A 68,923-nucleotide genomic window follows, 5' to 3' on the forward strand; every position below is an offset into this window, starting at 1 on the left:
TCCACAACGATATGGATGTGTACACAGTCGTCGACTTGGAACTACCGAGCCCTTTTGTGCTGAAATCAAACAAAAACAACAAGTACTTGCGCTACATGCTTAATCAAGAAAACGACATTCATCATATTCTCCAATTCTCCGCACAGGATCGTACGAGCGAGTTCGCACAGTTCCAAGTGGAGCAGGCAAACAGTAGGGACTGCCAAAATAATCATTACGTTCATATCAAATGTTGATGCACAAAGCCGTGGCAATCCCACCGTCGACAGCCGTGGGTCGAAGTCTTCTACTCCTTCTACAATCCCAGCCCTGCCCATTACCTCAAGAAGTCATCCCCGTTGCGGAGCGAGAGCGCCACTTCCACCCCCAGCCGATTTTTTTGCTGACCCTTTTCGCCTCCGTCGCCAGCGAAGCACATCAAGGCCGAACTTCCTCCTCCAAACCTTCAGCAGATGCTGATGGAGATACCAAGAAAAGCAAAAGATAAGATCACCGTCCGCTGCCAATGATGAAAGTAGAGATACAGATAAGCTATCTTACAACAATACCATTATTATTCCACTTTGGCGTTGTCTGCCATTTGCCAAAAGAGAAAAGAGAAAGAACAGGAGTGGGAGAAACAAAAGCAAAAAGAAAGGAGAAAACAAAAGCAAAAACAAAAGCAGGAAAAGAAAAGAGACAGCAAAAGAGAAAGCAAAAGCAAGGAATAAACACCCCACCAGAATGATGTGATTTACTTTTCTTGTTTTTGTATGATGTGATTTATTTTTTTTATCTTTCGGAGACATCTGTATAAATCCCCCCATCAAAGGGTAATAAAAAACATAAAATAAAAAAATAAAAAATAAAAACAGCAAAGCCCAAAATAAATGGGCTGGAATGTTGTGTGGAGGGCGAATGCCTATAAGCCCAAAATAGCACCAACCAGGTGACCAAAAGTACGCCCAGTACTACAAAAAATTATTCGGCACCCCGCCGCTTTTATCGCCAACCAGGTGATCAAAAGTACGCTCAGTACTCCAAATTATTCGACAGCCTGCCGCTATTATCACCAACCAGGTGATCAAAAGTACGTTTAGTACCTCAAATTATACATGAGCATTACTCATGTCAATCATACATAAACATTTCATGAGCATCACTCATGTCAATAACACATAAACATTCATGAACATCATTCATGTCAACATTCATGAGCATCACTCATGTCAATCAGCTTCAAAAACTTCATTTACAAAAGCTCCAGCTTTGAAAGCTTTATTTACAGAGCTTTAGCTTCAAAAGCTTCAAAAGCTTCATTTACAAAAGCTCCAGCTTCGAAAGCTTCATTTACAGAGCTCTAACTTTGAAAGCTTCATTTACAGAGCTCTAGCTTCAAAAGCTTCATTTACAAAAGCTCCAACTTCGAAAGCTTTATTTACAAAACTCCAGCTTCGAAAGCTTCATTTACAAAAGCTCCAACTTCGAAAGCTTCATTTACAAAGCTCTAGCTTCAAAAGCTTAACTTGCAAAGCTTCACTTACAAAGCTTCAGTGCAGGGTATACAAATACCGCCTCCGAACAACCGCCACTTCGGCCCATACATGGATTCAATTTGAAGTCTCCAGCCAACAGACTCTATTGACCGAAAACTTGAGGGACTACATTATGTACCATATATTGGGCATCATCTGGGCCTCATGAAAAATACTTAGGGGACTCTAGCCCATTATTTATGTATTGAGGAGCGAGCCCTTATTCTATAAAAGGGACTCCCTCACTTTCATTAGAGAGCACCTATTATTCATATACTGAAGAGCGAGCCCTTATTTTATAAAATGGACTCCCTCACCTTCATTAGAGAGCATCGCCGCCAGCTGAGCAACCGCCTCGCCTCGAGCATCACTCATAATTCATGTACTAAGGAGCGAGCCCTTATTCTATAAAAGGGATTTCTTCACCTTCAACGCCACAAGCCGAGCCAACCAAGGCAACATAAGCTTTAAACCAAGCAGCCTCGCAACATGTGCTACTTCTAGTTGAGCATCACTTCACTTTGAGCACCACCTCATATCAAATATCGGTTCAAGACGACATCTAGTTACGTTGGCCCACACATGGACTGAATTTCAAGTCTCCAGCCAAAAGACTCTCTTGACTGAAGACTTGGGGGACTACTGTTTATACCATACTTAGGGTCTCCGTATTTAGACCTCGTATAAATACTCAGGGGACTCAAATGTAATTATGTAATAAATGAAGGGCCATTTCTTAAGCCTCCTCACATCCCCTAAGCTCTAAGCTCTCTCTCTCTCACTCTCATATTCAGAGCTCCCTCACCCTCCTCATTGGGAGAGGCCAATTTCCTAGGCCATCAGAAGCCTCACTCTCTCCCTCAGAGGCTCTGACTCTCTCTCCCTCACATACAAAGCCACAAGGCTCATAAACAGAGAAATACAATATCAGTGTGGACGTAGCCCAAACATTGGGGTGAACCACGATACCTCTTGTGTTATTTACATTTCTTGCAGATTCACGGTCGGATTTGCATTGTTCCAAGACCCCTCCGGTTTTGTGCATCAACAAGTTTAATAAAAAGTTTAATAGTGTTAGATTTAGGGTTAAATTGAAAGATACATGTCAACAAATAATATATGAGACATCAAATTGGGAACAACGGACCTCTAGCCTAAAAATATGGATGTTAACATGAATATTTAGACAAAATATGTAAGTTGGCATTCAAAGTGTCATCCAACTATCATTGAATCTAGCTAGTGAGTTGTCTAAGCCAAGCTAATTCTAGGAATTAAATTAGTTCTACAAACGAACTGATGATTGTTTGGATCATCTGGTAGCGACTTTGATGATATGCACATGGTTCACTTGCACCACCACCTAGAGGGGCACCGAAAGCACTTCCTGGCGCACGTAGGCGGACGAGGGTTCATTTGCTACACACCAATAGAAGAACTAGCTACTAAAGAAAACGATGACAGCTTATGGTAATTGCTAAAACGTCTAGTAATCACAAAGGTAAAGATCTAGAACGAGGGTCAACGAGTATATGCAACAGCTAATTGTGAATCATGTGGGGATACGTTCAATCTAAATGCGTGGTATTGTGACTACAATATTGATAGTTTTATGTTGGGACCTCGTAAACAGAATGTTAAATAAAGAGAAAGTCAAATTATTGATTCAAAGGTACTTTTCAGCTTTAGATGGCGAGACAAATTTAATTAAACACGTGAGACGTTAAAATGATTAAATATGGAAAAATACAAGTAAATAATTGGAAGATGATAATTAATTCACTAGAAACCATTAAAATATAAAGATCGTTAAATCAACTTTTCTATTTTAGAAACCATGCATATCATGCGGTGAGATGAGATGTGTACTTAAAGCAGATCATGTTGCTTCTGTTCAAACCAGCTCCCCACATTTAACGTTAGTACTCACAAGTTACAAAGAAATAGAGAAAATTAGAGCTTCAGAGGCTGCGTTTCACGCCCTACATCATCCTATTCTGAGGAGCTGATCTCGCGCTTAATCATTTAGTTCAGTTTAAAAAATAGAGCTCGAATGGGAAATTGGATTGGGAGATGCAACGGGTTGTACTCAGCTGATGATCAAGGATTAACCAGTCATAGGACATCCTCAAACTGTTTGAGAGTTAAGGTGCGTATGACTAACAGGCAACTCAAGGAGCTGATGGCGAAGGTGGACATGAATAACAAAGGTCGAAATTTCGAGGGGCTAGGCCTTGTGATCCTGCAAGAATGCTTGGAGGGTAGGCTTGTTGCTGCTGTTGATATTAATCATGATGATGATGAGATATTGAAAAATGGAAGGGATAATTGGATGCTAAGCACCATTTATGAAGGAGAACAAGAACATGATCATAGTTTGTAAAAACGGTTGTATTACTCTTTTCATTTCAAGTACGTAAAGTTTGAACATAAAAAGATCAGATACACGGATATGTACAGAGAATAATCAGTGCTTTATTTCACATGGAATTTTAGATCAAACTAATATTTTTATTAGCTTGAATTTTACACTTCTGCTAGTATTTGGTGAAAAGAAATCAAAAGGGCTTTTGGGTTACAAAAGCACTTCCATTGTAAGCAAGCGAATTATATTGGATATCATTTTGTCCTCGAGGTCTGGAGGGTTGGAAATTATATATATTATAATATTATTGAAAATTATATAGTTTCAATAATTGAATGACAAATGTAATCTCACTTGAATGTCTTGTGTCTCTGCAGTTGAACTGCTAACAGGCAGTTGTTATCATTCAAATGTTGCATCCCTTGACGTTATGTCTGGATAAGATGCACTCATTTCATATTTTGATTTCAAGTCAAACGGGTGCATCCTTTGAAGAAGGGATGCATTGAGTTTTAATAACCCCAAGTATCCCCACCCATGTAAAGGAGGAGTTTTTTCCCACTCTGCATTTCTCATTATTATCCTTTGTCAAAACGGGTGCATCGTTTGAAGAAGGGATGCATTGAGTTTTAATAACCCCAAGTATCCCCACCCATGTAAAGGAGGAGTTTTTTCCCACTCTGCATTTCTCATTATTATCCTTTGTCAAATTTCAAGTTATGTCTTGAGAGTACGAAATACATAAGGTTCGTCAAAGTTCGAAGATTACGATGCTTCGAATTTGGATTATAGATTGTTAAATCCTGGGCAATGAACACCTACCGAATTGCAAGCACACTTTTTAGAACATTGCATTTATGCAAATCTCAATCTTTAAGTTTGTTAGTTTGTCCACAACCTTTCTCCTCAATTAATTTGATGTTTTTGCTGTTTCGTGACTAGTGACTACTGTTATAACATAATTGAAAAAGATATGCCAAGTATGATTTAAACAATGGTTATCTCTTATACCTTGCATGATGTGATTTAAACAACTGTATAACGTAATTAATCACACTGTTTCCCTTGCATTTTGTGGTCGGAGCATAAGTAGATCAATAGACCGCTGAAGCTTCAAATTGGACCACATCTTCTTATGTAAGGGAAACAGATGCAGAATAGCTTTGATACAATAGTGTACACATATATAGCAGTAAGCACAGAACTCTGATACAATATTGCACAAACATATGCATGCAGTACCACTAATAGTCTATACAAGTATACGACCATACAGTCCATATATTATACCTATACTAAAACCCCAAAACCGCGCTAACTGTTCATGGACAGTGCGCGGACGAAAATGTCCTCCGATTTGATGTTGTTGTTCCGTTTGGTTGAGCTTTTTGTACAGTAAAATTACACCAGTGCCCGTTGTTTGGTTGTCTTTGACGGAATTGGACTTCGTTTCATTTTTTTTGTGGTTGTATTTGTTTTTGCTACAGTTGCAGCATAGTTTTGTCAAGCCCACGTGTTGGTCATCGCGTGGTACTTTGTTTGGGTTTTATTTTGTTGCGTTTTGTTTCCTCTTATTTTCAACTTTGTTTCACTGTCGCTTTCACCCGTTTTGTTTCCTCTCATTTCCATCTTTGTTTCGCAGTCGTTCTCACAGCTTAAATCCTTTTTGCCTCAAAAATTCCTACTTCGGGTCATCGCAAATTTTTGTGTTGTTGCTTTCAGTCAGTGTTTTGTGAAATTCTGCAACCTGCGATTGCTCGGAAAATACAAAATCAATGTAAGGTTTTTATTTGCACCTTGCGAAGACATCTGTGTTTAAGGTGAAGAGTTTTGAAATTATGTGCTTTTAATTTGAAGGATAGTGTGCTTGCTTATTGTTAATTATTTTTATTTCGTTTTGAATTTGTTAGTTTATCTTTTATGCATCTAAGTATATGAAATTCGATGTTTTAGATTGGATTTTTGTGGTTTTGAGTTTGTGGGTTTTTTTGGGTGCATGAGAAAATGTTATCCAATAGTTTGATTCAACATTTTTCCTCAATCTGTTGCAACTTTGCTGTCGTTGTGCCCCTTTGTCAAACTTTGTTTTCTATTTTTTATTTTTTCTGTGCTGCTTTTGTAAAATTGAAGTAGGAGTTTGATAGATGTTGATGAATCTCGTAGTTTATCGGCAAAGAGAACAACACCTTTTGTAATGTTTATAGTCATTTACCCATAGATTCATAAAGTGGTGTTATTTTTATGGAGGATGGTTGTTAATCTTTTGTATTATTAATTTCGCAGCGTGTGGGTTGCTTGGAGACCACCGGGTTATGCTTTTGTTCACTTGGATCACAGTAGAGATGCAGAGGATGCAATTGGTGAATTAGATGGTATGTTTAATATTTGGCTATTGATTTTTAATATGGGGTTTTCTTAGTTTATATCATTTGAATCCAGCATAAGGGAGAAGCATAAGTTCATCGATAACATTGTTTGTGAAGCAGCATAATTAGATGGTATCTGTTTTGAGATGCATATTTCAAAATCTTCCTTATGCAACCTGTGATTTTTCACGAATTATATGTGTTCAACTGGGTCTAGGTTTCTTCTTTATATAATGTGGTTGTCACCTTCATTGGAATTTCTTCATTTTTTGACATGTGAGATATCTCAATCAAAATAATGCTCATCATATAACTTATAATTTAGTAGAACAATATTGATACCGTTGCTTGAGTTGTGAGCATTATGTTTTCCTCTTCTAGAATTGTGACTTGCGGTCTTACTTTTTATGATTCACTGTTTTATTTTTTATGTTAATCCTTTACTTATGCATTGATGGGTAAGTCTTTGGTTCTGTTTTTTGTTGAGCTTTTTAATTAGCCCCAGGCTAGCTGTCCATTCCTAATGGATGGGTTTGGTTTCTGGATTAAAAAGGCAGTTTCTAACTATGACATCTAAGAAAAGTATAGTCTTTTTTCTCCTTTTTAGCTTATTAAACATGATTTCCTAAGTGTTTTTTAATTTGTCTGTTTGCAGTGTGGGAAAAATCTTATTATCTCCTTGAATCTATAGTTTACTAATATGTGGTTTCTTTTTTAGTCTTCCCTTTTGAATCATTGCTTTGCTGCTTTTATCAAATGTTCCCTATTTGATAATAATATGGGAGAGCAATTTAGGTTTCTCTTTCAACGGCAAATATACCTTTGGGACAGATACTTGGATTCCAGTTTTGAATCCTTTTTTCCATATTAAATCCTGCTTTCCAATTTTGTATACTTAATTAAAATTACTTTTTATTTTTTATTTTTTTATATAGGTTGTATAGTTTGTTAATTCAAGTTTAACATCTTATATTATTTTTTAACTTAAATAAGTTCGCAGTATTAGATTGTTAGTGGGGGTTCACTTCAAGATCACAATGCGATGTGCTTTGTTCTACAATTGTGTTCAAACATTTTGGATTACTTTCTTTATCTATAGATTTGCATTATAATATTGTTTGTTGTCAAGTTATTAGTTCTTTTCCGTGCATATCGATATATAAAGCTTGAGATTTAGGTTTTCAGTCATGTGATGCTCAAATGCTTTATTAATTAGTTGGTTAAATGTATGGTGATCATTTGGGGCTATAGAATATTAAATTTGTTGTCAATGCTTTGAAATTTAGCTGAGTTCCATGGATACCTGATTGTTTCATATTTGTGTTTATTTCCGCTTCACATTAATGTAAAGTTATATTTATGGAAGAAAAAAAAACAACAGTTTACACCCATGCCACCTGACAGACATAGTTGTCTTTTATTTCTTTCTTAACTTACTAAAACTAACTTAGTAAGTGTTTTTCTTTTTGGTTTATGCATTTGCAGTGTGGGAAAGTAATTGATTATATCTCTTTAACCCTGCTTTTCCCTTTTGGGACAAGTGCTTCACATTTTGTTCTACTTTTGGTAATTGATTATTTGGTTTCCTCTTTAGTTTGATTTTTCCAACTATTGTTTTACTGCTTTCATAATGTGTTAAGTGTTTCATAATAGTTATTCTTTGTCATCTATTAATGTGTGATCATTTGTCTTACTATCCTAATATGAACTGTATTTTTTTTTTTTTGTCAAATTTAGTTCTTTAATTACTTTTGGTTGGCTTATTTCTTTTCTGAGTCCTTTTTATTTTTGAAATTTCGAGTTTATGTAGTGGTTATCGGTTTTGTAATAGTTATGTTAAAATTATTTTAACCATTTATTTAATTAGGAATGAAAGAAATCAATCCTTTCTTTCATATTTATTTATAGATTTGTGTTATGCTGATTCTTATCTTTATAAAATTTATTTCTCTTTTAACAGATTCAATGGAAACAGTTAAGGTCACCCCTATTGCAGAATTGCGTCTTTACACTAAAGCGGAGAAAATAAAGATTTGTGTCTGTAGGATATGAAAATCTAGCATTTCTGCAACTGTTCGTAAATACGTAACACTATAGTGTATCTTGGTTGATGAAACGGTAAGCCATCATTGTCCCATAATTTAAATTAAGTATTTTAACAGTTATAGTTATGTCATAAGTCATCTTTTTTTTCAACAGTTAGATTTTTTAACATGTCTAAAGTGTTGTGTAAATCTTGGTTGTGATAGTTGACATATTTTCAGTTAGTTTATTTACCCATTGTGCTCATTCAATCTCTTTGTACCAAAATATAATGTTTTTTTGCTATTTACTTGATCATAAGTTTTTTAATTATGTTATTATTCTTTTTTTGTTTTTTTTTCTTAATAAGGCATGTGATCAATTATGAAGAATAATGCGGTTGAAGCATCTGCATCAGACATCGATTGTGAATTGGTAGCCTCAAAGATTGACGCTGGTAGTTGTTACGAAATTATGAATTTTCGCACAATCAAAATCAAAGGACAGTATAAAGTGGTGCCGCATGAAACCCATGTTATATTCACTGGTACAAAAATGTTTAAAAACTGTCTACCATCTTTCCACCTATCCCTCGACATCGGTTTTCCTACTAGATTTCAACATGCTCTATCCTCGTCTGAACAGAGATGATATTCTTACAAGTAACATCAATATGTGTATATTTGTCTATATATGTGTGTGTGTGTGTGTGTGTGTGTATCTACATGTCCATCAATTAAAAACATTTATGTTGTTTTTTCACTGAAATGAGTTTTGACATTATTTTTGTATTAACTTTTTAAATTGTAAGATGTGGTTGGCCATATAATTGCAGTCCAGCAATTGGAATCAAAACAGATTAATCAAAGAATAGCGTAGAAGTGTGATATACGCATTGAGAATATCGTATTGTTCTTTTCTTTAACTGTTGCAATTCCAATTTGTTAATATCATTTTCTCTGTTAGGTTAGGAAGAAAATTTAGTGTCTCATTTGTTTTGTGCACAAAAAAGAAGAATTGTCTGTTACATTGTGGGCAGATATTGCAGACGCTTTTTGTTCTTTATTGATCCAGAACTTGTCTTTGCCGATTATTGTTGTATTTACAAGTTTAAAAGTCAAGATTTACCTAGGTAGCTCATTTAACTAAAACCCACTTTTTCTATCTTTATTTGGATATGTTCTTACATTTCTTGCTATAAACTATTCCACTCTTTTATCATTATGGAATTTTACTGTATTTGATTGCTACTCTTTATGTGTCACAACCTATCCCGGAATTTATTTATCGTGGATGTGAAATGACAGAATTACCCTCATCGGTTACTAAGGTACATGTGACATGCTATTTGAATAAATGCATACTCTCCTAATTTCTTGGAAAATAAATTATGGGGATTGAAATTGTATGTAATTGTGTGGTTAGGGACTTAGGAGGACATCCACACACATAAAGCAAACCTCTCTCTCTCCTATCCCGTGTCTCTCTCTTCCCTCTCAGTTCACTCTCTCTCTCTCCCTTCGAACCGTATAGACACACTCACCATCGAACCTCCAAACACAGATTGAAGGTTTTGAAGGCATCACTATACTCGTGAGAACCCTACGAACTCACCCATACCCATTTCAGGTAAGAAATCTTTCAATTTCACGTTGAAACCTCAAGGTCCGAATTGAGCACTGTTCACGAACTTTGTAATGGTTGGTTTTTAGGACAATCCAATCTCACAATGAGCTTTAGGAGGTTTTCACGAAGCTCGGGGACGTTCGTTTGAAGGTTTTGGACGTCGGGATCACAAGGTTCGAAGGTGGCCAGTTTTGGGTGAAATTTCCTGACGTGATTTCGAAGGATTTGGAAGTTTTTAAAGGTATAGCCTTCTTCCTCTCGTAATTTGTGAAGTTTTGGTGAAAATTTCATGGAAAATGGTTGAGAATCGAGCGAGAAAATGTCGATTACAGGTCTGCCCAGTTTCCGACGCCGGCGAGTTTTCCGACGTCTGGAGGAAGGAGATGACACGCGTGGGGGGCGCGTGGGGGCGCATGGCAGGTCCAAAAATTATTCTAAAAATACCTCGACATCCGTAATGTCGAGTAGGTCACTGTGGTATATTCATATACCCAATTTGAGCATCGTATGAGAAGTTATTACATATTGTCGATTATGTGCTTTAAATAATGTTTTTATAGTTGTTTCGCATATAGGTGATACATATCCCGAGGACGAGCGCATTCAAGGAGTGGGCAGGATTTTCTGTATTTACCTATATACTATTGGTTTTTCCCAGAAATTGAATTTAAATGAAATGTGTTCTAAAATGCCATGCATACATTATATGAATTGATAATTGTTGCATATATATGTTAAATGGTGTTGTGGACGCACATGTGAGTATTAGGTGAGTTTTATGTTAATCATGTGAATTATTGTGATGTGAATTGTGTTGAGAGCTCATAACATGCACCCCTGGTGTTAGTGCTTATATTATTCACCCGCACCATATGCTCACCTTGGATCTAAGTAGGTGCATGTCGTACAGACCATTAGAGGGTTCCGACATGTCGTACAGACCATGAGAGGTGGTTCCGACTTGTAGGTGATTTTAGATTATTATACAGTTGTTGATGAGAGAAGCACTAGAGCGTATTCTTACACCTTTTTTATCGTACAGATTACTTCAGGTAGTTCCGATGTATGTGCAGAGTAGCGCCGTACAGGTCACTGTGGTGACTCCGGTTGGTTGGATATTGAGCTATTGAATTAACCATACAAGACCAACTGCAGGGTCTCCGGTTGATTCCTTATTTCACCTGTTATAATGTTACACCTTTATTCTGTTATTGACGTTTATTGCATGGCATACTTTCTGGTTTTTTATAAAGATTGGTGATTTGAGATATTTGAAGAATTATATGCATATTATTTTATTTTCTGGGAAAGTATACAGGTTTTACAGCGAGAGGTTAGAAATGTTATTAAATGAAGTGTTTTAAAAAAGATTTGTTTTACTGACCCACTCAATTTTGTTTTGTGCCCCTCCAAGTTCTAATTAGCGGTGTTGGTGGCCCACGAGGATTTCCACGGCGTACTGACAGACTACATAAATGTAGGACTCACATGCGGGTGTTGTAATTTTGGTTATAGTCCTACTTGACTGCACCTAGTACTTATGCTCTGAATATGTGTGTTTCACACTTAAACTCACTCTAGTATGCTAGTTAGTTATTATTGTTAGTAGTTGGTTTTTATTCCTTCGTAATTCTTTTATCTTTTGCTTCCGCGTCGCACTTTTGGTTACGTCACGCCCACGTGACGGCCAACACACCTTGATTCTAGGATCGGGGTGTGTCATTATGACAGAATTTTGATGTCTTATTTTCTTTTTTCTTTTTTATTTCTTATTTATACACTGTTAGAACCTGTTTGTTACAGTTTGTATTTCGTTTCTAGCATTGCATGTTCAAATTATTTTACCACATTTTTATATGTATCCATTTCAATTTTTTCCTCACATTTAAACATCTACCATCCAATTAAAAACATTTACTCATCTATGATATTTGCTAATATTTATTTTACAATTCTGTTATTATTTTTTTGCCATCAACAGAGAACATCGTCTTGAACAGTACCAGCTCCTCCCTTTTTTTCATCGACCTAGACATCCCGGAGGTTAACTCATATAAATCAATGTTAGTGCACTTCTAAAATCGTCATTCCTGTTAAAACCTCTAAACATGCTGATTTTTCAAAATTTCTTATTTTCTTTTTAAACTTGCAGGTTCTCAACCTGTAAAGTCCCTGTAAAAATGCTGCCTCCTTCTTCAAGGAAGGAAAATGAGGCTAAAATTCTTCGTACAGCAAGAAGAGTAATAATAGATAAGCTGGTCTTTTTGGATCCTGATTTGTATAAGGTATACAAACGATTTATGCTTTTCTATCTTCTTTAAAAAAAAATAAATAAATAAAAAATAAATAAAACATTTATCTGCATTTTTACATATTGAATAAAAACTAATTTTGTTGTTGCTCTTTTATGATACACGTGTCATAAAACATTTGACAAAATGATACATTCCTATGTAAAGCATCTGTCAAACGTTTTGACACACGTTATGATTGGTGGTACAATGCTTGCCATAGCTATGTCAAACAAATGCATAAGGACCCATCGACTGGGCAACTCATCTGTCATAAACACCCCAACCAAATTCCAACACCATGGTAACATTCAATATGCAAGTTTGTTATTCTGTTTTTTTTTTTTACTTTTTCTACGATTTTCAATTCCATGTTGTTTCTTTCCAACTAAAAAATGACTTCAAATATGTAATCTCTGTTCTTTAAACTTCTTTGCTCTGATTGTTAACAATGAGTTATAAGCCATAAAAAAAAACTCATGGAATTTAGTTTTTAAATATAGGTACAAAGTTAATTTGATTCTTGAAGACAGCACTAATGAAATTAGTGCTTTGATAATTGGCAAAGCTGGAGAAAAACTCTTTGGTATGCCCTGCAAAGATTTGGTCATGAATCAGAGATTGATTGACCAACAACAACTACCAAATGAGTTTTTGCGACTGATTGGACAAAAGAAGATTTTCCACTTGCGATTCGGAAATAGAAAAAATAGTTTCAACTCAAGTGATGTGCTGGTTTACAATGTGTCTGATGATCCAGCTATAGAGCCAATAACTCCACATATCTTACCAAGAGCAGTCACAGTATCTTCCACTACTGTATCATCTTCGACCTCACCATCTGAAACAAGCGGAGAATCACATAAACGAAAAAGGGAGTTTGTGAGGAAAGCTCTTTTTACTGGCAGTGAACAGAGGTATAGATTCAAACTCCATAGTATCATAAAATCCGATACTTTTATTTTACTCCCTATGTTCAAATATTCATATCTTCTAGCTATCTTGTTTTGCTTAATATATACCTGTCAAGAATCTTTTCTCTTTTTTTAAAGACAAAATTTGAGTAAAGAGATATGAATTATAGTTGGACAACATTTTTTGTGTTTTATCCAATAAAATGTGCTCATCAGTCAATTTCAGAAGTTGACCCGAAATAATTTGATGAAATGCCTATCAAATTGTTGAAAAAAAAAATCACCTCCAGCTTCTGCAAAATTAGATAGTCCCTCCAAAAATTAACTAGGTCATTATGGTTTCATTTTGCTAAAATCTTTGCTTCAAAACTGTTTAGCTGCGAACTTCATCACTGTCTAAATGCCTTGCATTATTTTTCTTTGTACAGGTTGGTTTCTCAATGTCAACACTGATAATGCTCATGTTACAAGATGTTTCCTCCTCTCTGTATTAAACATTGTCTAATATCTTTGGTGGTTTGTAAATACCACTTTCTACACAATACTGGACAATATTTTTGCACCTTCATATACCAACATTTGTTAATTTTTTGTGTACAGAAGCTGGTTTAGTTTTTAGAGCACAAAGAATAGCTAAAGTAGAATATATAGCTCTAATATTTTTTATATCCATGTATGAAAGTATCTGCTAAATTTTTGTTTGTAAATATGATCATCCTAATCCAAAAACAGTTATAAGTGTTGTGATCCAATCATAAACTTTCATGTTTATCCCTATCTTCTCACAATTCAAGCTTTTCTCCAACTTTTCCATTTTCTTTGTTATTAATGTTGTTATTGCTTTGCAAATTCATTTTTCAAGTCTTTAATATAACATTTCATTCTGTTTAAAACCCACAGCAACTCGCGGGTATAAATAACTAGTGTATGCTATTTATAAAAAGGAAATCAGAGGCCTTCCCTACGTAGAATTACTAGTAACAGTTGCAGGACTGCAGTCAATTAGTGCTACAGTATACTGCCACTAGCTGGACAAGACTGGGGTAATTGGCATGAGAAACCAGACACTACTCTGGCAAGCAGCAGATGTTGGCCCATGTGCCAACCTTACTTGAACTAAAATATTACAAAAAAATCCAATTAGGAAAAGAAAAGCAGATGACACTTTACCGCAATAGCAGAATACATCATGTCTATACACTTTGTTACGGATTTTGTCTCCACTAATCCCCCTTCCTCCTAACAACTAATAATTTATCTCCACTAATCCCCCTTCCTCTTAACAACTAATAATTTATTCCACTAACGTTATCGTTCATAGAAGAAAAAAATTAAGCGAAGAAAAAATAATTGTAGTTTACTTGGGCCTCATATTGGGTGACTGAAAAGCCATCATAGTTTACTTGGGCTCTATTGACAGATGGGTCCGTATAGTTCTCATCTCTTATCTTCGGCCTTGAAGAAAGAATACCTCGCCACTTTTAATGACTCAGTTGCAAATAAATTTCTCTCCATTATTAGGTTTTTTTTTTTTTTTTTTTTTGAGAAATGGTAGGATATTTATTAAGACCGCAAAGAATACGTACAACATGAGGATAGTATGCATACTTGGTCTCGATAAATTTCTATCCATTATTAGGTAATTAGATTTTTACAAGTAACTGTTAGATTGACTTGTTAACCATTCTTTATTATGGTGTAGATTATGTTGAAGAATCTAAATATTACACATGATAAACTCATAAACCTGATATATTTTTTTTTTTGACATAAACCTAATATAATTAAATACAACTTAAATTGAATAATTTCATTATTAATTATATCAAGACCTTTTATGATAAATATAACACCTATTGAATTGCACAGTTGATTAAGCTAAAAAATATATACATGTTGATTAGTAGTAAACTGCTAGATAGACACTGAAAGCTAAAAGATTTCTATTTTAGTATAAGAAAATCTAGTTAATTCTATTTCATATTTTCATGATGAGACTAAAAGTACTCGATTTCTTTTTGCAAAATAGTCCTATACGCTTCATTTACTATTGGCAAATTTTGAAGAGAAAAATTCTACAGAAATGCAGACCAAATTTTCTGTTCTGTCAAATGTAGTACCCAGTAAGGGACCTATATTTTACATTCATGCATGTGAGGTGAGGTGAGAACTTAAGAAGGAGGAGGAAGTAGGTTATTAGTTGTTTGTAGGGAACAGTATCAGAAATCATGAGTTGCCACGTTTGGAGAAGCTGACTGAGGTCGATATTCGATGATGCATGCCCAATATGTAGTTAAGGAAACAGTCAACACAGACACAAAGCAGTCTCACAAATGTCACAAAAGTTGCTCTGACCACGGCGCTCGTGAGGTAGACATTTCTTCTTCCCTCTAAATCACGAGAAGACTTGCATATAGTAAGTACTGTCATGTGTTGTCTCGTTTCAATATTGTATTATTATGCATGTGTATATTTCTCTTTACATGACAATATATTATTCATTCGAGACGTCACAATAGCGATGAACATGTTCTAATAAGTTGTTCTTCTAACTCACCAGCCACACATATAATGCAATGACTTAGTAAGAACACAAAAAGAAAAATTTACACAAAAGTGTCAACTGTAATTTGTTTGCAAGTAAAATATATATGTAATGTAATAAATTAGTACGAGAAATTTGACAAATCCTGATATTCAGTTACATAGAATAAGGTCGGTAAACGACCATTAGTGACTAATAGGGGTTAGGGAGGATACATGTCAAATCAGTGACAATGGGGTTATTAGCTACTGACAGACCATGCATCTACACACTTCATTATGTGCAACAAAGTAACTCAATCGTGATTGTCAGATTTTCTTGTAACAAAATAATAAAAATTGACACAGCTGAAGTTATATATAATGGTAGGATTTTGGAATACCAAAAAAATTGAGAAAAGTTTTCGAATTTTGACTAATAATATGAAAGATAACAAACCTAAGGCTAAGATGACCCATTTATAATGTAACGTAACCCTTGAAACCCTAGAAATCCAAATAGGAAAGGAATTAAACAAATAATAAAATAATTAACAAAAAGATCTTAAAATATTAAAAGCCGATTTAAACACATTAAACAACATAATTCGCCCAAATTCCGACTGGCCCAAAACTGACACATCAAACGAAAGTAACATTAATCTGAATAGGCTGAAAAGTCCAAAACATTCAGTTTCAGGATATGGTAGCAGCAAATAATCTTTTAGCCAGTGAATTACTAGTTTCTTAATTAAATGACGCTTTCTTCTTTTAACTTTTAAGTATCTAAAATAACACCAATTCCGACAATGATCAAATATATATGCCCACATTACAGCCAATGGTCAAATATATACCCACATAGGGACTAAGTCATTCATCTCTCTCGGTCGTTGGATGCTACCCAATACGAGTTTGTATGGACAATCCAGCGGCTAGTGAGATGATGACTTGGTGAGGCATTCAATCCTTAATACAAGTACATACCCAAGTTCCCTAAAGTGGGTAAGATGGTATTTGGTTTTGTGAGAGACTCTTCTCATAATGGAAAGCTACAAGCACTGGCAAGAGGCATGTGCTTTGGTTCTGCTTGCCTGCCTGGTTTTGCAGCCTTCATGTGGATAGTATACGACACACTCCACATTTTCTCATACCTCTCTTTTTCTTTTCTTTTCATTTCATGGATTTTATCAAATCTCCATCTCCACAGCTCGAGCTCGGCTTGCATGCTTTGTCTTCAAGCCAGCCTGCTTTCAGACTCGAATTTTAATGAACAAGGCCATCTGTTAAGTTTTGGTTTTTACTTTGTGGTTTTACTTTTTTGGAAACTAGGGTTTAGAGCTGTGAGATTCGACCAAAAAAAAAAAGAACTGTGAGACCCCATGTGGGGATTGCATGAAAAATTTAGACAATGAAACTGTAGCAACTCATTGTCCAAAGTTTTAACCGGTTAAGATCCATTAGATTCTTATCGCAAGATTTAACAGCTGATTTTTTGGACTATTCAGTGGTACATACCATATCATCGTATTTGAAATTAATAGTTTAAATTTAATCTCTAAATATACGTCATATTTGGAATTAGAAATATATGTATACCAAATCATCATAGATAATTTTTTTACGGAAGTTAACGACATAGATCAATGATTATACATTTTGTTAAATTCAGAGACCTCAATTTAAAAATAAATAAAAAATTAATTCAAAAATAAATTGTAAATTAGAATAAAACTTCTTCCTAAATTTTTCTTATTCGAATCTTCTTCTCTCTGAGTTTGAGTCATGAATGGTAATAAGTTGCTAACATGTGATTTTTCTTTTTTGCTCCTTTTGGTTGAGAGCATGCATGCGTATCAATTTAAAAGGCCAAAAGCTTATGCATTTCTTCCTTATATTATTAAGTTGACTGTGTGGAAGTTTGTATGCCTTTTAACTCTAGTAATGATTAAATAACGTAACCAAACACGAGTTAACCACTCACTCAAACCTCAATTTGAAAATTTTATCTCCCTTTGACCTTCACTAATTATGAAAAAGAAAAATAGAATCTTGAGCTTGCATATAGCAAACTTTTAAGTACCGAAAGTGATTCTCCATAAAACTCTTTGATTCAATAGTATTTTTGTTAGTAACATTCGTCTTAGTAGCACTTTATAACAAGTACGTGTAATATGTTTGATGTTTATACCATATTTAGGGCCTCGTATTTAGACCTCGTATAAATACTCGAGGGATTTAAATGTAATTATGTAATAAAGAAATGGGCAAATATGTAATTAGGGGAGGAGCCCTTATTCTATAAAAGGGTCTCCTCACCCTCACAAACCTTAGGTCTCTCCTATCTAGAGCAAAACTCTCACATTACGGAGCGCCCTCACTCCCCCCACTCCCCTCACCTCTCAGATAAATACATAATTAGTGTGGACGTAGCCCAAACATTGGGGTGAACCACGATACATATTATGTCATTTACATTACTTGCAGATTCACGGTCGGATTTACGTTGTTCCAAGACCTCCAGTTTTATGCATCAACATATGACATTGTAGAATGAAAACACAAAACATGCTGGTGTTAGATGTGATCCATATTAGCCCAAAACTTTCAATGGACATTAAGCAAAAACACTACACAAATTTAAAATATATATTCTCTAAAAGGCGCATAGAGATCGTGAAATTAGGGCCAAAATATGAACAAATTAAAACACTAAAAAAATTTCCTTTCAAAAAAAAAAAATTTTGGGACTATGTAACACTTTACGAATACAAAATTTGGTGCGATGTGTTAAACCTTTTTCTTATTTGAGAGTACGAAAATGTATGTAATTCAAATTAAAAGTACGGATGACAATTCTAACCGTTAAATCCGATAACCGTGGATAACCGTCCGAATGGATTAGATTTGGGTATGGGGAAAAACCGTGAATATTATTCAGTTATGGTTTTGGATATGGTTATAAGGGTCCCCAATCCATATCTGTACCAGAATTTGAACCGAATAATATATAATATAATTATATATAATATTAAAGTATTATATAATATATATATATATATATATATATATATATTCATTATTCACTTAATCCATTACCTTGATAATACAAAAATTGCATTGTGTGAGTTGCATTTTATGGCAAAGTTCAATAGTTTTTGATATGAATCAAAATCTATGAGAATTTAATGGTATTTATAGGCGATATCAAAGATCAACCAACATTATCAATATTTAGCTTTAATTTTTATGCTCCACAAGATCCATTAATTAAATCATTTTATACATCAAATATTTAATGACAAAATTAATATTTACTAAATTATCATGCATCAATTGGGCAAATATATTTTTTGTACTAACGAAGATGGATATAATCGTTAACCAATGGGGAATCCGTTATCCGGTAGGCATGGTTAATTTTTGTGGTTATGAAGATGGATATAGCATTTCCGTTCCCAAACCGATCCGTTGCCATCCCTAATTAAAAGATAGTCTGCAACTAACAAGTGTACACTTTCTCTCAATGCATGCATGTAACTGAAACCCTTTTAAGTTTACATCTATAGATGTTTTACAACTTTTCTCAACGGTACATTTCTTTCCTGCAAATTTTTTGCTGTGAATATTCCAAGTGTTTGACTTACAGTTGCCAACATTCTGCGAACCAAAACTTAAAGATCTTCCAATCACATTCGTTCATCGTATATCGTGTGATGAGAAATTATTGTAATTTTTTTATTTAAAATTTAATATAAACGATACCTGACAAAAACTAATCGTACGATGTATGATAAATATGTGTGATTGGAAGATCCGGCTAGAATCCTCACAAAGAGGATCCGGCTAGGATCCTCTCTCAAGAGGACTGTCAAAGCTTTGTTTGTAATATAATTAACAATCATGTCATCCATTGCTTAATAAAATAATCAAATTAACCACCAATCTCTAATATATTTGAAAATAGCTAGGGCACAATGTTCAACATAATACCTCTACGATTAATATAATAAGGTATGTTCAAATTAACCACCAATATTCTGTTATGTTTGAATATATAATTATATGTATATATATGAGTCTGTTCTTTAGACATCAACGTAATAAGGTACTTTTGCTTTTTTGCATTGTTCTAAAAATCGGCCTAGGCGGCACTTAGGTGCTGGGTGGTAGAGCCCAGCCCTGATTTTGGGCAAGGTGTTTGGAAAAATCGGCTAAAAGCTAGTCAGCCCTAGGTGGCGCCTAGGTGGGCTAGGCAGGCCTAGGTAGCTCCTAGACGGAGAGCTAGGTGGCACCTAGGCGGTCCATTGCGGTTGTTTTTTACCATTTTTTTATATTAATTGTGTGTTTTTTTCTTTTTTGGTTTCATGGTGGTACACTTATAAAAATGGTGTACCTAATTTGCAAATGATGAATTTACTACAAGTTCATCCAATACTCATGGAAATGGTGTACCTAATTTGCATTTTATCATTATTTTACAAGTATAGTTTTTTATAGGTGTAAATATGTATTTATTTACAAGATATATAATAAATTTACATAAATCCGTCTAGGCCCACCTAACAATTTTTAGAACCTTGCTTTTTTGTGCGCTTATAGTTGGATGATAAGTAGACAGATAAAAAAAAATTATCAGTTGGTGGTATCCAAACTTTCCCAATGAATCAAATGGGAGAAAACTGCTGTCATTCTCAACTCCTTTTATTTGGAAAAAGGATCCTTGCTGAATCATTTTCCTAGGGATCCCATGATCATGACCGTTTATTGTATATCGTGCGGTCAGTTTTTGTTAGGTATTATTTATATTTAATTTTAAAATAATTTCTAACCGAACTATGATGAATGATCACGATCACGGGATCCCTAAAAAATAGATCCGACGAAGATCCTTTCCTTTTATTTGATACCCAATATCTTATCATCTCTGGCTTTTGTAGTATATCAAGTAGATATGTCCTAAATCTCTATGCATGATTATTTGTTGCAAAAATGATACTCAGTCTTCATTTTATTCGACTAGATTGTTTCCGACATATGATTGTAGATCCGACTAATGTTTAATAAATATTAAAAGAAAAACAAGGCCGTTACGTATAGTCAATGTGAACATATGTACAGTATGTAATCCATAATTCCATATGGTTATTTGTTTGATGTTGATTTGCAGGTAACCTGTGTTTGTTGTGGTATGTCTCATTTGGTGGTTAAATTAGAGAATAGTGATTTTATCTTTTATTAGTTTTGCGCGATTCTCTCGAAATCATCTCAGCTTTGCATTTGGATTTATTTTGAAGGTTATGTCAAAGTGGATCATCGAAGAAGATTTACGTATATTTGACGCTAGATTTAATCTTCATTGTGATATAATTTGCAATTGTACTGAAAGATCTTTGATTCTCTAAAGTTGTATTACTCCAGCATTATAATTTTTTTGGTTTCGATAATACTATAGTCTATAGATCATCTTGTTTTCGACAGAACACGATATCAATATTGCGCACCAGATACTCCCAAGTCCAAGCAGCTGCCAATGCCACGCCAACAGAGCCGACAGTGGAACCAGACATATAAGAAGAAAACAATTCATGGATTCCTCAAACAAAAAAAACCCAAAAAAAATCAGAGGTTTGACCGATCTCTTCGACAGTCCAAAGCCGTTGTGTGGTAGAGACAGTCATGATTCGGTCTCTGAGTTTTAATTATATCTGGTGGATCTAATTACCCTCTCTCTCTCTCTCTCTCTCTCTCTCTCTCTCTCTCTCTCTCTCTCTCTCTCTCTTCGTATCCCATGTCACACCATCACTGACGCCGCTTACCACGCTTACCACTGGTTCTTCTTCTTTTTTTATAAATCATTTATATAAAAACCCATTTTAATGATATTTAATACCAAATTAAAGTTGAATATAATCAGAAGGGTGTCCACTATTTATTGATGTTCCTATCCCGAAAGACCATATTGCCCTTTCAGTGTTTGTCAACTTCGAACATGGTGGATGGGTGCAGTGCATGTATATATGGATTTATACAAATTGGCCGGAGCAATGTGCTTTACTCTCTATAGCAATTTCGAATTTATTTCTTCTAAATTTGGTAAAAACATAGTAGAGGTTTGACTTCTGCAAGCATCATATGACAATTAAGAAGATGAGATTAACAATTGCAGAACTCTTTATTGTGGTGAAAGAAGTCCGATTTCTACACCATGGCCAGCTTGAGCTTTCAACTACTAACATGAAGTCTCTTAAATACTTTTCCATTTTATAGTGATTAATTGGCGATATTATGGCACAACTACATTGTTATGTGGCAATTTACATGGTGAAAATGTGGAAATCTTGGACATCAAAGACTTTAATAAAATGGACCCATATTGTTAAAATTGGTAATCAAAATAGCATGACAGAGTGAGGAGGTTTAGGTTAATATAAAGGAATGGGGATATGAAAAAAGGTAGTGCTATCTGCACACTTTTTTTTACCTTCCACTCATCATTTGTTAATTTTTATCCTTCGATACTCTTTAATTTATTCAATCCGACGACCGAAAATTAAGAAGAATGTATGAAAGGTAAAAAGAAATGTGTGGATAACACCGCCTTATGAAAAATTAAGTATGAGGTAAACAACCCCATATTGTAATCTCATACGTACCTTGATTTTTCAGGTATGAGAATGTATGAGATGCCTAAAACATTTATCTTTTCCATTCTTCAGTTGTTAGTAGTAAAAAAATGAGAACCCTACAAATCCATTCCTCTTAAAGAAACATGCCCTTAGTAGAGTCTCTTCTCCATGCATGCATTGGTGGGCAATTTAGGGTTTTCAGGAGCATCCAATTAGGAAGAAGAGAGATGGTGTACTTAACAAAACCAAAGGTGCTTAAATAATCTAATTAGTACAAAAACTTTTATTATTGATTAAAAACACCCATAATTTTCAAGGTAAATTTAGAAGGTTGTGCCAGAAAGTTTTGGCCCACCAAAAACAATCCCATTTCCTTCCTTCCTGTACTTTTTTTTGGTTAGGAGAATAGCTGCAGCTTGAGAGAGAGAGAGAGAGAGAGAGAGTCTCTCAAGGTATGATATCTCCTCAGAGACCCACCAAATTGCCATAAACAGAGCAAGCACTATTAAGAGGGGGTGGAAACTGAGAGAAAAGAGAAGAGAGAGAGAGAGAGAGAAGAAGAACAGAAAATATGGAAGGTTGAATACAGCGAAGCAATTGTTCGTGCAGACCCACCCCCCACAATCCTACATTATTATTATATATTTATATATTCTCACATATATTTATATAATATACATTATATATTATATATATTATATTGGTCGAAATATACACACACACATATATAATTGCATATTGGTGAGAAAAAGAGAGAGAGAGAGTGCTGATACAGCAAGAAAGGCTGGTCCTTTGGTCTCTGCTGGTCTTCCACATTTCCATTGGCCACCACCTTTGCCTACCATTGCCGTGGGTTCCCACTAGCAGCTTTTTTGTCTTCTCCATTCTTTTTTTCTTCCAATAATTTTATAAATATTCATTATTTCTCTGCGTTTTTCGTCTGATATTTCTTCTGACTCTGCGTTTAGTGTTTTTGCATATATTTTGATGGGGTGGTAATATTTCTCTCTCTCTCTCTCTCTCTCTCTCCCCTTTTTTTCCCACCCCAAACAGTAATGATTTTCTCGTTAGGGGAATCGTTGTTGAGGAATCTGAGGATTTGTGAAAAAGAGGCGGTTGTAGAAGAAGAAGAAGAAGCATCCTCATTACAAAAAACCAGTCATTTCACAAACAAGAAGGAGAAGACCAAATAGAATCTCACCAACTGCACGAGTGTCTCTCTGTTTTTTTTCATGTGATCTTTCCAGAAAAACACCCAAAAAAATTCGGTTCTGGGTTTGTTTTTCTTTTCTTTTTTTTCTAAAAAAAAATTAATCTTTTTGTTTTTTTGGGGTATTTGTTTTTGGTTTTGATGAATCAAGGAAGGCAATTTCAGATGGTGGGGGGGAGTAATTACATGAATAATCAAGGGCAATACAATGACACAACTTTTACCAAAATCTTTGTGGGAGGGTTGGCCTGGGAGACTCAGAGGGAAACCATGAGAAGGTACTTTGAACAGTTTGGGGAGATCTTGGAGGCTGTTGTGATCACAGATAAAAACACTGGAAGATCCAAGGGTTATGGATTTGTAAGCAAACCCCATTATTTTGTTATGATTTTTCAGTGTGTTTTCTGATTAATTTGAGTTTGGTTTTAATTTATGTTTAATATTTTGATTAGGTTACATTTAAGGATCCAGAGGCAGCCATGAGGGCATGCCAAAATCCATCCCCTGTGATTGATGGAAGGAGGGCAAACTGCAATCTTGCATCTCTTGGTGCACAAAAGACTCGCCCACCAACTGCTCTCCATGGTTTTTGCCTTTCCCATACCATATATCAACTCTTTTCTTTTACCATTTCTTCAATCATTTTGTTCTCCGACGCGGGATAAATCTTCCGCGGGATGTGAGTGCCCGGTCGACGTGCTGTATTATGCCGGTGGACTGAGCACTCATATTCCGCAGAAAACATTTGCATTCCTAAATGGAAATGTGAATCTGAAATGTGCTAGGGTTTGGAAAGAAAGAAGAGACACAATATGTTTGTTGATTTTGTTATGGCATTGCTGCAGGTGCAGGAAGGTTAAGAGCAGCACATGGGTTGGTGGCTCCACCAGCTGCTTATCATGGATCCTCATCAACCTATGTTCCTCAACCCACTGGCCAATACACATTTCCTTATTCAGCTTATGGGTAAGCCTCAAATTCCCCAAAACAAAAACACACCCAAATCTTTCCTTTTTTCTCCATAATTTCGAGTTCAATTTACATAAAACGAATTCACTACCGCTTAACCATCCATAAAAGTCACTCCATATTTTCATTTTTTTGGTTTTGTCAAAATGTTTTCATCCATTCCATATCTGATTTGCTTTTTCCCTTGTTTTTGGGTGTAAATTTACAGGTACACTGGATATTCACAAGATTCCATGTATCCCATGGTAAATTTTTTATTTACCATTTTAAGTGGGCACATGAACCATTTATTTTTCTTTATTTTTTCTTAAGCTGACTTTTGTGCAAAATGCATGTTATTGTGCAGAACTATTACAGTGTCTATGGTGGTGGTGGCCAACAATTCTCACCTTACTACACCACCACAACTGGCGGGGCATCAGGGCCGGCTGGAATTTTCCAAAATGTCTACCCATTTTATGCTCAATATGCTCAGAATAGTAGCCAGGCTCATGCCCTTGGTGTCCAATATCCCCAAATGGTACAGTACCCTTATTTGCCTCCTCAGCCCTTTGGCTCCACCTCCACAACTGGGATCCTCTCTCTTCCTCCTTCAATGCCAATCACCACCCCCACAACTACCCCAGGTAAAAACATTTTAACCATTTTCCCGCTGATATTCCAACATGATTGGTTTGAAATACTGTCACTATGATACCCCGGTGAGAAATTATCTAGAGAATTTACAGTTTACATGCAAAATGTTACAGGTGCAACAGCAGCAGCAGCAACTGGGGTCACATCAGGGGGGGCAGCTGCCCCACAACCTTCTGGGGCACACTCTGAGCAGAATCCTTCAACTTAATGTCCACAGGGGGATCAAAACAATGTCAATTTTTCAAGACTAACCACATTGACAGAAGGGTAACAAAACCAGATTTTCAGCCATCAACCTCCAAAGGGTTGCCTGCTGCTGCAGATTAATCACATCAGCTGCCATCAGAAGAGAGCAAAAGGGTTTCATACAAGTGTCAGCATCCGATTGGTTCTTCATTTGCTTCACTAACTTCATCATCATCATCATCATCAGCAAACATGTTCTTGGTTAGGACAAGTAGGGGAGTCTAGCTTATTTTTCAAGTTAGTTGTTAGGATTAGGGGAGGAATTAATTAATTAATTAAGACTCATATCAGATGATTAATTAATCATTAATTCATGTAATTGCATGAGGTGGAAGCTAAATATTGGGCTTTGGATTCCACCTTACAACACTAATTAGCAGTTGGATTATGTGCCTTGGATTGCACAGAGCATCCAATGACATATAAACCCTTTTTGTTTATATGGGAGAAGATTAAAGCAATCGGGTTTCAAAAGATTTGTTTTATATCTTTGAAACACCAGTTTGGTCAAAGCTTCGGATAGCTTGATTGGCCATTTAACTTGTAATCTTTAATTTTTAATTTTTTGAATTTGGTCATTGTTCAAAGCTTCGGATACTTTTTTCGAATTGATGAATTAGTTGGAAGAAATAGAAGATTGTCTCTCTAATTATTTTGTACTTTTTCTTTGGTATGATTCTTCTTTTGCACAATCAATCACTTTCGAGGCTTTGAAGAATGTGCTTGGAATCCTAGGAGCTCTATCAAAATAAGGGGGAATGCATGGTTTTGCTAAAAATGCTGAGAATACCATATTTTTAAATCATACTTTGTAAATCATATGATGTGACGGTTTATGATTTGATCATTTTTTTAATGATTTAAAGGAGTCCAACTATCAACAGTTATATCATGTGATTCACAAAATATAATTCAAGTAGATAATCTTTGTAACATCATTTTGGTTTTGCATACTTATTTAATTTGATTTGGTTTGGTTTTGAGATGCAAAATTGACTTGGTAGGAAAGTGAAAAAAGAGAGAAACAAGAGTAATGCTAGGTAATAAGTAATAAACATGTTAATCAACACTTAAATAATAATCAAATCATCAGCAACAACATTATATAATTTGCAAAATATAATTCAAATAAATAGTCTATCTAGCATTACCCGACAAACAATCACTATATCACTCAAAGTTTCAAACTATATGAAAAGATATTTGGGGATTCAAGTTGATTTGACATAAAAGATGTCTCTTGCTTACCTAAAATGACATCAACGTGCTTCAACGTTGAAGAGAAAAATAACAAGAAGTAGTGGGGGAATTTTTCGAATTGCTACCTGAATTTTTTCTCAAGTTGCAATGACAAAAGAAACTAAAGCAATGTATGCAACCAAACTTTCATGAGAGAAGATTTTTGTCAAGGAACTTGAATTCCTATCTTAATTGATACTACCAAGATTTTAGAGTGGTTGTCCCAACCTTAGCCGCTCCCTCTCTCTCTCTCGCGTACATAAACCCCTACAAATCCCCTGCTCTTCGCCGCCGACTCCTTCTTTTGGCCGGGGTCGGCAGGCCACCCACTTGATTTTCCCCCTTTCCTTCTACTCTCCAGCCCGCTACCCCTTCCCTTAATTCCTCCTCCTTCCTCCCATCTTGCTTGCCCCTCTACCGCTTATTTTTTTTAGGAAAACTAATGAAAATGGCTTGAAAACTTTGAGTTTTAATGATAAGGACAAAATAAAGGATAAAGTGAATAGTACCAGGATTGACTTTTTAGTGTAAAAATGTGGTTTTTCGTTAAAGTGAACACTACCAGGTACTTTTCGTTAAAGTTCCCTATTTTTTTTCCCAGCCCCACTCCTTTCCATCCCTTCTCTTATGTTTTCCTGTTTGCTTTCTCTTCCTTGATTATGGTAATCCTCCTTAATGCCTGGTTTCCTTAAGCTTGTCTCAACCTTCCCGAGCTTGTCTAAGTGGCGACAATAATACGGCGAAGTTATCAACTATCAACATATCATCAATATTATTGATATTAACAAGACTTCGATTACCTATTTGTCTATATACCTGTTAAATAAAAAATCGAAGTAAAATGTGTTCATTGGACAGTCGTCGAACAAGCCAACTGGTGGGCAGTTGACCAAAAATTTCCTCCTTTTCCTTATAGATGAGCTCAAAATTTTAATTTTAACTATTAAAACTTGTTTTAGAAGAAATGTTTTTTCAAGGTCAGAGGACTTTTAATTCATTGTACAAATGGAATCTTCTTTTCTTTTCTTTTTCTTCCCCAAAACTTGGGTGTCCAAAACTCCATAGGAATTGGGCTTTGAGTCCTTGACCACTGAAAGAAATAAGAATTGGGCTTTTTGGGCCTTGAGCCCACTCTTGCGCTTCCATAAAAAAAAAAAAGAATCAGGCGAGTCCACTGTTGTGCACCTTTATATGCCCTAGCTCGCTAGAAAATCAGAAACCCTAGACGAGAAAGTGTTGAGGTTTTTGCAGCGGCGCAGCTCTCTACCACCCACCATTCTCAGATCTCGTCTCCGTCAGGTAACTCTGTCTCTCTGTCTCTCTCTGTTTCTCTCTCTCTCTCTCTCACTCCAATTAGCATAGACTGTGAACTCCGATGGATTGCAGCGCATAGATTAGTAATTGTGGTCTTTTTGTTCGTTATAGCGAAAAACGATGGCGTTTTCAGAGCTTGCGTGCAGCTACGCCGCCCTCATCCTCCACGACGATGGCATCCCCATCACCGTATCCTTTTATTCATTTTTCTTTCACATATCGGTTTTCATTTATTTATTTATTTAGTTGTTTTTTTAGCTTTTATTTTATTTGCTATTATTATTTATGCGGCAATTGATAAACTTTTTGTGTTCATTTTTATTTTGTGGATTAAATTCACACGGGTTTGATTTAATTTAATTAACTGTGTATTTCTGAGAGCACACGCAAGAAATTAGATTTTATGTTCGTGTTATTTGATTTATTTTTGGTTTAAATCAGTGGGTTAGAAATTTGGAAATGTTGTTTTTGGATGCTGTGATTCTCCTTAATTGGTGTGTAATAGTCCGAGAAGATTGCAACATTGGTGAAAGCTGCTAATATCACTGTTGAGTCTTACTGGCCCGGCTTGTTCGCCAAGCTTGCCGAGAAGAAGAACATTGATGACCTCATCCTGAATGTTGGTGCTGGTGGCGGCGGTGCTGCTGTTGCCGTTGCTGCCCCAGGAGGCGGTGCTGCTGCCCCAGCTGCTGCTGCTCCTGCAGCGGAGGAGAAGAAGGTATTGGGTCACTTATATCATTTTTCATCGAACGAGTTTGTTGAAATTGTTGTGGTCTTAAGGCGTTGGGTTATCCGATTTGCTCATTTTGGTTTCGGACTTGATTTTACAGGAAGAACCCAAGGAAGAGAGCGATGACGATATGGGATTCAGCTTGTTCGATTAGGGGCTCCTTTCAGCAAGATGTAATCCAATCTTCAGTTTGATGGTTTTTAGTATTTTGAGATTAGTTGCCCTATCAATCTAGTACGGGTATCGTTCTTTTTGGCTTATGATATGTAGTGGTAATGGAGAAGTTGCTAACTCTCCTTGTTTTCTGCTGAGCAAATCCAAATTTTGAACATCTTAATGTTTTAATTTCTGGATAGAAAGGTACGTTACTCTTTCAATCTTGAAATTGAATTGTTTGCGATGGATTTATATTCTGTTTGATGTGCCCTACATGTTTTGAAACATGATACGAGCTCTCGTAGTTGATGGCATGACCCTAGTAAAAATGTTCTAGTCTCGTTTACAGAGATTGACGAAGGCAGTTGACGCTTGCATTGTGCTCGTGTTATCCTAACTCAACTTTTCGGTTATATTTTCTGCATTCAGTTCCCCCTCACATGTGTCATATGATACACAAATTGGCTAAATTTATCCCGTCACGCATCGTGTTGCTTATTAAACATACTGCACACATGATGGGTGGTTTGGGAGGCGAGGAGCAGATTTCTCGTGTTACTACACAAAACCGACCAACTGCGTGGTTAACTCTTGTTTCTCAAGGCGTTGCGACATTTTCCTTTGCAAGCAGTGCAATTTCCTCACCCACGATCCCAGGTTCGCTACGAGCGACACCCAAACTCAGCAGCACTTGCTCCCACTTCTTAGCAGGACCCTGCACGGTGCCGATTCAAAGGATTTAAGCATGTGAGAATGCGATTAATTGTAAAAGGATTGTAAGAGGGGATGTCTTTACCTTCCACGAGAGATCTTGAGCCATGCAGTTGCTTATAATCTCAGTAAAAGCTGGAGTTCCATAAGTTCCGAGGGCTCTTGTGACGGTTGTAGTGATTGCTTGTGCATCCGCCGGATCAACAACTTCGCACTGAAACATCAGTTTTCGAAACTGAGTTAACACGAAAGTAAAAAAGTATTTTGTGTAAAAAGAAGGGAGTTTTAACGAAAAGCCCACGGTACTGTTTACTTTAACGAAAAACCATATTTTTACACTAAAAAGTCAAACCTGGTACTATTCATTTTACCCTTTATTTTGTCCTTATCATTAAAACTCAAAGTTTTCAAGCCTTTTTCATTAGTTTTCCTTAAAAAGAATGGTAGAAAAAGATGCATTACTTCCACATTGAAGGCTCCCATATGAAATCCGGTGAATCCTTCTTTAACAGTGTCTACCAACCCGCCGGTTGAGGCAACAATAGGGACCTGCAGAAGCACAGCGGTGAATCAGTACTCATGCAAGATGTACCTTCGAATGGAAGGACTTGTTTGCGTCAGGGATCTTACGGTTCCATAACGCATGGCGTGTAACTGAATGAGACCACATGGCTCGAATCTGCTCGGAACCAACATGAAATCAGCTCCTGCTGTGATCATATGGGCCAGAGGGACACTGAATTTCGCTACTCCTCGGGCCTTGTCGGGGTATTCTATCTCCAGCTGTTCAAGCTGCTTCTCCATCCGCTTTTTGCCAGTCCCCTGAGAAAATTTCAAAGGCAGATCACGTTAATATACACGTAGGTTTGGTGGCAGGACAAACAGATGAGCAATATAAGGCGAGGAACAACTTCCATGTCGGGTACATACGAGGACTATAATCTGAACATCCTCTTTGATAAGATGAGGAACGGCTTCTATGAGAATGTCTGAACCTTTCTGCTCTTCAAGCCTACCAATGAAACCTATGACAGGGATGTCTCTATCCACCGGCAATCCGACTTCTGCTTGGAGGGTTTCTTTCAGAAGAGGCTTTGCATCAGCCACCTAAGCAAGCCAAAGTTTCAAGAGTCATTGCCATACATGATACGAATCAAAAGAAGTTACACGAACTACGGTTAAGGAAGTTTTTGTACAATGAGTATTCTTACAGTTGAAGCGTCGTATTTGATAGTTGTATGCTTGTCAGTTAAGGGATTCCATTCCTGGACGTCCATACCATTCACAATTCCAAAAATTCCAGTTTTCCGAATAATGTCATCCAACTCGACTCCTTTTTCAACCGCAGAAACAAGTTCTTCGGCATAGCATGGGCTGACGGTCAAGAGCTTGTCTGATTCCAAAATTCCGGCTTTCATCCAGTTAATTTTCCTCCCCTTCACCGGCTTCTCAGAGCTGTGGAATCAGAACAATCACACTCAAGTTTCAATCACATAATCATTGTACAGTCTGCTATATCCTGTGCAAAAAACCATACCCATCAATGAAATCGAACGAGCTCTTAAATTCATCTGGCAGATTGAGAAGTCCAAAGTCCGCAAACGCAAATCTGCCTTGGTAAGCAATGTTGTGAATGCAAAAGGCTACTTTGGCAGTGCTGTAAATACCTCTAGGTTTGTATACGGCCTTCAGGTAGCATGGGAGCAGGGCGGTGTGCCAATCGTTGACAATGAAAACGACTTCTTCCCCTGCACGCAGCAACGCCATCGTACCAATTCATGCATAAAAGATTTTCAGAAGTGGTGTTGGTTTGGAGAACTGGAGATGAGTTTTGCCTACCATATGGTCCAGAAAAATATTTGCTGCTGTTTAAATTCAGAACTCTTGGTGCTTCTAGAGCTGCCTTAAAACATATAATTTTATACAACCATGAGAATACGAACGATAATATTATACAATCAGAAGATGCACAGATTCAAATTCAGACTAAACATTTGCCAACAGATTTGTAAGAAAACGTGTTATTTATTTACACTCGTGACGAGGATTTGAATGGAAAATGCGACGAGGATCAGAAAGGCAGAGATTACTAAACCATGGTTTATGTACGGCTTAATGTTTGTTTAATGTCGCTCGGTTCTCATCGTGCATATTATTACAAGGCAAGAGAAGTAAGCAAAGCTTACAGCCATAGCCGGTGGGAGGCCTCCAAGAACATCACCAAGTCCACCAGTTTTACTCCATGGACCAACCTCAGTTCCCAGAAACACTAAATTCATCCCACTTCCACAAACAATAACTCCTGAAGTCTTCCTAGAGCTATTGACGGATTTGCCACTCGCTTGCCATGCAACTGAGTTGGCCATGGTTCTGACTCGGAGCTCGTCCACTGAGTTCAAAGCTCTCAACCCATTGTGAGTCAGGGTCTGTTTACCAGAAACCATTTTCTTAAATCCGGTTTTCAGGTTTGATCCGGAAGATACAGTGCCATAGCTGACATGGGAGGTCGTCGAGGAAAAGCTTGAAGCAGTGAGAGTTGCCATTAACTTGTAATTCTATTACGTTCTGCAAAACAGTAAAACATAAAAGATTAACTAGAGTCGACGGTGGCTAGAAGTGCTTTTTGACAATTAAAAGTGTGTTTCTACTCATGTTTGGCAATAAAACTCTGTGCTTTTTGACAATTAAAGTGCTTCTACCCTGTGTTTGACAGTAAAACGACTTAAAAGTGCTTCTGAGTCGTAGAAGAACCTGCGGGGAAGGAACAATTGCTTCCTACAAAAGCAGTTTGAGCTCCTCACAGCAACCTGCAGTTGGATGCTTGTTTCTTCTTGTGCGATGAAAATGCTGAGGAGGCTGCAGTGCAAAATGTGGTGGTTTTAAGCACTGAAGTTGCAGGAGGGTGAAACTGTAACTTGGAGTTTGCAGAAGGCCGACTAAAACATGCACAGGTGGAGGGGTTTGCAGTGCCGAGTACCTCAAGATTCATTAGCGGTGTGTAATAGGCGGGCAGAATTCCTCGTGTGCAAGAAAAATTGCTCTCTCAAGTTACATTGGAGTAATTTGGACTAAAATCCAACAAGAGGAGAAACATAACACGACACATTTGTATACAATAATATCTCACAAATAATATCTTATCTGTTGTGAAATATAATGTGAATGCCACACATATGATTGTACGAGAAAGCAAAATCAAAATAGACTTTGGTGACAACCGCTGAAAATTTTAGGTGAAATAGTCTTAGGTTGGTTAAAAAATTTCTTCATGCATGTAAGGTGTTGTCGGATCAAAACTTCTGTATACAATGTATGTTTGTATCCTCGTTACAACCAACATACAAAATCAAAAGTAAAAATAATACTAGTATCTCTTGCTTCTTTATACGTACATTCACTGCCGGATACAGTTACAAAAATAAGCACTACTTCGATTTTTGATAAAGGTTCTCTTTCACACTTTTGCCTATTAATAACATCACTTCGTTATAAACAAACAAGGTTTTCACAGGCAGACGATATGGCGTTGTACCTTCCTTCCCAATTTCATTAAAATAAACGACATGGCGTTGGGAAAAAAACAAAAAAAAAGATGACCAAGACGACATCGGAGTAGCAGCACCAGCATGACCAAGAAGGTCACTCACTTCGAACCGCAATTCGCCACGGAACTCGACCTCGACTCGTTCCTTAACTCACACGTCTCCCTCTCCGACGAAGACTACGACGACGACCACATTAGCTCCGTCACCCACCGCACGATCGACGAAATCCTCAACGACACCGATTCGTCCGCCTCATCTTCCCCGCCCTCTCCATGGTTTTCTCGGAGGCATGAGAACAAATGCGAAGCCCGGGGCGGCCCTGGCTGCGGCTGCGGCGGCCTCGAGGTTGATGCCGACTCCGCACGCCACCGCGATCAAGTCGAGGAGGAGCGCCGGGAGTGGAGTTATCCAGAAGGTTCTTGAAAGTTCGGAACTGGATGACAACTCCGTGGTGAGTTTTAATTCTAATGGTGATACGAATGCAATTGGGTCGGAAGTGATTAGGACCAATTCGAATGAATTACAAGTGGATTTTGGTGTGAATTGTTGAGAAATGGCGGGGTATTGAAGAGCGAAAACGAGTTGGAGCAGGCTTCTCAAGTTGATGAAGCGAGTGCTGGGAATGCTGTGGAAGAAGAGAAGAATGTAAGTAGTTCTTATGAGAATTTGACAAATTTAGATGCAAATGATGTTAAAGATACGGAATTTAGTAAGAATGTTGAGGTGGTAGAGGAATGTAAACAAGAAATTCAAGACTTAGATGATAATAGTCGTTGTTCGAAAGAGAGTGATACCGAGGATAATGAAGGCTGCGGTGATGGCAAGGATGATGGTGGTGGTGGTAAGGAGTCTAAGGATAACAATGGCAATATTGGTAACGGTAGCGATATTGATGATGACGAAGAATTGGGAAGTTCAATCACTCAACTGGTGGAGGAGAGAATTGGGGAATTGGAGAGCAGGTGGATAAGTAAAAAAGCTGAGAAGAAGTTGCGGAAGCCACTCGAAATCGCTGAAGAGTTAGAGAAGAAGCAAGCTTCTACTGCTTTGCATTGGGAAGAGGGTGCCGCTGCTCAACCCATGCGGCTTGAGGGTATTCACAGAGGCTCCACCACATTAGGATACTTCAATGTAGATGCTAACAATCCCATTACTCGGACCCTTTCATCTCCGGCGTTAAGGCGTGATCATGGCTCACCGCAAGTCTTGGCGGTTCACGGTAATTACATTGGAATAGTAATGGCAAGAGGGTCTACACTTGTTATTCCTAGTAAATACTCTGCTCATAATGCTGACAGCATGGATGCAAAGGTTAGCTTTCATTCCTTTACTTAGTTTTAACTGCCACTGATATAGATATAGGGGAATTCGTGTTAACAAACTATGGTATATATGTACCAGATGCTAATTCTTGGGTTGCAAGGAGAACGGTCTTATGCTGCTGTAACTTCTATGTGCTTCAATCAACAAGGGGACTTGCTCTTAGCTGGTTATGCTGATGGTCACATTACAGTTTGGGACGTGCAGAGGGCATCGGCTGCCAAAGTAATTACTGGAGAACATACAACTCCAGTTGTTCATACGTTGTTTTGGGGCAGGATTCTCAGGTTACACATCAATTTAAGGCAGTTACCGGTGATAGTAAGGGTCTGGTACTGTTACATTCTTCCTCGGTGGTTCCCCTGCTTAATAGGTTCTCGATTAAAACACAGGTAAAAAAATTTCATTGTTGGCCTTATGTTTAAAAATGCTTGCTTCGCGGTTGATGTGTGAATCTATGATCTTCCAAAATGTAACTCTATCAAACTTCCTGTGCATGTTGATTGGAACAGTGCCTTCTTGATGGACAAAATACAGGCACAGTGCTTTCAGCTTCACCATTCCTTTTTGATGAATGCAGTGGAGGGGCTTTACTGTCTTCTAAGGGTAGTGGGGCGGTTTCAGGCAGCAGTATTGGTGGTATGATGGGGGGTATGGTTGGTGGAGATGCAGGTAGGAAACTCTTCAATGAGGGATCTTCTTTAGTGGAAGAAGGTGTGGTCGTGTTTGTCACCCATCACACTGTTCTGGTGGTATGAAGCCCTCAGATGATAGCGTCAATTCCATGTACCTTTTGGTTTGGGATTATTACCTATTTATAAAAAGTTTATTTTTCAGTATGCTACTGTCATGTGTCTTTGTTGTAGGTAAGACTAACTCCCACTTTGGAAGTGTATGCACGACTTTCCAAACCAGTTGGGGGTTCGGGAGGGTTCTATGCCTTGTACTGCTTGGAAATGTACAATACAATCACACAGGTCACCTGCTACTAGTGGTAAGGATTGACTTTATTTGTTAAGTTTCCTGTTGATGGCTTCCTAAGATGAGGTTTTTCATTATTGGTAGAAAATATGCCTGCTGAAGCAGTTGAAAGAGTTTCGTTACTAGCACTTGCTTGGGATCGAAAAGTTCAGGTGGCAAAGTTGGTCAAATCAGAACTGAGAATATATGGGATATGGTCTCTTGAAAGTGCAGCCATAGGTGTGGCTTGGCTGGATGATCAGGTATGCACCTGTTTATTTGTTTTCTGTCGTGCTGAATTTATGTTTATTCTTTTAACCGAAGAAATTTATGTTTCTCTGCCTATGAAGAGTTCTGTACATGGTTAAGAGTCAAGTTTACATCACGTAGAATGAGCTTAATTTGAAGCTTTGTGCCTTCAGATGCTGGTGGTTCTCACCGTGACTGGACAACTTTGTTTGTTTGCAAAGGATGGAACTGTGATTCACCAAACAAGCTTTTCTGTTGACGGTTTTGAAGGGGATGATCTCATTGCGTATCATACTCACTTCATTAATATATTTGGAAATCCTGAAAAAGCTTATCACAATTGTGTAGCTGTAAGAGGAGCTTCGGTATATGTACTTGGACCAGTGCATCTTATTGTTTCCCAACTTCTCCCTTGGAAAGAACGAATTCAGGTTTTACGGGGAGCAGGTGATTGGATGGGTGCCTTGAACATGGCAATGACAATTTACGACGGTCAAGCTCATGGTGTTATTGACCTTCCTAGAACTCTGGTTGCTGCACAGGAGGCCATAATGTCCTACCTGGTTGAGTTGATTTTGTCATATGTAGAGGAAGTATTTTCATAAATTTCAGTAGCATTCTGCAACCAAATTGGAAAAATGGATCAACCTGATGATTTAAAAAGCAAAAGCAGTTCTATGCACTCTGAAATAAAAGAGCAATACACCCGTGTTGGTGGAGTTGCAGTTGAATTCTGTGTCCATATCAGAAGGACTGACATACTTTTTGATGAAATCTTCTCTAAGTTTGTAGCTGTTCAACAAAGAGGTATTCTCAATTCTGTTTATTTTTGCATTTATGGTTTTGTAAACTTCATCCACTTTAAGCCGAAGTTTGGATATCTGGATTATATATTATTCTATTGAAATGAAACAAAAAGAGAAGCATTCTTTGGCTTTCATGTACTTAGGAAAAGGGAAAGTCCATTTTACCAACCATGCACGGTTGAGTCAGAATGGCTTTTTATAATGTGCAACTGTGCCGCATCAACGAAACACAGAATACACTTACATTCTCAAATTATCTTACCATAACTCATAACTGGTGTCATGCTCAAACTGGAGTGAATAACATATTTTCTTCTTTTGAAGGGGGATTAAGTGAATAATTTATATCCTGCATTATAGGCTTGAAATATTTCTTATTTAGAATAAATATATGGAAAGTATTTCAGAACCAAGCTTTTTAACTTTCGTCATGATTTGAGGTTACTGGATTAATACTTTGACATATTATAGAACAAGGCAATTAAGTTCAACGTATGGTGTATCTTTTTTGGCTTGTCTCGACTGCAGTTTTGCAGCATTTGAAGTATGTGCATTATTCGATAGCTTGAAGCTACATGCATATATCATTTTCCTCCACCAGTGCATGTTACCAATCAGTTTTCTTTATAAATGTTATTAGACACATTTTTGGAGCTGTTGGAGCCTTATATATTGAAGGACATGCTTGGTTCTCTTCCACCTGAGGTAATGAATACTGTTCAAGTATTTTGGCTGTATTGGTTGGCAGGTATGTTATACATAATAATGTTATTTCATTCTCCCCTTTCCTCAGATCATGCAAGCACTGGTAGAGCATTATAGCTGCAAAGGGTGGTTACAGCGTGTTGAACAATGTGTCCTTCACATGGATATTTCATCCTTGGATTTCAATCAGGTCTGTGCCTCTCAGATTGTTGCTTATAATTTTTCATGTTGCTGTAATTTGTTTGTCAGTTTTCACCTGGACTCGCACATTATTTGTTATGTTTTATTGTAGGTTGTTAGGTTATGCAGAGAGCACGGACTGTAGAGTGCTCTGGTGCATCTCTTCAATAAAGGATTGGATGATTTCAGGTTACCCTTAGACGAGCTGTTAGTGGTCTTGCGAAATAGTCTAGGAGAAGGTGCTACCACCCTTGGGTATGATTATCTTGATATTGTCCTTTGTGTGTTCTACTTGAGTTTAAAAGGCTTATATGTGGTTTATCTTGCTACTTTAGTTGCTTCTCCTTTCATCCTGCATCATCTTTACCCGTAATTATTATTATCTTACTGAAAGCTTATAATTATTTGTACCACATTGTTTTCATGTTACTTATTGGTTGTATGTTGTTAGTTTTCCATTAGCCTTTTAAGTGGTTTTATTGTATGTTCTTGTTTACAGGTACAGGATGTTAGTTTATTTGAAGTACTGCTTTTCAGGCCTTGCTTTTCCACCAGGTATGGACTTACACTTATTAGTTGTTCAATTGGAATATTGCAGGATTCTACCCATCTGTGTGATAATCCCATCTGTTACTACAAATGGATTTGTGATCTTGAAATAGGTAATTCATAGAAAAGGAGAATAATCTTACCGAATACGTATGAAGCGATCAAAGGAAGACTAGCATTCTTTTCTACTTGAATATATTTTTGACTTACTTGTAGCTTCGTTTATTCCTGGATTTCGCATGGACTAATCTGATTAACAAAGTTTGCCCTAATTATCTGTGGTTTCAGGACAGGGATCAATTCCTCCCTTGCGCTTGCCATTTCTGAGAACATAACTTCTGCAATTTTTGTTGGAGGGTTCTGATGCCCCTAATTCAAGAGCAGTCTCAAGTGTATTGCCTAGAGGAGAATATATTAACCTGTATCTTCTGTTAGATCTAGACACTGAAGCTACTTTAGACGTTCTGAGATGTGCTTTCGTAGAAGATGAAATCTCAAAACCTGACCTTTCTTCTCATGATTCAGCTAATGCTAATATGGAGCTGCAGGATGGGAACAATTTAATGGCTCAAAATCAGAATTCAATGGTTCAGAATACAATAGATACGCTCATTCACATTATTAGTAAGGAAAGTTCTCAAACAGATGGATCTCCCGATGACACTGGATCAGTAGCACAGTGGCCTTCCAAGAAAGACATAGATCATCTATTTGAGTTTATTTCATACTATGTTGCATGTAGAAGAGCCACTGTCTCGAAAAGTATATTGTCTCAAATTTTGGAGTACTTGACCTCAGATGTTAAATTTCCACCATGTGTTTCCAGAGATAGCACAACTTCAAAAAGAAGAGAGAAGCAGGTTTTGGGACTTCTTGAGATAGTGCCTGAGACCGATTGGGATTCATCTTATGTGTTACAGCTATGCGAAGAGGCGCGATTTTACCAGGTATATTTACCAATACCATACAATGTTGTCTCATAATTCATTCAGTTTAAGATTACTTACTACAAGGTCTCTTGGCATCTTTGAGGTTTGTGGCCTAATTCATACTAGCAGACATCAGTATCTTGCTGCTCTGGAGTGCTACATGAAAGTTGTAGAAGAACCCATTCATGCCTTCTCCTTTATCAACAAAACATTATTACAGCTGACTGACAAGGAATGCGCTGCTTTTCGATCAGAAGTAATTTCTCGAATTCCAGAGCTTTTTTACTTAAACAGGTTATCCCTTAGTTATCTTGAACCTTTTCCTTTATTTTTCGTCTGTCACATCACATATTACGTCGTATGTAGATTGTCTTCTCCAGTGAAAGCTTCCTTACTGATTATCCACCTCAATTTTTTTTATCCAATGCAGAGAGGGCACATTCTTCTTGGTTATCGATCATTTTACTATTGAAGAAGGTTCTCATATACTCTCTAAACTTCGTTCCCATCCAATAAGTCTGTTCCTTTACTTAAAAACAGTGATTGAGGTCCACTTATCTGGCACACTAGTCTTTTCAAGTTTAACAAGAGATGATCATGTGAGGGTTAAGGATCAGTCGAAAGCAGTTGAAGCTTATCTGGAAAGGATCTCTGATTTCCCAAAGCTTTTGCATAGTAATCCTGTTAATGTGACTGATGATATGATTGAACTGTATCTGGAGGTGAGTGGATTGTAGAATTACATCTAATCTTTTCTTTTTTTTCGATTTTTGTTGAATGATCAAGTGTTCAGTTGAATATCTTCCTTCGATGGTAATGTTGTTATTGTGTCAGTATGTTCATTTTGACCAAATTTTTAATACGGGCTTGAATGAGTTGAGTGATTGTGTTTCATTGCCACCTGGTTTCTGTACCATAATGTTCTTATCAAGCATGATACTGCTGTGGCAAGTCTGGTGTCAAGTAATTCTGCTCGTACTGAGCTTTTCAGCAATGCTTTAAAATTGGAGGAGGCCCGTAATATCATATTTTATTTTCAGCAAGGCTCTCTGTGAAGTTTCTGCATCCATATCCGACGACCGTGCTGTATTATTTGAGACTAGGAAAGTTTGAAGTCTTCAAAGAGGAGGAAGAGTTTGGAATGCCGCCCGTTTTCGTCGAAAGTCAAAGATGGAGGGAGACAAGCAGCAGCAGCAGCAAAGAAGTGGTGTATTATCCTTCCGTTCTCGCGGATGAACAAGCAACGATAGAGGAATAAAATAAAGCTGTTATCTTCCTCTCATGGGTCTTCACTACACTACATATTTGAATAAAAACTCTCAAAAAGAATTCAAAGACTTCAGAAGCTCTTCAACCAACCAAAAGCAAAAGGTGTTTAAAACCCTTTTCACTCCGTGGCATGAATACCACAAAAAAAAAAGAGTTACTGCAGGAGGGAAACAAATAGATGTTTATTTCCATGTAAAGTCCTACGGGGCTTGGAAGAGATGAAATTCACAGAGAAAGAAAAAAAGCTTGCTGACAACGCCCCAAATCAAATGGGAGAGATACTCACGTGGCAACTGTAAAATGCCATAGCTCTTCAAACATAAAATCATGAGGTTTCTTTCGAGGGAAAGTCTGACTATAAAAGCTTGGAAAATGCATTTATAAAAAATAATGCTATGCCACTTGCTTTTATTAAACAATATGAAATCAAAGGCTCGTTGTGTTACTGTGCAAAGATAAAAGGTGACGACTAAGGGACATGCATGATGACAAAATGACATGGGTTTCAAGACAACGTAAAGAAAGGCAAATAAAAGAAAGAAAAGTTGCTCATCACGTGGGAGTCTAAGTCTCATCCTAAAAGCACTAGGCATTGATTATTAAAGGAAAAGACATAGGTCGTTCTGGTCAAAACCCATCAATTCATTTTTGCCAATCATCATCTTTTGGCTCAAATAAATCAAATGGACACCTTACGTTTGCCAAAGTCTTAAGTCAAAATCCCAAATCCATGACAACAACACCGCTCTCATCTCCTTTGCAACCTCATTGTCGTAGCAAATTTTTATGAACTACGCCTGTTGATTCCGTTAAGGATACGTAGGCAGTCGAATATCAAATTTTAGACACAAGCGTGAAATCGAAACGAATCCCTAGTTTATATAAACTAAATTCACTCCTGCTACCAAATACCAAAATGGCATGAAGCCAAAGAAAAGTTTCAAAGGGCATGAAGCCGCAACAAATCTCAAAGGCACAAAACCGTATCAAGTATCAAAATGGCATGAAGCCACAACAAATTTCAATAGCATGAAGTCGTATCAAGTGTCAAAAGGGCACGAAGCCATAACAAGACTTAAATAGCACGAAGCCACATTATGCTCCTCGCCCGCATGAGCTAAAATTGCACAAGGTATTGAATCCAAACAAGTACCAAATACATGAACTACGAGTGACTTGATCCCTCAAGAGGGTACGTAGGCAATCTAGGATTCGACCTAGGTGCAATCACAAAATCAAACAAACACCAAAATTCTCAAGTTACGATTTATTCATATTAGAATTAAAGGGTATTCCTTTCCCAAAAGAAATGTTGTAATTAATAGGCGCGTAGCCTAGAATGGGTCGAACTCAAACTAATAAAACCCTCTTCGAAAAATGAACAAGGATGAAATTGTGTCGAGTGAATTATTTGTTTACATATGGAACAACCGCCCACCCACAAGCAAGCAGTGCTTCAGAGAATACCTACAGTTTTCAGCAAATATCACGAGTATGGCAATGTCTTATTATTGTTGTCATTCTTATTTTGTTTAATCATTATGAAAATCATTCGTAAATTGGAAACTAATGAAAAACTGAACTGGGATGCTGCAGTTTGATATCTTGACCAATTTGCAAAGAGACCGAGGATTGGTAGAGATTGACAACATGCCTCAACTAAGGCTCGCACCTCTGGCTGTGTATCATGAAAAGGTTCAGAAAGGAACTGTTCTTTCACCGGCAGAAAGCAGCACTGATCTTTTGAGAAACAAAGTAAAACCAAGCAACTCAGGGATCTTAAAGTAAGGGGGTCATCTCGCTGGTTCCCCTTAAAATCAAACATGATTTTAGTAATGGTAGGTATATCTTTAGCGCGCTTTTGTAAAAGTTCTCAAATCTGTGAAGGTGTCTAGTTCTAACGTGTCGATATACTTTGCAGGCAAGGAGAAGACCGGCAAGCGATGACATTATTGCCATGTAAACAACTAACAACAATAGTAGAGTTGGAAATCTGCGGAGGCTGTAAAATAACTGGTATCTTTTTTTTACCGTGCTAGCTGAGTTTTAACCCCCCCCCCCCCCCCCCCACTTTTTCTCGTGTAAATTCATTTTCGTGTCAATTTTGTGTCTGTATTTGAAAGCATTGTAAACTTTTAATTACTTAATTTGTAAAGTAGTAGAATTTTGTATATGATTTATAGAAAAGGTCCCTAACATTTTGAAGTAAAATCAATCATTTATGTTTGACATATCTTCCTCTAAACTATAAAGTGCTTCAAGAAATTGTTTTCCTCTTTTGTAGGCATAAAATAGTGCTTCCTTTCACTTGTAGTGAGTTATGCACTCAATAGCATTTGAAGTTCCAGCTCTTAACAACGTACGGAACCCAAGAATCAAAATGATTTCAATTCTTATTCTTCGTAAGTAAACATGCTGGTGCTCGAAGTAATTATTCAAGTTGCAATCGAAGCAGCTCGTGTGACTAACAAGTTTGCTACTTGAGTTTTAAGGCTTAGAACACAAAAAATTAGTAACTTACAAACGCAAAATAAAGTTTACAAATCAACTTTGTTGAAAATTAAATCCAAACAAAGTTCACAACTTCCTGACTCACGAAATGAAAGGCAGTGTAAATGCAAATTCAAGAAGACAGAAAAGGATTCACGTAAAACTCTAGCGTCGCAGTAGTAGCTCGCTGTCACTCATCATCGTCTGAGCTTCCATCTTCAGTACTATAATCGCTATCATCGTCTGGATCCAGAATATCCAGCTCAACATGCTGAACCTGTATTGTCGCTGGTGGTTTATGTACTCCTGGATGAGCATTAGGTCGTATTTGTTGCTCCTCGGCCCTAGGAACTGGAAGAGATTCAAATGGGGGAAGCGGCACTGGGTCCCCTGGCTTCCATCCAGGTGGGGGCACAGGAAATTCGGTTGGTAATTCCACAGGCATCCCCGGTTTCCAACCTGACGGGACTGTGATGTTGGGAGGAAGCAAACCTTGGAGTGCACCCAGGTTGGGAAGTTGATTAGATTCTGTTTGTTCGTGAGGCGGGGGCTCCAATATTGCCTGCATCGTTTCCTCCTTCCCCTCAACTGTTTTAGGTAGGCCCACATCAAGGTTTGCAAAAGCATACAGCTGAGAAGCGCGCATTTGCTCGTCCTGTGGAGCAGGTGGGAGTGCCCCACGAAGAGGAGCTTGTCCCGCCCCAAATTCTGGTGGTGCAAAGGTTGTGTAGCTTATCCGGTGGGCATACGACAGTATATCTGACAAATTCAACTGAGATGAAACCGTAGTGGTGGTGCATGAAGAATCATCATCTGCACCATCCTCCGGTTTTGTCCGTTTGGGGCGGGTAAAATCAGAGTAATCATCAACAAGATTATCAAGAACCTGCTCAACATCCCTGAGTTTCTTGGAAAAGGAAAGAAGCGCAGCATCCTTGGACTTCACTTCGCGTGCAATCTTCAGCTTGGCGTCCTGAAGATCAAGAATCTCTTGGAGTTCAGCTACAGCCTCAAAGAGTTGGGTTTGAAGGGCAGTGAACTGGGAGAGGATCTCTTTGGTGGAGGAAGGAGAAGATTCAAGTGCAGTTGAGGGAAGTGACTGAGTTTGGGAAGAAAGAAAAGTCGGGAAGGTCCCCCGAAATGCATTGAGCCAAAGTGACCGATTGGGAGAGACTTCAAAGAGTTTAGAGGCAAGGGAGGCCATTTGGACAAGAATGGATTGAGCCCGAGGGAGCGGTGGAAGGAGAGAGATAAGGGTTGGGGAGAGATTGGGTTGCTGCTGTGAAGGGACTTTTGGAGGCGTAGGGTTCTGAAGAGAGGGCGATGTGGGGTTTGTTAGGCCTAGCCTAGCGGGGGATTGAACAATTTGGGGTTGCAGCATTTTGTGATTCACTCGATTCTTCAAATATCCTACCAACAAGAAATAGAAGAAATTAAATACTTGATGATAAAAAATAAAAAAAACAGCAATACCATATAAGCAAAACAGGAAAAACTCGTAGCAGAAACTGAAACTAAATAAAAGAAAAAATGACTCTTACTAACAGATTCAGAAACAAGAATAGCGAGCTAGCGACCAAGGCGTTAAGGAGCCCCAATGTTGTATTGCTACAGAGCTTCCCCTTTCCCTTGTTTTCAGCTCTTCATAAGCTGCAAAATCCAAGAGTTCAAATTCTTCAAAAATGGACCATTTATAAGGTGTAGATACGCTTTCTAGGCTTCGACCGAATAATCTTTCGGGATATTTCCCAATTCAAGCGCTCAGTTTCAGAATTATTGCTCCAATAAATTTGGGGTTGGTAATATTGTTCTCATTGTCATTGTGTACGCATAATATCAATTCTGGACCAAAAAAAAAAAAAAATTAACAATGAGGCTTGGAAGAAGCAGAAAATTACAACAAAAATCTGATAAACCCTAAAACCCAAAATTATTCTCATTGTCATTGAATTGAATGCATTGCTTAACCTGCTAATCTAAAATTAACCCCAAAGAAAAACTGGAACACTTAAAGGATGCCACAATCATATAAAATTATAAATTTGGGAAAATTTTCTTGATAAACCCTAAAACCCAAAATTATAGAAATCCCAATTCAGACAAAATCAAAGCCAACCTAAGACTTTCATCATAAGTCAAACACAATAATAAATGGGAGAAAGATAAACAGCTCAATCAGCTAACGATGAAGAACCACTGAATGAGAGAGAGAGAGAGAGAGAGAAGCTGACCTTAGCCTGGTTTAATGAGAGAGTGAATGAAATCGGAAGTGGAGCGAATGCTGCAAAGACGGGAAGAAGAGGACCCATACGGCTTTGTGGGTGGGCCGAATCCGAGTATGGGCTTGGAGCGGATTTGAAGGGCCCAGCTTTATATTGACGTAAAAAATGAAAAAAAAAAAAAAAGGGTGCAAAAAAGGGCCCAACCGGGTTCGAACCGGTGACCTCTTGATCTGCAGTCAAATGCTCTACCACTGAGCTATGGACCCGTTTCTGTTTATATCCTCACGTTTTAAATATACCACAACAACAAAGTCTTATCCCAGAACGACTAAAATTCTAAAACGCCATTCTATTCGGTTGTAAATAATTTGTAACCGACTAAAATTTTGAAATTAGAACAAGGATTTTGGTTTTGCAGTTCTCATCCAATAACACGTTGGAACTCATCCTTGTCCACATGGTCACTAGATTTGGAGCACGACAAAAATAATGCAACATACACGGACAAAAGCTGTCTTCTACTATGTTCTTTTGTATTTTTTATTTTTGGTTTCAATATAACTTATGAACGAAGAGAGTCTCCCCATAGCATTCTTCAACAAACAAAATTGCTAACAAAATATGATTTATTGTTTGTTAAAGTCAATAGTGATGAAAGTTAAAAATTCTCTTAGATTTTGTTTGAAAGTGCTTTTAAAATAACTGAAAATACTTCCAAACAAGCCGGTACTTATTGAGATTAATTAAGTCAAACTCAAATTTATTATCTTACTATCACACAAATTGACAAAAATCGATGCGAATGGTGGTCATTCCACATATTGCGGTGAAGAAACACTCGGTTTTTTTTTAATTTTAATTTTTTTTAAATAAAAGCAATAGCAACAATCATTAACAGAAAAACGTAATTACAAAAATTACAAAGAGGAGTACGAACATGATTACAACGTGGTTTATTACATTGCTTGTTTTGCATTTACTCTCTATATCAAGAATTTGATCATTAGAGAAGATTTGCCTCTTACTTTAATATGCATAGTAAATGAATGAGTATGAAATAGATGTTAGACAAGCCCTTAGATTATCCCATTCCCTTTATTTTTAAAATGATTGAAAGTGTTTTTGGTAAAAATATTTTTTAAAACAATCCTTAGTAAAAATGTTAGTAAATCCTGGAAAATCACTTAAAGTACTTCCTGAAAGAAGTACATAACTGATACTTCTTGTAGAAAGCACTTAAAGTGCTTTTGGAACCCAAAAATATTTTCTCTAAAAGCGTTTTTAGTCATTTTAAAAGTATATCCAAACGAATCCTAAATATATGTCGTTCATCTATGTAAGTTGAACATAAAACCTCCCCCAACCTAATCAAGCGCAAACTAACTAGCTATGTGCATTGGATCAAAATGATGATACGGGCATAATGGTTAATGAAAGATGATGTTGTCATCTTTTTTTACCTTTCACACACATTTTAATATTCACTCTTTTTACGTCTCTTGATATTTGTCCGTCAGATTGATTGAGTCGAAAAAAATTAAATGACAAATTATCAACGGAGTGTGTAGAAAGAGAAGCCAACTGTCACAAGAAAATAGGCTCGAAGGACAAGAAGTCCTATCTGAGATTACGAGGCAAAAGGGCCTCAAAACTCCCAAAAATTATGAAAGCTTATATTAAAACAAGCAATTGAAGAACTCCCAAGTGGTTGGTTGAGTTGTTGGCTTAGCTTTCCCATTTCGGTTATTTCCAAGCCTCCTCCCTTTGTTTTCTCCGCCCCTTCTTCTCCTCTTATATTCTCTCCCTCAATCCCCCATCATTCCATCCTCCCCCCTCCCTCCTTTCTCTCTCCTCAAATTTTCTCACTTGCCAAACAGACGGAAGCAGTGAAAGCAGGGGGCAGCGATGTCCTTCTCGTCTGCCACCAACTTGGCCCAGCCTCTCCAGCTCAATACCACCGCCAGCACCCCCAGATCCAATGACAAGCCCTCCCTGCTGCTCCCCACCAAGGCATCCTCTTTTCTCGGATCTACCCGCAAGCTCCGACCCGCTTCCCTCGCCCACTCCATTGCCCACCGCCGATCCGCCGTCGTTGCCATCTCGGAAGCTGTCAAGGAGAAGAAGGTCCAGGCTTCTTCCAATCTGGTAATGCTTTTGTCCTGAAATTTCGTTGCTTGATTGGGTTTTCTGGGTTTGTTTTGTTTTTCTCATGCATGGTAATCCAGTGGAAGGATTAGAGAATTGGGTTTTCAATTATGTTAATGTTGGGTTTGTCAGCACTGGGTGGCTGAGTTTTACGATCAAATTTACTTAAATCAATTGTAATTTAAGTTGTTTGATCCAAAAATCGAAAACACAGAACAGATAAATCCAAAGCTTCCAACTTTCAATTTTGTTTCTGGGTGGATTTGAATCATTTGATTCAATTTGATTTGTCTCGTATGTTAAAGTTCATGCAACTTCATCGTATCAGTGCAATTAAGTTTAAAAAAGATGTAGAAGTACGCATCTGAGCTTTGTTTTTCGAGTTTTTTGCGTTTTCTAATGAAATGGATACTGTCTCAAGACTTTATGGTTTTTCTAATATTTGTGCATTTAGCTGATTACGAAAGAGGAAGGTTTGGAGCTGTATGAAGACATGGTATTGGGTAGATCTTTCGAGGACATGTGTGCTCAGATGTATTACAGAGGCAAAATGTTCGGCTTCGTTCACCTTTACAATGGCCAAGAAGCTGTGTCAACTGGGTTTATCAAGCTTACCAAGAAGGAGGATTCTGTGGTGAGCACATACCGTGATCACGTACACTCTTTGAGTAAGGGTGTCCCTGCTCGTGAGGTGATGAGTGAGCTCTTTGGAAAGGCTACTGGTTGCTGCCGAGGCCAAGGTGGTTCTATGCACATGTTTTCGAAAGAGTACAATGTGCTCGGTGGGTTTGCATTTATTGGTGAAGGGATACCAGTGGCAACAGGTGCAGCATTCTCCTCTAAGTACAGGAGGGAAGTGATGAAACAGGCAGACTGTGATCATGTAACATTGGCATTTTTCGGAGATGGAACTGCTAATAACGGCCAGTTCTTTGAGTGTTTGAACATGGCAGCATTGTGGAAATTGCCAATTATTTTTGTTGTGGAGAACAATTTGTGGGCTATTGGTATGTCACATTTGAGGGCTACTTCTGATCCCGAAATTTGGAAGAAGGGGCCTGCATTCGGTATGCCAGGTGTTCATGTGGATGGGATGGATGTGTTGAAGGTGAGGGAGGTGGCAAAGGAGGCGATTGGAAGGGCCAGGAGAGGAGAAGGGCCAACTTTGGTGGAATGTGAAACATACAGATTCAGAGGACACTCATTGGCTGATCCCGATGAGCTTCGTGACCCTGGTGAGTATTTGAATTATGTCTTTCTTCTTGCACATTTTAGAAGCTAAAATCCATCCCAAACTATCATTGTTTGTTCCACGAGTTTATTGTCATTAACCGTTATGTTCTGTTCCATTTTGGCAGCTGAGAAGGCACACTACGCTGCCAGAGACCCCATCACAGCCCTCAAGAAATACATACTTGATAACAATTTGGCGACCGAACAAGACTTGAAGGCCATCCATAAGAAGATCGACGAGGTGGTTGAGGATGCCGTTGAGTTTGCAGATGAGAGTCCTCTTCCACCTCGCAGCCAGCTGCTCGAGAATGTGTTTGCCGATCCCAAGGGTTTTGGAATCGGGCCTGATGGCAGCTACAGATGCGAGGATCCTAAGTTCACTCAGGGCACAGCTCACGTCTAAATCTCCGCTGGTTGGAGCCTCTAGCAATCAACTAGTGCTAGCTCTCTGTTCCTAGGTATGCCTGCGTGGCGTTAAATTTTTAGTTACTGCTAGCAGCTACTTGTCACTTGTCAGAAGATTGTATCAGCTTTTATCTACTGTAAAAGCAGGACATATGTTTGTTTATCTTTTCAATTTTGTTCATGTTCTTTTAGAAAAATTTCGTTTGTTTCTGTTTCTGCATTGGCAAGCAAAACGCGGTAGTGATGTTGGTTCTCTGTTTCCAATTTTATTACATCTACGCATATTTGCAAAATTTTGCATTGGTTGGATCCGACTCGTTTCGTGTCTTAACTCTCGACGTATTCCGCGTCTTAACGAGTTAGCCGGAGCTCGTGCATTGTTTACACCAAAATACAGAGGTTTGCATGTAGAAATCAAAACCATATGGTACTGAATGGTTTATTTTTTCAGTAAACGGAGTTGTTTTTTTAAATCAGCAATTATCGTTCGTGAGATTTGAAGTCATAAACTCTTTTAAGACTGATGTACCGCCGAAAACCGAACGAATGAACGGTAAGGGCGGCCAGGGTTCAGGGTGGCTGGTTGCCGGCGACAATATAATTTAGGCCAGAGAAGCGAAAACGCATACTCATTGTTCTTGTACACCGTATGAGGTTGTTTCAATATCAAAGGTACGTGTTCAAGGTAATAGTAAATGGTACAAAAGCTGGAAGAACTGGCAATAAGAAGAATGAAGATATGATATTTATGAAGAAACAAAAGAATGCGAAGGGTGAGTGTCGATTCGGATGGGGATTACAACTTAAGTGCGGAAATTGCTTCGGGTTTAAAATCAACTCTCAGGCCGAGGACTCGCCTGACCTCGGCTGGGGTCAGTCTCCATGTCATAGGTCCCGAGTTCTCGCCCCAGAAATCTAGAATCTCCGAGACCTTTTCCAAGTTGAGGATCGTTGCCATTTGTGTGAGACGCGCAAATTTGTCTCTGACGGTCCTCTGAGTCATGCTAGAGAAGTGGCTTACCAATGCCCTAGCATCTCTGTCGAGCTGAAGGCCTCCAAGCTGACTGAATCGCTTCTGCATCATAATCACTTCAAGCCTCTTCACAATGAAGTCGATTACAAAATGAACAAATGAGTCGTAGTTGTTGGCAGTCATTAGTGGCAGGAGCCATGCTACATTCGTCTCAACAGCATGAAGAAGCCTTTGGACCCAAGGGTCATTGACCTCATTATCTGCATATTCAGCCTCTGACAGCTCGTAGCTGATGGTTGCCACATTATCTAGCACTGGACGGATACGGGGTGTCACAGTTGCCACAAGTTGTTCCAAGCCAGCATTCAGAGCTTGCTTGAACGTGTTGCTCATATCCCCTAGCTCAGACAGACAAGACTTGACTTTTTCTCTATCAACCGGTGCAGGAAATACCTGATAAGCATGATATCATACTGTTTAATACCTGATATTGGAATCACTTTGATAAAGAAGGAAATAATATGTAGCGCAAACATCAAAATCTAACCAAACAAATGATCTCAACGGATGATAACATCGGACATGAATTTAGAACAGAGAAGAATATAAAAGACGCCAAAAGATTACTAATGTGATTTTGCTAGTGTATATGACGGATATCAAAACGATCTACATTTCAATACTTAGAGTTCTACTACAGAAGTAGCAAATGCGGGATCTGAGAAATGTCAATTTGTCTTACTGAGTTACAATGCTCTCTTGACTCTTCATCTCTATGCGCACAAATTTCAGTTAAAAACATGGAGAAAATTAACCATAAAACTGAAACAGCCAAAGGCTTAAGGAGGTAAGGCAACAGCTACACGAGCAAATCATACGCCATGAATAAAACAAAAGCACACAAGCCTGTATTATTTTGTCCTTATTGACTCACTAGACAACAAATAAGAAATCTTAACTATGAACATTTCACGCAACCAAAGCCCACGATAGCAGCAGTGATCAATAATGCACAATCAGTGGGCAGCCACACATCATTCTTTCACGATTAACACCGTACCATCAAACTCCATTTCCCATTTGCATTAGCAGGGAATTCTGTGAAGTGCTAGAGTATGTAATGTTTTGTTATGTTCCCAAACATTAACAAGGCCATTAGAAACTCCAACTGCAGGAAATTGGACACATCAAATGCAGGTTTGACTAAGCCTAAATATGCATAATTATAGTGATTTGGGGCTTCTAACCTAATACAAAGCGAAATGCAAGCCAAAGACTTCCCCCAAACAATGTAGTTATTATTCGTGTGACAAATCCTGATAAACTACAGCACCGAGTAAAGCAAATCATTTCAATTACCTCCAAGCATTGCTCCTCAATCTCGTGCTTCAGTTTGAGGACGTACTCACTACTGACATCCATATTATTCAAAACCGTGGCAATCTCCGTCCCAGTCTTTTGCACACCAACACCACCTAGGAACAGCTTTGCGCCAAGATTTGGCTCTCTCATCCTCTGTTGCAAAGCCTCGTGATACTCATTGCTCAACAAGCTACTCGCACCACTCAACACAGCAATCACAGAGTTGATATTCAAAGTGGATATCGCCCTCCGCAAGCAACTCTGCAAAACATAGAAAACATCATCCACCATTGAAGTCGTGAGACTATCCGGCACATGCTCAGCAATCCTTATAGCCTTCCTCACATTCTCCACCATAAAGAAACCTTCCAATATAACATAAAACCCGGTAATGTCCTGAACCACCTTGCTAAAACTTCCACTCCTAAAAGCCCTAGTGGCTCGTGGACCTAAATCCGTGTCGACATTAGTCAAGCCCTTGATCTTAGATACCATGAACTCAGTGTAATCCTCACCCAATTGCAACAAAGACAGTATCTCCTCCAAGAACAGCTCAACCTCTCTCGGGTCGGGTCCCTCGGACCCAACACCAACGCCACCCACATTGATGTTCTGGGCATTGATCTCGGAGCTCAACTTCGGCAATCTCCTATACTCCATGTACTTCTTCAAGATCAAACTACCCCTCGTATCACATTCCTCTTGAAGCTCACAAATGGCGTACACAACTCCGTCTTCCCCACAAAGCCCTCTCAAAATCTCATCGTTCTCTTCCACCGCCAAAACAATGTCCTTGAACAAATTGGTCAAACACCCGACAAAATTGACAGCCTGGGTCGGATTGTTCTGCTCCATTAGCTCCACCAAGTGCTCGAATTCGAGCCGGGATCGCATCCCAATCACCTTCCGCAAGTACCCAACGTAAACCTGCAACCCCTCCGTTTCCAACCCTAATGGAGTGTAAAGCCTGATGAATCTCAACACATCGGAATGCTCCCTCTGCTCCACGGCGGCTGAGAGCTTCTTCCTGACGATGGATTCGAGCTGCCTCTTCGACTCCATGAGCTGCTCCCGATGGTCGGCGCCGGAGTCTCGGTACTCGGAGTCGATCTGGAGGAAGCGCTGGACGTAATTGGCTGCGGACTCGTAGTCCTGGGAGTCGAGGGCCTGCTTGACGCCATCAATGCAGTTGCCGCGCTCGACGATGGCGTCGAGGCGGAGGAGCGTGGACTTGACGCGGGACTGGGCGAGGTCGAGCTCGCGGACCTTGGCGCTGACGTGGTCGGCGAGGTCGCAGGTGGAGGCGACGTTAGAGAGGACGTGGTCGGAGTCGGATTTTACGATGTCGAGAACCAGGGAGGACTTACGGAGGCCGAGGAGCTGCTTGTCGAGGTCGGAGCGCTGGGAGAGGAGGTTGTCGAGGTCCAGATCTAGGGATCGCTGGTACGCGATGCACTCGTGGAGGAGGCGCGTCATGGCGCCGACGTCCGTCAGGGCCCGCACGTGCGAGAGGGCCTCATGGGTCCCGAATTTTATGGACGGTTGATCCGACTCCATTGCCTTGATCCGGTATCTCTCGGCGACGACGACGTTTAGTGTGATCCGTGTGCGCGGGTCTCAGAATGGTCTGTTGGACTGTTGGAGAAGAACGGAAGAATTAAAAATAGAAACTTTAAATAGAAATTTTAAGAAAAAACTTTCGATACTATTTACTGTAATGAAAAATCACATTTTATACTTAAAAAATCAATAATGATACTATTTACTTTACTTTTTATTTTATTTTTTTCGTTAAAAATCAAAGTTTTCAAGTTATTTTTATTAGTTTTCTTTTAAAAATATCGGAGGGACAAAACAAAATGCCTAATTACATATATGTCCCTTTGGTTTCGCTCCATTTTAATTGTCCCTTTATGAGTCTTTATTTATTTTTAATATTATTATTATTTTTTTGGTAAAATTTAATATCATTATTATTAGAGCAAGTCCACCGGAGCAAAAAGAGCCCAGCACCAAGTGGAAAAAACAGGCTGGGACTCAGCCAATTCACTCCAACCCGTGTGTTTGCCTAGCACCCAGCCCAAGCTGGTCTCCAAACTAGCCCATTTTTGACAAACCTTGGGACCAGGCTGTTTGTGTTGTTAAGCCTGGCGCGTGTTCTACACGCGGGCGTCCAAGCGAGTAGCAGACAGAAAAATCAGAGGCGGGGCCCAGCCTTGCAAGCGCATTAACCTCTCCCCCGGGTGGGCGACGTGGCCCAATTTCTGCCGTTGGATTTCCAATGGCTAGTTATTCTAGACCGTTGGATTTCCAAAGGTAAAAAAATTTGAATTTCACTTTTAAACTGGACCGTCCGATCACAGATCAACGATCCACGTTTTTTCCTCCAAAAAATTAAGAATTTCACTTTTAAAAAATACATAAATTTTTTAATAAATTTAGATATTATTATTATTATTTTATTTTTTATAAATTCAGAAAATAAAAATAAAATTATTATTTTATAATAAAAATATAATATTTTAATAAAATGGACTAGGCTATTTTTTGTTAGGGGTGGAGATGTTTTGGCCTATTACTGTTCACTGGGGTCTATTACTGTTCACTTGAGTGGATAAATGCGCTGGGTGCTGGCACAAAGTCCTTAAGGGTGGATTTGCTCTTAAAGGATTCGAACCTCGCACGGATAGCAACTTATCGGCTAGAATATTGGACAAAATTAATATAGCTATAGTGATTTTGTTTAATCTATTTCACGAACCTTCAACCTTTTAATAGTAAAGAAATATCATTGGATTTTAATATTAAGTGAAAAAAAATCATCAACATATACATGATTGAAAACCCGGAGCCAAAAAGGCAAAAAAATTTGGACCATTTCTCGATTTATGCGTGTCATCCTTGCGCAGGGGCCATGCTAATCTTCTCTGTATCGTTCCAATTTTATCGGATGTCCCCGAAGGGACAAGCGTACTTGCAAGCAAGCAGAATATAAAGCCTTTAAACGTAACGCCTGTGACCGATGTGGGGTAGATTTGCTTTGCCGTACCGATGTGGTTATAGCTTAAGCAGCAATCTTGACTAAATTAGATACGCAGCGGTGAGTGGTCATCTATCCCAATGACTGCCGGATTATAAAACTTTTACATTTGCAAATTGCATCACAAAAATTTACCTAATCTGCATAGTTTCGCAATACAAACATTGGCGGACAGCGGTGATTTGTGAAGTGTGTGTTTAGAAAGCAAGAGAAAGTTAAGGGATTAATTGATGATACCATAAGATAACTTGTTAACTTTTGCATATACATGCAGAGAAATTATAAGTTATTTCTATCAGAAAATCAATCTGTTTGCTGCACTAAACACTGGCAGGACAATTAACTAGTAAATATCACGAAAATGAAGTTGACATGGCGTAGAAAGATATTCTTATGAAAGTATATCAAAAAAACAATGTACATCACAAGCTGACCTCCGGATTTTCTTGAATGTTTGTTTGACTTCCATGGTTTGCTCAGAATCAGAACTAAGAAAGCTTTTTGTAAAACGCCGGCTGACTTCAAGGTAGGATGTCTGGATTTCAGCCTAACTCGACAGCAACAACGCCAATGCTCAAACAGTGCGAGTAGGCTCATCTTTGTCTACAAACAAACACAAAAGCATACAGCTCCTCCACAATCCCAGAAAGAGATCTGTTTCAGTAGCATTGCAATCATCCTTGCCGTGAACCATAAGCACATCCAGTTCTTCCATGATCCCTGAAGAATAATTTCACTTACTTGCGGGATGAAGCCTTTTGAAGAGCATTCGTTACATTTGTGACTGGGGATTTAGCTAAATACTGAAAGTGGAGCTAGTAGCTTGACCAAAATCTAACAGATCTCTCATGCCAGAGCCTACAGGGAGTTATAAAAACCAGGAACACATGCCGTAAAGAATTTAATAACCTCTCCTAGGCTTAGCCTGTATCTTCTTGATCAAGTAATCCTCCAAACCAAACGCTGCCTCCACAATTCTAGTGTTTGGCCTAATTTCCACCTTCATTACCTCTCTCAGCATTTCCTCCATTCTCACCAGCTCAATCTCTTCGCATATCCCAGGAACCAACGTAATCCAAGTATCCGTATGAGGAACCTCTCCGTGCTTTAACACCTCCTCCAAAACTCCACAAGCTTCCTCAACCCTACCCACATTGCAGAACCCCTTAACCAAAGCATGAATGACCGAGAAATGCGGTGAGAACCCCTTTGACACCATTGTCTCCATATAACTCTTAGCCTCATCAAGCATCCCATGATCGCATAACCCGCTAACCAAAGTCCGATAAGATACCAAATTTGGCAAGCACCCATTCGATGCCATATCCTCGAGAACCTTACAAGCATCCGCCGGGCGCCCTTCTCGACATAATCCCAATATAACAGTGTTATAATGCACAATATCAGGATTGCACCCCTTCACCTTCATCCTACAAAGTAGCTTATACGCCTCACGAAGCTGCTTCTTCCTACACAAACTATTCAACAAAGTGGTGTAGCTCAGCGTATCGGGCACAAACCCTTTGTTCAGCATATCCTCCAAGAAATCGACCGCGGTATTCACCTGCCCCTTCCTACACAACCCCTGCATCAGAATCCGATACGAATGCACATCCGGCACAAGGTCTCTCTCAAACATTTTGTTGAACAGTTGGTAGGCAATGCTGAGATCCCCGTTCAAACAAAATGCACGCATCAGTATATTGTAGGATTCCGTATTGGGCATCACCCCGTGACGGTGAGCGTCTTTGAAGACGTCGAACGCCGGCCGGAGAAAGTTCCGGTGAGAAACGAGAATCTGAAGAATGCGGTTCAGGTGTTTGACGGAAGGCCTGCAATCGAACTCCATCATGGTATAGAACACTCGGAGGGCTTTCTGGGGCAGATTGGCTTCGCCGTAGATTTTGATCAGGTGGGAAAAGAGGGCGGGGGAGACGGTGTAGTTTTGGGACTTGAGGCGGAGGAGGAGGTCGTCGACGAGGGAGAAGTACTTGGACCGACCGAGCTTGAGAATGATAGTGAAGTAGGAGGCGTAGGAGTGGCGGAAATTTGGGTGGCGGGCGGCGTAGTCGAAGATTTCTTTGGCGAGGAGAGGGTCGGATTGGGAGGCGATGAGCTTTTGGACTCTGGAAGGAGAGCCGATATCGGGCGTTTGGTGACGGGGTTGGGAGGAGTGGAAGAAGGAGGAGGAAGAGGATGGGGTTTTTGGCGGGAGCGCGAGGTAGCGAGTGGCGGTTGTGGCGGTTTTTGCCGAGCGCCGAAAGAGTAGATGCATTTTTGCCTCTTGTTTCATTCGTTTGGTCAAAGGTGTTTCGTGTGTTTGTAATTATCACTGGTATACGCCCACACACAAATATGTGCGATTGTTTTGTTTTTTTTTTTTTTTTGTTTTATATATTAAGTTTTTTTTTTTTTTTTTTTTATCTTTACTAATTAATAAAACACTCATTGTTAACCAAAATTTATGAAATTACCAATTTAACCCTGTCATTCAAATAGAACATAAATAAGAAATATTATGCAAAAATATAATTTCACACAATCCAATTTTTTTGTTTTTTTGTTTTCAAAGCCTCACCTATATGTAATTCTAACATATCTCTAATAAATAAATAAAAACTTCTCACTTCCACATTCTTTATCACTCTCTTCCTCTGTCCTTCTATTTCAAAAATAAAAATAAAAATTCACACACTTTATGTGTGCTCATATGCTAGTATATATAATGCTAAGAAGATCAAATTTGTAATCTAAAACATAAATTTTAGACAAAATTGTAGACATCAAAATTTCGGTAAATAAATGTTGACCGATAAATCAAAGTTTCAACGCTCATGTATTACATAAATTTTACACGTAGCGTGTGACTCAACGAAAATTGAAATGAGTTAGAAAAGTCATCAAATAGGACACGTGTCAATACCTGGCAGAAACGACTTATTTCATCTGGAATATTATATTCAAAATTAGGCCTTGGAAATTTCTATAAATACAAGCCCATTTCATTCATTTGAGGAACGAATTCATATTACACCTTGAAGCTCTGAAGCTCTGAAACTCCGAAGCTCTCAAGCGTCCAGGTTCCCGAAGAATCAAGAAAGCCTTCTTCGTTCTTCGTTCATCGTTCTTCCAAGATCAAGCCCCGACGGCCCTTGAAGAAAGTGTTCTTCGTTCATCGTTCTTCCAAGATCAAGCCTCGACGGCCCTTTGGATCAACAATCATCCACCAATTCAAGATCAAGCCCCGACGGCCCTTGAAGAAAGTGTTCTTCGTTCTTCGTTCATCGTTCTTCCAAGATCAAGCCCCAACGGCCCTTGGATCAACCATCCACCAATTCAAGATCAAGCCCCGACGGCCCTTGAAGAAAGCACCATCGTTCATCATCCGTTCATCCAAGATCAAGCCCCAACGACCCTTTGGATCAACAACGTCGACAAATCCACACATCCAACCGTTCTTCAAGATTAAGCCCAAAAGCCCTTGAAGAGCCGTCCAACCGTTCTTCAAGATTAAGCCCAAAAGCCCTTGAAGAGCCGTTCATCACTGTTCTTCAAGATCAAGCCCAAAAGCCCTTGAAGATCTGTTCATCACCGTTATTCAAGATCAAGCCTTAACGGCCCTTGAAGAAACACTCATCCTCAAGATCAAGCCCCAACGGTTCCTTGAAGATTCGCTCAAATCCACCTTCAAAGATCAAGCCCCCGGCCCTTTGAAGAAACTTCCAATAGTTCATCCAAGATCAAGCCTCGACGGCCCTTGGATCAACGAAACATCCACAAATCAACACCTTACGGAGATCGAATCAGAGGATCAAAATAGAGAGAGATTGTAACCCAAAATCATAAAATACAAATATTTGTTTGTGCACGTTGTTCTTGTCTCTTTCGTTTCAGGAATTTTCCGTGTTCACAAATTGGCACGCCCAGTGGGACAATCTCTGCCTCTCATCTCTTTCTCCGTTCAAGAAATTCAAGCGCATTTCCAGAATTAATGGCATCAAGGAAGGCTCAAACTGTTCCCGCAACCGGCGCAAAGAACAAAAGCGTCCTCGTCGCAACTGGTGTCACTTTGGGCATCACGACTCGAAGCATGGCAAGAGCTACTTCTGCCGCCTCTTTCACCTCTGCATCAACTCTGCCAAGGGAACAAAAGCACCCAAGGCACGAGCCTTTGATCACCTTAGCCTCACTAAGGGCACCAAGGGGGGAAAGCCCAAGGAAATACTCTGAATCCATGCTATCCGATGCCGATTCAAGCGACAGTTCAGCCATGCAAGTCATGACCATTGGAGCAACTTCAATCGATGAGCAGCTGGCTCAAATGAATGAAGTAATCGCAAGGCTAACCCGAACTGTGGAAGAAAAAGACTTGCAAATTGCAGCACTAGTCAACCGACTGGAGGCGCAGGACGGCGATAAACCCGACCCAGAGGATGATCCACTAAAGGGAGGAGCTGGCGGAGACGAAGAACCCCCGGTGAAGAAAATCAATGGGAAGCCGGAGCCAGACCAAGCAGCGGCACTCATGGGATCTCTTTCTATCCAGCAGCTGCAGGAGATGATCACTAACACCATCAAGGCACAGTACAAAGAGAGCTCACATACCTCCTTGTTCTACTCGAAGCCCTATTCCAAGAAGATTGATGCCTTAAGGATGCCAAGGGGTTATCAACCACCAAAGTTCATGCAGTTTGATGGAAAAGGAAACCCAAAGCAGCACGTTGCACATTTCGTCGAAACTTGCAACAACGCGGGGACGGAGGGAGACTACCTCGCCAAGCAGTTTGTGCGCTCGCTGAAAGGAAATGCCTTTGAGTGGTACACGGACCTAGAGCCTGAGTCCATCAACAGCTGGGAGCAATTAGAACGGGAATTCCTCAACCGCTTCTACAGCACCCGCCGCACTGTGAGCATGCTAGAGCTAACGAGCACAAAGTAGTGGAAGACCGAGCCAGTCATTGACTACATCAACAGATGGCGCATTCTAAGCCTCGACTGTAAAGACAGGCTCTCGGAAACCTCTTCAATCGAGATGTGCATCCAAGGCATGCAATGGGGTTTGCAATACATCCTTCAAGGCATTAAACCACGGACCTTCGAGGAATTGGCCACCCGCGCCCATGACATAGAGTTGAGCATTGCCCATCATGGGAAGAAGGAACCGATCGCCGACTACAAGAACGACAAAGTTCTTGAGACAAAGGTAGAGAAGGCTGCATGGAAATCCACCAAGAAAGCAATGACGGTCAACACAGCTCCCGTCAAAATCCCTACACGAGGCAAGGCGATTCAAACCGAAGCTTTTCGTGATCAAGAGATGCGTAGACGCACTTTGAAGGAGCTTGAGGAGAGGACTTATCCATTCCCTGACTCTGATGTGGTTGCCATGTTAGAAGACTTGCTGGAAAAGAAGGTGATCGGCTTGCTTGAGTGCAGACGGCCAGAAGAGATGAATCGCACCGACAGTCCAAGGTACTGTAAATTCCACCGCTTCATCAGTCATCCGATAGAAAAGTGCTTCGTGCTGAAAGATCTCATCATGAAGCTGGCTCAGAAAGGAATCATCGAGCTAGATCTTGACGATGTGGTGAAGTCAAACTATACCACCTTCACTTTTGGCTCTTCCGACTCAAAGTTTTCACCTCAACCGCTGGGGGCATACTCCAAGACAAGCAAAGTTGAAGGATGGACTCAAGTCACTCCTAAGAAGTTGCACAAGAAGCATACGTCTCCTCCACAAGTCCACCAATCGGAAAGGGGGCAAAGCAGCTCTTGTCAACCTTTAAAGCAACGTGAACGTGTTGAAGATGATGAAATTACGACACAAAGATCGTCTGTTGCCATCACGATGCGTGATTTCTTGCCCGAAGACTTCTTCAATCACTCGGTCAAGGCTCCTTGCTATGAAGATTGTGAGGAACGCCTCTCCAAAATTGCTTGACAAATTCACCAATGCTCCTTGTTCGCACGAGCCTAAACTGCACGAACCAAGGCTCCTCGCCTGCACGAGCCTAAACTGCATGGCACAACGCTCATGATCCGCATGAGCATAAAAGGCGACACCAACGCTCCTGATCCGCACGAGCATAAAAGGCGACACCAACGCTTCTGGTCTGCACGAGCATAAAAGGCAACACCAACGCTCCTTGTCTGCATGAGTTGAAACTGCAAACGACACCAACACTCCTTGCCTGCATGAGTTAAAACTGCAAAAGGCACGAAAAGAAAATACCAAAAATATGTATGTATTTGAACTACGTTACGACTTGATCTCTTCTTTGGAGGGGTACGTAGGCAGCTCGAATGTTCAATTTTTCGAGTTCAGTCACATCAAAATTTTTAAAAAAAAAATGTGTTTTATTAAATAGAGTCAATTTTATTACAAAAAGAAAAAAATGAATACATATGTTATTATGTATTTACAAAAAAAAAAAAAAAAGAAACATATATATGTCTGTCTCGGCCCAGCAGCAAAAGGACATGCAGACGAACAACAGGTTCGTCATCGAGCACAGGCCCAGGAGCCCAGAACCGGTTGATGCCATTAAATGCAGCCCAGGCCCTTCAAAACCATAGACCAAATCCGGGCCCGGCTCTCAAAGCCCATCTTCACTTGTCTCTCCCTCAACACCCAATCGGATCTTCCTCCCCTCCATTGAAGAAGTAGCAGCCATGCCGTCGCAGGAGTACATGGAGCTCGATCGACTTGAACGAGTGCAAAATGTACAAGACCGAGTCGGTCGGCGAGCCCACTGGTGAAGCCGCCGTCGATTTAGACTGATGACAAAAGGTACCAACCCAATCTTGACCTTCAAGCACCTCCAGATCTACACACCCTCTCCTCTGCTCTCTCTCTCCCTCAGTTGGAGGCCATGGCGTCTCGTAGATCCCCGGTAGTCCTGGCAATCTTCCTACTTCTTGGCGATCTTCCTACTTCTCGTCCATGGCGGCCCTAACCAGCCTATCAAAACCCTCATTCTCCTCCGATCTCGGCGACTCGGGTTTCGATTTCGGTTCATTTGGTGGATTTGGATCGACGAGAATGACCGTGCTGGCTCTGAAATCGGATCCACTGAAACCCCGACTGGACCAGATCCGGAAGCAGGCGGACGATCATCGGACCCTAGCCCTAGCGTACGCGAGCTGTGCGCGGAAGCTGAAGCTCGAGAAATCGAAGCTGGTTCGGGTCTTCGCCGATCTCTCACGGAACTACTCGGATCTCATGAACAAGCCCGTCGCATCTGTGAAGAAGTTGTCTATGACTTTGATTCAATCCCCAGACTTACCTGTGTATGCCGTTAGAGATGAGAATCGGCTGTTGCAAACTATTCTCGACGTTGCCGGTAATGCTGTGAAGTTCACAAAGCAGGGCTATATTTCAATTACAGCATCTGTTGCGAAAAAAAAAAAAATCAGAATCTTCAAGAGACTGGCAACCACCGGAGTTTTATCCAGCTTCAACTGATGGTTACTTCTACCTACGAGTTCAGGTTAAGGATTCTGGCTGTGGGGTTCTCCCAGAAGATATTCCTCATCTTTTCACCAATTTTTCTCAGCCCCGAAATGGATCCAATCAAATAAACAACGGTGCAGGACTTGGACTTGCCATTTGCAAACGGTTTGTAAACACCATGGGAGGTCATATTTGGATTGAAAGCGAGGGTATCGACAGAGGGAGCTTGGATGGCTTGATGTCGTTCTCGCAGATATCGAATCTTGCAAACAATGAGAGGACTGATGACAAGTATTATAAAATGATGCAGCTGGACGACACTGAGATGCCACCACAGAAAGGGCAGGACATGCAAAACACTCTGGGAATTGGCGGCGACTCCATTGGGATGTCCACGGAAAACCCGAGCGGTGGTTTGGCTGTTCACCATCAGTACTACCCTAGTGCTTCTCATGGGTACTTGTCATCTCTTGCAGGGCTTCAATCTCTGAATCAATCTCAGCCGTTCAATGTTGGGGGTGGTCATGATCCTGCCTCGAACATGAGCCTGCTGCAGGGGTTCAATCTCTCAGCTCCTGCATGGAATGGTCAGATGGTTCAGTCGCAACCACAGCAGCAGCGCAGTGAGCGGCGGTGTGCAGCAATCTCTGGCAGCCTGCTCTTCTTCACCATCGTTAGCTCTCCCCTTCTGCCCATCAGTTCCAAGCAGCAACGGCGACGGCAAAGTCTCCGACATCAAGGTTGCACCGCTCTTCTCTTGCCTCCTCCTCCGTCTCTTGCCTCGCAGCTGCCACCAACTTCAAAGACCGCTGTCAAACGACTAGCCGGCCGAGAAGCTCTTCCTCAAACTCCAACTCTCCGTCCGTCTTCGTCCTTCCCTACAAAATCCCTCAGCCAAGCATCCTAATTTATACAAAAAAAAAAAAAAAGTGGTGGAGCAAAGCAAAGTGGTGCTGTCACCACGTGAAAAAAAGGGGGGTGCATCAGGCACCATGTGCAAAGAAAAAAAAAAAAATATATATATATATATATATATATATATATAATAATAATTGTAAAGGTTTTGGGTGCTCCACTTAGCGTGTTTTGATTGTTTTAAAGTCAAGCTGGAAAGAAGGAGAAATAATATAAAAAAAAATATTTGGTGGAGTCTTGGTGCCCCTGGCACCATGTGAAAAAAAAAAAAAAAAACAAAACAAAAAAAAAAAAACAAAAAAAAAAAAAAAAACAAACCAATGCATCGAGAGAAATAAAGTCCGTTTTTATTTATTTCTGGAAATTTTACATAAATTTGCATTATACATACTTAAAAAAAAAAAAAAAAAAACAAATTTACAGGAGGAGATTTTCAAGGTTGATCAGATGGCGCCTCAATACTCGGCGGAGCCCCAGATCGAAGAGGCACCATAGGGTGATTATTCAGAGCCTCAGTACTAGGCAGAACCCCAGGAGGATGAGGCACCGAAAGTTGATCATTTGAGGCTTCATTACGCGGTACAGCCCCAGAAGACGAAGGCAAATGCTGCTGGAACAAACCCACAAACCTCTGATGATCAAGTAAAATCTGACCATCAGATTCCTGCATCTGGTCAATCTTCCTCTTCATGTTTGTCGCATAGCTATGTGCGAGCTTATGCAATTGTTTATTCTCCTGCTTGAGCCTTCTGATCTCCTGTTTGAGACTCGTCACTTCGGCCGCCAATGATTCAACTTGACGGGTGCGGGCAAATAGGCGTTGGGCCATATTAGACACGGAACCTGCGCATTGCACACTGAGAGCCAAAGAATCCTTAACAGCCAACTCATCAGACCGTTTAGAAAGTAGTCTGTTATCTCTGGGAGTGACAAGGTTTCGGGCCACCACCGCAGCGGTCATATCATTCTTCACCACCGAATCCCCAACGGTAAGAGGACCAGTAAGGGATATGAAGGATGGGCGCCATATGTTGTCTGGAGAAGGCGGGACTGCCTCTTCACCAAGGTTCAAATCAAAACAACGGTCGGAGGGTCCAGACATTTTCAAAGGTGTTGAAGAAAGAAGAGGTCGGACAAATCAAGATCTTAGAAGTGCAAGGAGGGAGTTTCTACAAGCGAAAATTCAAGTGTGCTTTGAAACGAACTGCGTGTCTATATAAAAAAATAAAAAATAAAAAAAAATAAAAAAAATCAGCACTCGACGAGATTTCAGAGATCGAAGAGGTGAGCTCAGAGTTCGAAAATGCCGATTCAAAAATCGAAGAGGCAAGCTCAGAAATCGGAGAAACATCTTGCTTTCCCAGACGCATTAGCACCCGTCACACGCAAACTCAGCTTTGCGGAAATCACGGGCAATTTGTCGAAGCGCCGATCCCAGATATCTAAGAGGCGCCAGTCTTTTTCAGCCGCGTCAGCACCCGTCACGCGCAAACTCAGCTTTGCGGAAATCACGGGCAATTTGTCGAAGCGCCGATCCCAGATATCGAAGAGGCGCCAGTCTTTTTCAGCTTCGTCAGCACCTATCACGTGCACACTCAGCTTTGCGGAAATCACGGGCAATTTGTCGAAGCGCCGATCCCAGATATCGAATAGGCGCCAGTCTTTTTCAGCCTCGTCAGCACCTATCACGTGCACACTCAGCTTGACTAAAATTACAGACGATTTGTCGAAGATTTCTGATAAAGAAGAAAGCACGTGAAGCCATACTGATCAATCATGCATTGGTTGCCGACACGAGTAAAAGAATAGTACCTCTACAGGTACTAAAGAAATTCCTATAACTGTCCACCTTCACCCTTCATAGCAAGGCAGACATATAGAACATTTCTTCATCTCTGAGAATGCCTTCCCAACGAAGCCTCTCGGGTCACTCAGTGTTCCTTATTCCTTGGGGTACCTATGCAAGCCAATGACTTCAAAGCAAAAGTATCTTATATCACCAGGGTAGAAAGCAAGAGTATCTCATATCATGCGTTCTCCCTGTCCTTTCCTTTGTCCTTGTTCTTACCTACAAAGACAAGGATAAAGAAAACAATATGCCGGAACTTCCACTCAAACTCGGGTAAGGAACCGACTGCTTGGAACCCTTCCCTGATTGCCTACCTAGCACTGCTCTCGAGTACTCGTCTCCCACTGCTGCTGTACTTCCAAAGAAGCTACCACATATGCCTGAAGAATAGATAAGGCAAGTGAAAATGATACCTTGTAGCATGTGGAGACAACGTGCAGAAGGAACAAGCAGAGAAGAATGCGGTCTGCACTGTCAACTCATCAGAAGGAGTCCGAGCTGAAGAACTCGAGAAGCTGCCACATCTGCCTGAAGAAACAAGCAGAGAAGAATGCAGCATGCACAGTCAACTCAGCAGAAAGAGTCTGAGATGAAGAACTCGAGAAAATGCCACATCTGCCTGAGGAACAGATAAAGCAAGGGAAAATAATACCTTCAAGCATGTGGAGACAAGTGCAACAAAGCACGTGCTGAGTCATCCGCTACTTCTTCAAAATCAAAAGTATCTCATATCATCAGGGTTGCAATCATTCTGGATGGTGAACTCGTTTTGACCCTCAAATTCTTAGGTCGACTTACTAGGCGTTGTGAGTTGCACGTGTCGATTCACCACCCTTGAATCAAATCCTTAAAGATCAAGTCACCAACTGGAAGAAGAGCCCATCAATCTTGAAGATCATACCGTTGACCAAACTGCTCAGGTGTGAATTAGAAAGATTGAACAAAGTAACAAGTCGTCACCTTCACCTCGTGCCTGCTTGCCATGTGTTCGAGTCAACCTTCAAGAATCAAGCCTCAAAGGCCCTTGAAGAAGCTTCCAGCCAAAGTTCAAGATCAAGCCTCAACGGCCCTTGAAGAAATCACAAGTCCGATTCAAGATCAAGTGTCTACCACCCTTGAATCAAATCCAGTTCAAGAATAAGCTGTGGAAAGTCAACAATTTGAGGAATCCAGAAAATCCTCCAACCCAGTTCAAGATCAAAGTTGTGGAAAGTCAACAAGCGCAACAAAATACGTGCCGATTCACCCACTACCAAAGCCAAAGATCATCTACCACATGAAGCTCCTTGTGGTCCAATTTCAACCTTCAAGATCAAGCCTCGATGGCCTTTGAAGAAATTTCAAACAAAGTTCAAGATCAAGCCTCAACGACCATTGAAGAAATCTCAAGCCCAATTCAAGATCAAGCCTCAACGGCCCTTGAAGAAATCTCCAGCCCAATTCAAGATCAAGCCTCGACGGCCCTTGGATCGACGTCTACAGTAAGGGACTTCAAAACGCATCTCCTACACGCGACAAACACATGTACACGACGCGACTTGAAGTGGGGGCATTTGTAGACATCGAAATTTCGGTAAATAAATGTTGACCGATAAATCAAAGTTTCAACGCTCATGTATTACATAAATTTTACACGTAGCGTGTGACTCAACGAAAATTGAAATGAGTCAGAAAAGTCATCAAATAGGACACATGTCAACACCTGGCAGAAACGACTTATTTCATCTGGAATATTATATTCAAAATTAGGCCTTGGAAATTTCTATAAATACAAGCCCATTTCATTCATTTGAGGAACGAATTCATATTACACCTTGAAGCTCTGAAGCTCTGAAACTCCGAAGCTCTCAAGCGTCCAGGTTCCCGAAGAATCAAGAAAGCCTTCTTCGTTCTTCGTTCATCGTTCTTCCAAGATCAAGCCCCGACGGCCCTTGAAGAAAGTGTTCTTCGTTCATCGTTCTTCCAATATCAAGCCTCGACGGCCCTTTGGATCAACAATCATCCACCAATTCAAGATCAAGCCCTGACGGCCCTTGAAGAAAGTGTTCTTCGTTCTTCGTTCATCGTTCTTCCAAGATCAAGCCCCAACGGCCTTTGGATCAACCATCCACCAATTCAAGATCAAGCCCCGACGGCCCTTGAAGAAAGCACCATCGTTCATCATCCGTTCATCCAAGATCAAGCCCCAACGGCCCTTTGGATCAACAACGTCGACAAATCCACACATCCAACCGTTCTTCAAGATTAAGCCCAAAAGCCCTTGAAGAGCCGTTCATCACTGTTCTTCAAGATTAAGCCCAAAAGCCCCTTGAAAATCCGTTCATCACTGTTCTTCAAGATCAAGCCCAAAAGCCCTTGAAGATCTGTTCATCACCGTTATTCAAGATCAAGCCTTAACGGCCCTTGAAGAAACACTCATCCTCAAGATCAAGCCCCAACGGTTCCTTGAAGATCCGCTCAAATCCACCTTCAAAGATCAAGCCCCCGGCCCTTTGAAGAAACTTCCAATAGTTCATCCAAGATCAAGCCTCGACGACCCTTGGATCAACGAAACATCCACAAATCAACACCTTACGGAGATCAAATCAGAGGATCAAAATAGAGAGAGATTGTAACCCAAAATCATCAAATACAAATATTTGTTTGTGCACGTTGTTCTTGTCTCTTTCGTTTCAGGAATTTTCCGTGTTCACAAAAATACAAGACATTGTGAGTCATTAAAAACAAGAATCACAAGCAATACCATGCATACAATAAAAAGAAAAGAAACAATATGATGCAAAAGCTTACATAAAAACAGAGAGGGAGAGACATTTTTTTGGTTTGAGGTGGTTTTTGAATGAGTTACGAGGTTTTAATTTTCTCATATGCTCTAAAGATTTTAAAATTACTCAATTTACATGTTTTTTTTAAGGGAGTTTTAATGAAAAATGTTTGGACTAAGTTTAATTTAACCAAAAACCATCCTACACTTTTCTTTAACCAAAAGGGCTTCATATTTAATCATAAGGACAAGACTAATCTATACCAGGCCTCACAAACATTGAACACACATGGGCTGAATCAAAAGCCTAAAAAGAAATATTTTTTTTTTCCAGGCCTTGCCCCTAACGGAACCCATTTTGTCGTCTAATTCTGTTACAAATAAACTTCGTTTTATTTACAAGTATGCCACTACCTCATTAATCCACTAGACAAAAATTATGGGAGTTTTAATGAAAAAGGTTTGAACTAAGTTTAATTTAACCAAAAACCATCCTACACTTTTCTTTAACCAAAAGGGCTTCATATTTAATCATAAGGACAAGACTAATCTATATCAAGCCTCATAAACATTGAACACACATGGGCTGAATCAAAAGCCCAAAACGAAATAATTTTTTTTCCTAGCCTTGCCCCTAACAGAACCCATTCTGTCATCTAATTCTGTTACAAATAAACTTCATTTTATTTACAAGTATGCCATTACCTCATTAATCCACTAGACAAAAATTAATGTGTTTGGTATTCAAATCGAGATGAAAGACACAGGAGGAATGAGGAAATGAAGAAACAGATAAAGCAAAATGGAGGCATCGAAAACGACGGAGCACCAAATCAGAGGAATCCAAAACGACATCCTTCGGTTCGGACTTCACGGCGTCAAAAGCGACCTCGTTAACGCTTACCTTCTCGAATCTGCTTTGGAATCGACAAAGTTAACCCAAGAGCAGATAAATACGAAAATCTTAGGGTACGTTTCCACTGAAGATGGGTTCCCTTCTCGATTCCAGAGGCATGCCATACCAATTCCTTCTTCAATGATGGGTTTTGAAGCTATGACTCGAAGATTGGATGAATTTGGCTTTGAGGATTACCTAAATGACCCCCTGGGAATCTAAAACCTTCCAGCCTGTGGACGCATCATGCAATGGAAGTTCGCCTTGGGCTTTCAAAGGGTCCAGTCTCCCCAAGCTTTATGTGATCCTCATAGACTTCCTTCCCTAAAGAAGAGGATTAGTAACACTATCAATGTTATTCTTAAAAGGTAATTGTCTATCGCACTGTGAGTTGAAAGGTTCAGGCATTGATATTGTGGTATTGGCTTTCTTCCAACCAATAACAATTTCTTTTGGCACTTCAAAAAAAAAAACAGCGAGTAAAACGAACCCAATTGATGTAAAAGTCAATTAAGTACAGTAGAGAGAGATGGGATTTGGGCTTTTCATTTGTTCATCGAAAAGTTAATAAATTATTAAACGCTGCACATGCATGCAGAGTTTAATCGAAAAGTCAATTAAGTACATGCAGGTGCCATGCATGGCTGATGAGTGTCCGTGAGACGGACACCATCTCTTTGTTCCACATCCCCCTCCCTCAATCTTCTTTTGAATAACAAAATAATATAAACAAAATAAGAAAAATAAAAAACTAAATTCTTTTAACTAAGCTTCTTTAGATGTACTTCTTGAATTTGAAGTTGAAGTTGAATTTGGAAGCAACAACTAATATTTATCTATGATATAAGTACTGTCGGTTGTCACTGATTGGTACTCCGAGCCCCGAGTCGATCTTCTTCCTTATTTACCATGCATGCTTAATTATATATGTGCCAATCAATTATTAACACACACTCATTCTCTATTTGTTAATATTATCGAGACCAAATTTTTACCAAATTTTGTAAATCAAATGATGTGGATGTTGATAATTGAATTATTATTTAAGCGTTAATTAATGTGCTTATAATTTGATTTGCAAATTTAGTTTAAAATTTGATTTTCTTTAGCATTATCCTCTATTAATTAGAAGGGCACACAAACATGCATGAACTCCAATTTATAAAAATAGTCAGTGGTCATTTTCATCTAGGGGTGGATTTTT

The 68,923-nt window shown here is 39.2% G+C and overlaps 9 protein-coding genes, 1 long non-coding RNA gene, 2 other non-coding genes and 1 pseudogene across 16 annotated transcripts; 7 read left to right on the forward strand and 6 right to left on the reverse strand.

Moving 5' to 3' along the window:
• The first annotated feature begins 5,501 nt into the window (after window positions 1–5,501).
• LOC126622862 (uncharacterized) lies at window positions 5,502–11,855 on the forward strand. The gene is made up of 7 exons (XR_007623547.1): window positions 5,502–5,699; window positions 6,163–6,251; window positions 8,206–8,363; window positions 8,638–9,896; window positions 9,980–10,134; window positions 10,226–10,357; window positions 10,454–11,855. It is a non-coding gene; the product is annotated as an uncharacterized LOC126622862 (long non-coding RNA).
• Window positions 11,856–12,073: 218 nt separating this feature from the next.
• Window positions 12,074–13,513, forward strand: LOC126614094 (uncharacterized). Its single transcript, XM_050281742.1, has 3 exons — window positions 12,074–12,178; window positions 12,331–12,488; window positions 12,688–13,513. The coding sequence occupies exons 1-3, from the start codon at window positions 12,074–12,076 to the stop codon at window positions 13,232–13,234; spliced, it is 810 nt and encodes a 269-aa protein (XP_050137699.1). The 3' UTR covers window positions 13,235–13,513.
• A 9,186-nt stretch (window positions 13,514–22,699) lies between these two features.
• Window positions 22,700–25,960, forward strand: LOC126622813 (uncharacterized). Of its 2 annotated transcripts, none has more exons than XM_050291525.1 (6): window positions 22,700–23,820; window positions 23,913–24,045; window positions 24,306–24,426; window positions 24,638–24,674; window positions 24,776–25,055; window positions 25,179–25,960. In XM_050291525.1, the coding sequence occupies exons 1-6, from the start codon at window positions 23,602–23,604 to the stop codon at window positions 25,271–25,273; spliced, it is 885 nt and encodes a 294-aa protein (XP_050147482.1). In that variant the 5' UTR covers window positions 22,700–23,601; the 3' UTR covers window positions 25,274–25,960. The 2 variants fall into 2 exon arrangements, with proteins under 2 accessions (XP_050147482.1, XP_050147487.1); XM_050291530.1 differs by having other exon boundaries at window positions 22,703–23,820; window positions 24,312–24,426.
• Window positions 25,961–27,690: 1,730 nt separating this feature from the next.
• Window positions 27,691–29,007, forward strand: LOC126622834 (60S acidic ribosomal protein P1-like). Its single transcript, XM_050291538.1, has 4 exons — window positions 27,691–27,849; window positions 27,976–28,053; window positions 28,370–28,582; window positions 28,695–29,007. Exons 2-4 carry the CDS (start codon window positions 27,985–27,987, stop codon window positions 28,746–28,748), a joined length of 336 nt encoding a protein of 111 aa, XP_050147495.1. The 5' UTR covers window positions 27,691–27,849; window positions 27,976–27,984; the 3' UTR covers window positions 28,749–29,007.
• A 129-nt stretch (window positions 29,008–29,136) lies between these two features.
• LOC126622793 (granule-bound starch synthase 1, chloroplastic/amyloplastic-like) lies at window positions 29,137–31,228 on the reverse strand. The gene is made up of 7 exons (XM_050291515.1): window positions 30,999–31,228; window positions 30,673–30,916; window positions 30,392–30,568; window positions 30,092–30,283; window positions 29,924–30,010; window positions 29,547–29,675; window positions 29,137–29,465 (listed from the first exon to the last, which is right to left on the reverse strand). Exons 1-7 carry the CDS (start codon window positions 31,226–31,228, stop codon window positions 29,349–29,351), a joined length of 1,176 nt encoding a protein of 391 aa, XP_050147472.1. The 3' UTR covers window positions 29,137–29,348.
• Window positions 31,229–31,575: 347 nt separating this feature from the next.
• Window positions 31,576–32,390, reverse strand: LOC126622824 (granule-bound starch synthase 1, chloroplastic/amyloplastic-like). Its single transcript, XM_050291531.1, has one exon. The coding sequence runs from the start codon at window positions 32,002–32,004 to the stop codon at window positions 31,585–31,587; it is 420 nt and encodes a 139-aa protein (XP_050147488.1). The 5' UTR covers window positions 32,005–32,390; the 3' UTR covers window positions 31,576–31,584.
• Window positions 32,391–32,972: 582 nt separating this feature from the next.
• On the forward strand, window positions 32,973–40,033 carry LOC126622843 (uncharacterized; annotated as a pseudogene).
• Window positions 40,034–42,434: 2,401 nt separating this feature from the next.
• LOC126622773 (mediator of RNA polymerase II transcription subunit 4) lies at window positions 42,435–44,836 on the reverse strand. 4 transcript variants are annotated; one of them, XM_050291497.1, is made up of 3 exons: window positions 44,695–44,836; window positions 44,009–44,113; window positions 42,435–43,873 (listed from the first exon to the last, which is right to left on the reverse strand). In XM_050291497.1, exon 3 carries the CDS (start codon window positions 43,842–43,844, stop codon window positions 42,654–42,656), a length of 1,191 nt encoding a protein of 396 aa, XP_050147454.1. In that variant the 5' UTR covers window positions 43,845–43,873; window positions 44,009–44,113; window positions 44,695–44,836; the 3' UTR covers window positions 42,435–42,653. The 4 variants fall into 4 exon arrangements, with proteins under 4 accessions (XP_050147454.1, XP_050147458.1, XP_050147465.1 ...); XM_050291501.1 differs by having other exon boundaries at window positions 44,005–44,113; XM_050291508.1 differs by having other exon boundaries at window positions 44,009–44,305; window positions 44,695–44,795.
• Window positions 44,837–44,879: 43 nt separating this feature from the next.
• TRNAC-GCA (transfer RNA cysteine (anticodon GCA)) lies at window positions 44,880–44,951 on the reverse strand. Its single transcript has one exon. It is a non-coding gene; the product is annotated as a tRNA-Cys (tRNA).
• Window positions 44,952–46,307: 1,356 nt separating this feature from the next.
• On the forward strand, window positions 46,308–48,761 carry LOC126622755 (pyruvate dehydrogenase E1 component subunit alpha-3, chloroplastic-like). The gene is made up of 3 exons (XM_050291487.1): window positions 46,308–46,830; window positions 47,285–48,065; window positions 48,189–48,761. The coding sequence occupies exons 1-3, from the start codon at window positions 46,591–46,593 to the stop codon at window positions 48,464–48,466; spliced, it is 1,299 nt and encodes a 432-aa protein (XP_050147444.1). The 5' UTR covers window positions 46,308–46,590; the 3' UTR covers window positions 48,467–48,761.
• Window positions 48,762–49,100: 339 nt separating this feature from the next.
• On the reverse strand, window positions 49,101–56,165 carry LOC126622853 (conserved oligomeric Golgi complex subunit 4-like). The gene is made up of 4 exons (XM_050291554.1): window positions 54,753–56,165; window positions 52,675–52,712; window positions 50,801–52,363; window positions 49,101–49,894 (listed from the first exon to the last, which is right to left on the reverse strand). Exons 1-4 carry the CDS (start codon window positions 56,134–56,136, stop codon window positions 49,265–49,267), a joined length of 3,615 nt encoding a protein of 1,204 aa, XP_050147511.1. The 5' UTR covers window positions 56,137–56,165; the 3' UTR covers window positions 49,101–49,264.
• Window positions 53,667–53,769, reverse strand: LOC126634070 (U6 spliceosomal RNA). The gene has a single exon (XR_007627188.1). It is a non-coding gene; the product is annotated as a U6 spliceosomal RNA (small nuclear RNA).
• An 11,461-nt stretch (window positions 56,166–67,626) lies between the features above and the next one.
• Window positions 67,627–68,024, forward strand: LOC126622826 (cyclin-B1-2-like). Its single transcript, XM_050291534.1, is given in 3 exon segments — window positions 67,627–67,932; window positions 67,934–67,959; window positions 67,961–68,024. Coding segments are annotated over 3 exon segments (396 nt in total).
• The last annotated feature ends 899 nt before the right edge of the window (window positions 68,025–68,923 follow it).

The sequence above is a fragment of the Malus sylvestris genome, chromosome 1 (genome assembly GCF_916048215.2).
Source record: "Malus sylvestris chromosome 1, drMalSylv7.2, whole genome shotgun sequence".
NCBI lineage: Eukaryota > Viridiplantae > Streptophyta > Magnoliopsida > Rosales > Rosaceae > Malus > Malus sylvestris.

Coding starts and splice junctions, on each gene's coding strand:
- LOC126622813 (XM_050291525.1), top strand. CDS start 23,602: ATGAATCAAGGAAGGCAATTTCAGATGGTGGGGGGGAGTAATTACATG. Junction 24,046..24,305: donor CCCACCAACTGCTCTCCATG/GTTTTTGCCTTT, acceptor GCATTGCTGCAG/GTGCAGGAAGGTTAAGAGCA. Junction 25,056..25,178: donor CACCCCCACAACTACCCCAG/GTAAAAACATTT, acceptor AAAATGTTACAG/GTGCAACAGCAGCAGCAGCA.
- LOC126622853 (XM_050291554.1), bottom strand. CDS start 56,136: ATGAAACAAGAGGCAAAAATGCATCTACTCTTTCGGCGCTCGGCAAAA. Junction 52,713..54,752: donor ACAGGCTAAGCCTAGGAGAG/GTTATTAAATTC, acceptor AGACTCATAAAG/GGACAATTAAAATGGAGCGA. Junction 52,364..52,674: donor GAAACCAAAGGGACATATAT/GTAATTAGGCAT, acceptor TACCGGATCAAG/GCAATGGAGTCGGATCAACC.
- LOC126622824 (XM_050291531.1), bottom strand. CDS start 32,004: ATGGCAACTCTCACTGCTTCAAGCTTTTCCTCGACGACCTCCCATGTC.
- LOC126622773 (XM_050291497.1), bottom strand. CDS start 43,844: ATGCTGCAACCCCAAATTGTTCAATCCCCCGCTAGGCTAGGCCTAACA.
- LOC126622755 (XM_050291487.1), top strand. CDS start 46,591: ATGTCCTTCTCGTCTGCCACCAACTTGGCCCAGCCTCTCCAGCTCAAT. Junction 46,831..47,284: donor TCCAGGCTTCTTCCAATCTG/GTAATGCTTTTG, acceptor TTGTGCATTTAG/CTGATTACGAAAGAGGAAGG. Junction 48,066..48,188: donor CGATGAGCTTCGTGACCCTG/GTGAGTATTTGA, acceptor CCATTTTGGCAG/CTGAGAAGGCACACTACGCT.
- LOC126622793 (XM_050291515.1), bottom strand. CDS start 31,228: ATGGCGTTGCTGCGTGCAGGGGAAGAAGTCGTTTTCATTGTCAACGAT. Junction 30,917..30,998: donor TCGTTCGATTTCATTGATGG/GTATGGTTTTTT, acceptor CTGATTCCACAG/CTCTGAGAAGCCGGTGAAGG. Junction 29,676..29,923: donor TGGGAGCCTTCAATGTGGAA/GTAATGCATCTT, acceptor CTGATGTTTCAG/TGCGAAGTTGTTGATCCGGC.
- LOC126622834 (XM_050291538.1), top strand. CDS start 27,985: ATGGCGTTTTCAGAGCTTGCGTGCAGCTACGCCGCCCTCATCCTCCAC. Junction 28,054..28,369: donor ACGATGGCATCCCCATCACC/GTATCCTTTTAT, acceptor GGTGTGTAATAG/TCCGAGAAGATTGCAACATT. Junction 28,583..28,694: donor CTGCAGCGGAGGAGAAGAAG/GTATTGGGTCAC, acceptor TTGATTTTACAG/GAAGAACCCAAGGAAGAGAG.
- LOC126614094 (XM_050281742.1), top strand. CDS start 12,074: ATGCTGCCTCCTTCTTCAAGGAAGGAAAATGAGGCTAAAATTCTTCGT. Junction 12,179..12,330: donor TGGATCCTGATTTGTATAAG/GTATACAAACGA, acceptor AACATTTGACAA/AATGATACATTCCTATGTAA. Junction 12,489..12,687: donor AACCAAATTCCAACACCATG/GTAACATTCAAT, acceptor TTTTAAATATAG/GTACAAAGTTAATTTGATTC.